The 72,089-nt window shown below is 35.1% G+C and overlaps 5 protein-coding genes across 6 annotated transcripts; 1 reads left to right on the top strand and 4 right to left on the bottom strand.

Moving 5' to 3' along the window:
* Positions 1-206: 206 nt before the first annotated feature.
* RpL24-like (ribosomal protein L24-like) lies at positions 207-5,858 on the bottom strand. The gene is made up of 3 exons (XM_085945973.1): positions 5,741-5,858; positions 1,972-2,294; positions 207-564 (listed from the first exon to the last, which is right to left on the bottom strand). Exons 1-3 carry the CDS (start codon positions 5,819-5,821, stop codon positions 396-398), a joined length of 573 nt encoding a protein of 190 aa, XP_085802099.1. The 5' UTR covers positions 5,822-5,858; the 3' UTR covers positions 207-395.
* A 267-nt stretch (positions 5,859-6,125) lies between these two features.
* On the top strand, positions 6,126-15,092 carry Hinfp (Histone H4 transcription factor). Its single transcript, XM_085945974.1, has 7 exons — positions 6,126-6,588; positions 7,593-7,761; positions 9,253-9,494; positions 10,277-10,495; positions 11,210-11,421; positions 13,262-13,444; positions 14,381-15,092. Exons 1-7 carry the CDS (start codon positions 6,289-6,291, stop codon positions 14,913-14,915), a joined length of 1,860 nt encoding a protein of 619 aa, XP_085802100.1. The 5' UTR covers positions 6,126-6,288; the 3' UTR covers positions 14,916-15,092.
* Positions 15,093-16,574: 1,482 nt separating this feature from the next.
* LOC147072949 (putative RNA-binding protein EEED8.10) lies at positions 16,575-45,395 on the bottom strand. Of its 2 annotated transcripts, XR_015070537.1 has the most exons (12): positions 45,296-45,395; positions 36,168-36,259; positions 33,755-33,885; positions 29,255-29,364; positions 27,805-27,881; positions 26,975-27,122; positions 24,182-24,934; positions 22,775-22,983; positions 21,344-21,487; positions 20,393-20,549; positions 18,531-19,121; positions 16,575-18,021 (listed from the first exon to the last, which is right to left on the bottom strand). XR_015070537.1 is itself a non-coding variant. In XM_085945975.1 (11 exons), the coding sequence occupies exons 1-11, from the start codon at positions 45,333-45,335 to the stop codon at positions 19,042-19,044; spliced, it is 1,941 nt and encodes a 646-aa protein (XP_085802101.1). In that variant the 5' UTR covers positions 45,336-45,395; the 3' UTR covers positions 16,575-19,041. The 2 variants fall into 2 exon arrangements, 1 of the variants encoding a protein (XP_085802101.1); XM_085945975.1 differs by having other exon boundaries at positions 16,575-19,121.
* A 16,890-nt stretch (positions 45,396-62,285) lies between these two features.
* LOC147072950 (ribose-phosphate pyrophosphokinase 1) lies at positions 62,286-64,873 on the bottom strand. Its single transcript, XM_085946015.1, has 2 exons — positions 63,270-64,873; positions 62,286-62,358 (listed from the first exon to the last, which is right to left on the bottom strand). Exon 1 carries the CDS (start codon positions 64,846-64,848, stop codon positions 63,808-63,810), a length of 1,041 nt encoding a protein of 346 aa, XP_085802141.1. The 5' UTR covers positions 64,849-64,873; the 3' UTR covers positions 62,286-62,358; positions 63,270-63,807.
* Positions 64,874-67,030: 2,157 nt separating this feature from the next.
* On the bottom strand, positions 67,031-70,153 carry RpL36 (ribosomal protein L36). Its single transcript, XM_085945840.1, has 3 exons — positions 70,121-70,153; positions 69,773-69,941; positions 67,031-67,294 (listed from the first exon to the last, which is right to left on the bottom strand). The coding sequence occupies exons 2-3, from the start codon at positions 69,938-69,940 to the stop codon at positions 67,067-67,069; spliced, it is 396 nt and encodes a 131-aa protein (XP_085801966.1). The 5' UTR covers position 69,941; positions 70,121-70,153; the 3' UTR covers positions 67,031-67,066.
* Positions 70,154-72,089: the final 1,936 nt, after the last annotated feature.

A 72,089-nucleotide genomic window follows, 5' to 3' on the forward strand; every position in this document is an offset into this window, starting at 1 on the left:
CAAAAAAGATTTTTTCTATTGGCTATAATATATTTTCTCAGAAAGTGTTTTTCAAAATTATGTATGAAAAACAATATATTGTGTACTTGTCAGACCCAGGTTTCGAACCTAGAACCCACGACGCTATAGGCCGACGCCTAAGCCATGCGGCCATGTGGGACTGTTCATTATACGTAAAATAAACAAATTTGAATAAAACAACTGTATGTATTATATAGGTTTTTTATTTTACAATAACTTAAAAATTGATCCATTCACTCATATGGATCCCAAGGTTTGAAGATAATATCCATATTGCTGTTAAATATAATAGTCTTGAGTTGCTTACTTTCAATGTAAAATAACCGTTGTCCTGATGGAACATTGTGAGTTTTTACTATACTCCATAGAGCGAATTAAACCTCTATCATTTGAACTTCATCCTCTTGGATTGCGGTCTCTTCGATTGGAGCCTCGACAAGGCTTCTTCTTCCCTTCGAGTCGACGACTTCAATCATGGTCGGGTCAGTTTCCATTTCGGCGTTTTCTTGTGCATTTCTCTGTTTCAGACCTGCCGCAGGTGATCTATGGATGAAAATATTATGACATTAATAAACATGAAGTTTCTTAAAGTAAAGTAATCTATCTATATTACAACTATAGATATTGGATTCCATCTCAAATGGTAGGTTAATGATTTCAGAGTAGTTATAGTCACATCTGGACACGCTGCTTGAATGCTTGAAAGGTGTCTATGAGAATTGGAAATGAATAGCCTGACTTTGTTTAAGCTACATATTGATAGAGGAAGGACAAATTCTTCTGGCATTGTGGCTGCGAGTCATTTGAAAGTAAATAATGATACCAACACCTAAATGAGTCGCCTGCACTGCCACAAGAATCTGACACCATTCTACACAACTTTTTTTGTAACTAAAATAATATTTTCATTTAATTTTGTCCCAATTATTGTCACCTGCTGAATAAGTAACATTTCTTTGAAATTATGGCTAGATCAACTGTAATGCTACATCAAAAACGGGCGATTGTTTTCTTTAAAAATGCTTCCATCGGAATTTAGAGATTCACATTTAAATATCATTAAACGTTGTTTACCAGAAAAAGGGACAAATAATTTTTACGGTCCAATCAGATAAAATTTGAACATAGCAGAGATTGATCTCCATATCCTATGCCTCATTACTGAGAATGGTGATAACTGAAATTACAAGAGAATACGTCTCTTGCAGATGGCCATGAGACAATCTTTGATGTCAAGCTTTTCCAATGTAAACATTTGCACCTGGCTGTTCACGGTAGCACCGCATCTTGAATGCCTATTTTATCGGATTTTCTAAGAGTCCAGGATTCAACAACGTATACAAAGATTGAAAATATGAGTGTTTTAATGAGTCAATTTTTAGTGTTTTTTGTGTTGCTACAATATGTTCATATCATAGCATTCTAGTAACATCCCATTCCAATAATTACGAATGGAAGAAAAATATGTTCATATAACATTAGCTGTTACTGTCCGACAACAACATCTTGTCGATAACTGGAAGGTGCTGTAGTCGCATATTGTAAGACTTCTCAGTGACGTACCTGTCATGGCGGCAACGCGTTTTTAAATAATGTATCGGCTCTCTTTTTAGATGTGACTCCTTTTCTTCTTCGCAATAAACCAAAAGTTTACTAATAATAATTTTAATTTGACTCCTGATTGTTTTATATATATATTTATTATAAAAATCATCAAATGCGTAAATTGATAGATCTGTACACCACGGAAGTGCAAAATGTAATGATAAATTTAGGTGCGTTCCTCATTTGAAACGGAAGTGCAATGAATGCGAAAGAGGGCTTGTTAGTTCACTCTTTGAACACGCAGACAAGAAGTTCTTTTTCGACAATAATAATATATTGTCACCTTGGATCTCCACACTAAAATACAGTTTAATGTCATAACAGATAAAATAAAAATGAACCAACCGAATGAGCGATATATTTCTCTGGACCTCCTTGATATCTCTGTCCATTTCGATTTGTGTGCCCTTGCGCAGACGCTGCATGATGTAGTTGTTCTGTCTGCGCTGTCGGATGCTCTCCACCTTTTTCATAGCGTCCACGGTGCGGGTCCATACGTCACGGTTGTATTTGACGGGGACGTGTCGCCGCTTTTCGAATTCGAATGCAGGATCTATGGTCAGTTCTTTGCCTGCCGTCTTGCGGTACGCTTTGGTCCATCTCGTTTTACGTGGGTTCTTCTTCTTTTTGAATGCTGCGTGACATTTTGAGCGACAAAATCTGAATATCTGAAAAATGTTTAGTTATTAAATAACGCAACACAGTGGATATTACTGTAATGCAAATACTGCAAACTCCTATGAACAGTTTTATGTGGATAATTCATAAAATTACAATGTACAGATAATACCTTTTTTTTTTTTACAGAGGCTACCATGCAGAGGCTACCATACTTGAGGCTACCATGCAGAAAAAAAACCGTGTAAATGAGATAAGGCGCAGCACATATAATTCAAACATGTATTATTGTGTAAGTAAGATGAAAGACTGCAGCATGGATTGAAAAATTTCAGTGGCTTCTGAATTCTCACGCTATAGTTCCAACTTGCGTGATATCTGCAGTAGAACGGTAGTGGCTAATCTGCCAGAAAAAATACGAACCGCACCGTGCAGGACAGACAACGACATGTAAGAACAACCAACGCGTCACGCTGACACTTGAAAAATGAGATTGGCGTGACAATTTACATTTTTGTGGGTAAACAGTTATTATTGCAATAGTTTAATTTACACGCTATTACTGTGTAGAGCCACTATTTTGGTCGCAACAATATGTACTCCATACACTTGTAAACGGGCTATAAGAAAATTTATGGTAAATGTGCCGCACCTGCCGTCATGAGATTTTATAACTTTCTTTTTAGACCAAACCAAACCCAACCTAATATTACCTAATATAATCTTAGTTTGTGATAATGGTGCATCAAAATGTATGAAAATCTCAAATTTTAAATTAATTGGATCGAAAAGCCTATGCGCCGACAGAAAAAGGTATTTATTATAATTGTCTACATAAGGGTTTCGCAAACTTTTTCTGCAATGGAACACTTCGTTTATTTTGTAGGTTATTTATCAGCGCAGCTAACCGTTCTGCCAATTTTGGCAACTGTCGTTAAACTGATAAGACTTGTCAGCAGGTCAGTTAAAAACAATATACCCCATATTTTTCATGCGCACGGTGTGAGAAAAGATGGTCGACGAAGCGGGCCCTCACGCTAGGATCTTTGGCGGCCCTCTACTTATCGCTAAGGTTAAAGGCAATGTGACGAACTACAGTTGCATATTCCAAATGGTGTTCGAGGTAAAATTAAGTTTTAGCGATTTTTTGTATTTTTAATACACCCACTCTTATGTTGATATGCACAATTATGGACATGTCAAATATCGACAATAATCAAGAATTGTAGTATGGCAAAACCACATAATATTAAATGTTAGCATGCTTGAAGTGAAATAGACATTTTTTTACTATTAGCGCATGTTTGTGATGTGTGTTTATCTCACTTGCTGGTCGATCTCTCACGCCGGGCCTTCCGTAAGCCCAGGCCCCCAGGCTAGAGGCTTGTCTCGAACGCTTCTAAAGATGCATCAATGACATTGAGCTACTTTACAAGCTGTTTGTTGGCGAATTTAAAAATGGGCGATTGTGATGATGACACACAAAACTTTCCATTCGCTGAGAAGCCAACAATCTAGTGACTACTTTGACAGAACGTAATTCGTTTTTTTTTACCGGGACGTCGCTACTACGCTCAACTACGCAGACGGCCCACACGCCGGCGGCGTGTAGCGGGTTAAAGTTGATCAGCTTTCAACTTTTCTCGGTAGATTGTTTACAATCTGCTTGTTAGCTTGTTCGATGATGACACTGGGCGACTTTAAAGGCAGATTGTAAATTGGCCAACAAGCAGCTCGTAAAGTAGCTCAATGTCATTGACGCTTTGACCAATAATAGTGTTTTACTTTTTATGAATTTTTTCCGAAATAACTTTCGGGTCTTTTTACTGGTTCTCCGCCACCGGCCGCTGTCATCTGTCAGTGAGCGCAGTGTTGCCAACTGAACTATAATTATAGTACATTTTGGTTCGCGTACTATTCGAAAAGTTACATTTTCGTCCGCGTACTATTAAAAAAGTATAGTACGTCAAAAATACCAGTTTTGAAAATTTTTATTAATTGAATTCGCCGGTTTGGTTAGGGGTGTGAAGCGAGGGACGGTGTATAATATAAATAATATAAGATCTCAGTGTGCGATATTAGTCTATGGACGTGGTTTTGCGTTGTATACCTACTCTAAAAACTAACGTGACAGTTAATGACGGCGGCCGGTGTTAGCATTTTTCGGTCGTAAGAGGTGTTATAATTTAGCAGGGCATCGGAATTTCTCGAATTCTCCGTTATGTTTATGTTACAAACAAAATACTTTCATTTTCTACACGTCCTATAATTTTTGCCGAAATACTATAATGGTTTGGACCGCGTACTATAATTCGATGACAAAAAGATAGCTAAAATTCAAAATGGCGACTGACAGATTACGATGACGGAGAACCAGTAAAAAGCACCGAATGCCTTACCATAGTGTTATATATTCTAAAAGTTTCAAATGCCTAGCTAGTCGGGAAGTTAGTTAAACAAGATTTGTATTGGACAAACAAGAATACGAGCTAATAAAAACCCAGAGGGAATAAAGTCGGGGTCTTTTTACTGGTTCTCCGCCACCGGCCGCTGTCATCTGTCAGTGAGCGCAGTGTTGCCAACCGAACTATAATTATAGTACATTTTGATTCGCGTACTATTCGAAAAGTTACATTTTCGTCCGTGTACTATTAAAAAAGTATAGTACGTCAAAAATACCACAATTAAAAAAATGCTATTTTTTTATAGTACTTATTCCACTTTAATTAATATATTAGGACCGGTTTCGTCCGCCTCAGTGGGACATTTTCAACGTTGAAAATGTCCCACTGAGGCGGACGAAACCGGTCCTAATATATTAATTAAAGTGGAATAAGTACTATAAAAAATAGCATAAATAAGATCTCAGTGTGCGATTTTAGTCAATGGACATGGTTTTGCGTTGTATACCTACTCTAAAAAACTATTTCGGTCGTAAGAGGTGTTATAATTAAGTAGGACATCGGAATTTCTCGAATTCTCCGTTATGTTTGTGACAAACAAAAAACTTTCATTTTCTCTACACGTACTATAATTTTTGCCGAAATACTATAATGGCTTGGACCGCGTACTATAATTCGATGACAAAAAGATAGCTAAAATTCAAAATGGCGACTGACAGATTACGATGACGGAGAACCAGTAAAAAGCACCTAAAGTCGAAATAGAAGAGACATAACTGCATAAGATAAATGGTCGTATGACTCTAAGGGCTAAAATTGTTCACTCATTTCACGGAATATTGGGCGGATTGAGCCACATTATGAAATAGTCTTAAAATTTGAAATATAATCCATTCACACGAATTATATTAATGTGAAGCCATGTGATTCTTTGCTGAATATTACGACAAACAATTTAAATGCGTTGTTTCTAGTTTTAAAGCATTTTGCAGTAAGTGTAGTACGAATGTAAACATAACCTTTCATTATGTTTTTACGGCAAGTTATCCGGTGACATTGGCCCACCGGAGTCGAAATAAATAATAGAACGTTACCTTGCAATCATTCCGGACGAATTGTATCCCATGTCCTGGATAAACTCTTGATGAACAGAAGTAACACGTCTCGATACGCATTTTTGCACGTGTTATGAAATTTACAAGAATTAAAGTGACAGAAACGAAAGCAGTAATGGGGTAGCCAGACTTTATATTTCCATTCCCCCAAAGATGCCTATGATCAGCAATCAGCAATCTTTCTGCAAAAATCCATTTAATTTAAATAAAAAAATTATCCTGGAAGTATGAAAAGAAACAGTGAACAATATAAGTTTTTAGGAAACTTTTCGTAATGAAATAAAATGACAAAAAAACTACATGGCAATTTTTATTATAAACATTTTTATTTATATTGTCTTTGTCTATGAATTATACAAACGTCAGCGTCGTAGAAACGTGAAAACAAGGGAGGGAAGAATTTCATATTATACTATTTTCAATATTCCCAATAAATGGTACATAATTTGTGGAGAGGATATCTATAACTCTTCGTATTTATACAAAGATTGGCGAGAGCTCGTCGCAACCTCTATATTAGTGATGAAATGGAAACTGAGATCATAAAAACTGAATGCATTTCAATATCGGACGTTGTCATTGAAGATGAAGAGCAACCAGCACCAGAAAAGGCACCGAGGCTCGTGCACAAGTCTGACAGAATGTTGCGATGTCACAGATGGGTGGAAAGCCAGCGCAATGTCGTATACTCTGACTATGAAGAGTCGGATGATAACAGTTCGAAATCAGGAAGTTTTGCTGAGCTCGATGGGGAAACATCGCAGTCGAAATCGAATAAACGGAAGAAAATCGACGATGATTCAGATGATCCGATAACTGAGCGGGATGTAAGTATTGAAGCCTTATATAGTGCTGGTAACAATATAATAGGTTCGTATCAATCAACCTGAATTGAATAAACCAAATCGCACCTTTGGATTTGTTTGATTTGGGACTGTTTGGTAGAATGTCCACGGAAACGCTTTTCTGACGTTTGACAGATCGTCATTAGTCTATGAACCGTCCGAATTGGTTTGACGTTTCATGTTAACTATTACATGAAATGCGCAAAATTTTGGCTAATTCATGTAATAGTCAAGCCTGTTGCCTTATTCATGAATTAGGTAAATTTTCTGCTGAGTACATGAATTCGCCAGAGTATGGAATTCTTGAACTGTCAACATGACAGAAGAAAAAGTAAATTTAATACGGATGGTTTTATTAGTTATAATTGGACATAATATAATATTATTATTATTAGGTTAGGTTAGGTTTTGTAATTCTGAATTAAACTATTCAACTGAATGTCCATTTTGAGGTTAGCTATCAAGTGTCAACAAACTATCACAAACATTCAATTGACCATTGCACGTTTGATACCCAAGCACGAATCAAATCGCGAAAATACTTTTCAATAAAATTCTTCCGTTATCATATTGTAGTTCTAGATTTTTTTTGCGCATAGTAAATGGATATGAACGTCATTGTAGGACGACATTTGACACATTTGTTTAGTTTGATTAGTTGCAAAAAATACCACCAAGTGCGATCATCTATTTTGACCATAGATAATATATGTACATTTTGACCAATGAATGAGCATTTGATACATTTAGTTTAGTTGCAAAAAATACCACCGTAGCGCTACTATCTAATTTGTCCGATACATGAACTAGGCAGAAAAATTACTGCCGAATTCACGCACTCTTCAGATATTTTGTCTAATTCATGAATAAGGCAACGGGCTTGCATTTTTCATGATTTAGGCAAAATTTTGCCCATTTCATGTAATATTCAATTTCGCACATTCGGCGTAACATATATAAATATTGGTGTTTATTTACAATTTCAGTATCATCCTAACAAACAGCGAAAGAGAGATCCAATAAAAAACCTGGTGATTCACCACGATTGCGAGTGGATGGGGTGTCGGTACACCACCATGGACTATGACGCCTTCAAGAATCATGTCAAGTCTCACATGCACGAGTTGCTTGTCAAGACCAGTGAAGACGGATTGCGTGAGTCCATTATTTATTATTTAAATTGGACACTCCTGTACCCATTTTGACCATCGCGATGGATATGTCCCTGAACCTTTAACCGGGGGGGACGGTTGTCTAGAGCAGTGCTTCTCAAACTTTTTCATACCACGGGCCCCTGAAATCAAAAAAAATATCCAAGGGCTCCCTCCACAAAAATTGTAGTCTTCGGTGACCAACAGTACTTTATTTAACCTTAATTATTATTATTATTATGGGTACATTTTTATTAAAAATAATACATTTCATTTGCTTGCATGGAAAGCAAAAATTTAAAAAAAAATAACTTCAAATTTATTATAGCTACAGCCTGCAAAAACAATTTATTGAGAGGGGTGTGATTGCATATTTTTACATAAATAAATTATAAATATTAGTAGATTATTTATCTTCACGATGTAGGCCTCCGAATCCTCGGCTAGCTCCGGGCCTGGAGTGGAGGTACATTCAAGATTGGAAGAACAGGTAGGCACTCTGATATGGGCGGAGTAAAACAATATTCACTATATTAACGTCAATTTATTAGGTTCCACAGTCTCATAAGTTATAAAGTTCACATTACGAAAGTTCGAAACCACAAAGATATTATATAGTCTAATTTATTATGGTGCTAATTATATAAACACACACACTTATTATTTAATTATTGAGAATTAATTAGTTATTTTAATTGTAGCCGAGATTGCACGAGCACTGCCCCCCCCCTTAATGTCCCCCCCCCTAGTGGTGGCCATGCAAGAAATCTTCTTCATTTAATAAATAAACAATAATTATAACATGTAATTAATGCACTTAAATAAATCATATTTGTAAAAATATATTTATGGCTCTCGAAAAAATTTTAAACCGTTGTGCTACTCATATTTGGCTCCTCTGGTCCAAGAGTTTGCCGACCCGTGCACTCGACGATGATACGGTGATTTTGTACTGGAGCTTAAGAAAAATAAGAAATACTTGTATTGGGTGTATTCATCAATTAGAAATCACCATCATTATCAACCAAGGTCAATCTACTGCTGGATGAAGTCCTCCCCTAACTCCCTCCACTCTTCTCGGTTCTTAGTTATTCGTTGCCACGTACATCCGCCAAACTGTATGAGTTGTCCATCCAGCAGGTTTTAGGGCGTCCTTTTGTGATCTTTCCGCATTATGCCCAACATGCACCTTTCCATGCCACACTGTGCTACTTATAATTTTTGGATTTCTCAATTTAAGAGTCCACGTTTCACACCAGACACTCCACATCAAATTGAATGTTGCTCCAGCCAATCCCATTCGGATAGCGGGCCCCCTTTGCAGGTTGTCACATAAAAACATTCAAATTAGATACGTTGTTATGAAAATAACAACTACTGAATTTCACGCATAGATTGTATAATAAACTATTACTTATGTCATTTGTATTTTTTAATCGTCAGCATATCATTGATTGTATTCTTTACACGCATTTCATACTTTGCCATTCTTCAGAATCCTACGTTTGCCTGTGGGACATCTGCCGCTTTGAGACACCGGACAGTAAAATGATAATCCGTCACGTAAACTACCATTCGTACGACACGCGAGTCAAGTCGATCGGAAAGAATGTGCGCGAGCGCTTGACGCTGCCCAGCTGTCGCATTGACTCCAGAAAGAGGAATCAATTGCCCAAGTTGGAATTTGACTTCTCGTGCCGGTGGATTGACTGCACATTGACATTTTGTGCTATACAGGTATGTATTTATTCTTTCAAATCTACTGCGATGACACCTTTGCTAAATAAGAAAGTCTATTGTTATTGAGATAATAATATAATAAACCATCATGAAATATCAGTGGCGAAAGGTGAAGGGTGGAGGTAGGCTATAGAAATCCAACATAAATAGTGCACACTAAACTTTCTCGGTCATACATATTTGTTTTCATTGAATTAAGACTACAAATTACAGATTTTGTTGGTTAGCTTTTAAAATTCAATTAAACCCTGCGTAAAGCAAGCCATATTGATAATAGTTAAAAAATATTTTATAAATATGAGAATATTTTTTATCTATTTGGTTTGGATGTTTGGTTTTAGGCATGGGTAACAGTGTTGTCATCTTTTTCTATGCTGATTATAGTACGAAGGCGTAAAAATTATAGTATTTCTAAAAAATATATAGTACAGGAACATTTTTCGTCTTGAATCCTTTAAAATTACTTAAAGTTACTTAAACTTGCTAATAGTTTAATTAACTATTCTTTTATTCAATGAATAATTCACACGATTTAAGAATGTAACATTCTTTTTATTGAACAAAAAATACGACACCCAGCAGGATTGAACCTGCGTCTCGCGGGATTCGCGCCCTCGCACATCGGACTAGCTGACGAACGTTGATAGGATATAATTGGCCCAAACTATATTTATTTTATTATGTTTTACTTCTGCTGTGAGTGGAGGCCAATACATAAAGATTTACACCATAATACTTACGACATGACTGACAGTGGTTAATTATTTCATCTGTTGCAGGACTATTTTGATCACGTGACTTGCCACGTCCAGGGGACGTTGGCCAATTCGTCAGGCAAGTTCGGCTGCCTCTGGTTCGGATGCAGCAAGGTTTTCAACACCATAACGAAGCTGGGATACCATCTCAAGAGCCACTCGGAGGAGAAAGTGGTGGGATGCGCCAACTGCGGGGCCAAGTTTAGAACCAATTATTCGTACGCTGACCACTGCGAAAAACAGGTTGGCCATCTCAACACATGCTTATGTTTTATTCTCGTCGGCAAATTTTGGAATCTTCGCGTGTGTCTTATGCTCAAATAACACACTGTATCCGTATGCTCTAAGAAGCGAACATGGACTTTATTATTTTGTTATGTTCATTATATGTACGATAAATAAATTTGAATTTAAATTTGGAAAGAAAGTGTCATTTTATGTAATTTTTGTGGTGATAGACACCTCATATGCTGCGTGTCTGGAATGTTGTACGTATGCAGTTCGCCATATCACACTTCACCGTGAAATGTTGTATCGGAAATATTGACGTATATTAAAGACCGTTCAACCTCATTGGGTCGTATAGTACTGACGTAAAATTCATGTGTAAATAAAACACGGTTCTTGTCGGTTTACACTTTATAGGAAGCCAGCAGCAAACAAATTTTGAAAATAGCCAATATATTGGATTATTTGTTAGGTTAGGTTAAGTTTTCATTCTTGAATTTTGCCAAAATCAGCTATGAAAATTGAATTAGTGTTCATATTGAATCTAATAAAATTGGAGACCGTATATTATACGGTCATCTCTTTCCGATAAGAAAGCTCACGGCAAACTGTGACACAGTTTTGACAATGTTTCACGTACAATTTACATGTAACCCATAAACTGAGCATTAGTCCGAAAAGGTTTGGGAAACTCTGAATTGTAAAATAATGGATTCTTTTCTTTTCCAGCTTCCCGTAAAGGAGAAAGGTTTCCATTGTGACGTCTGTGATAAAGTATTCCTGAAGGAGAGATTCCTAATGAGCCACGCCCGCAAGCACATCAACTCGTACAAGTGCACATTCTGCGACATGACCACAAATTCTCCATCCTCGCTAGGACTCCACATCAGATACCGACACCTCAATTACAGACCCTTTAAGTGCCATCTATGTGGAACTGCGTGAGTACCTGAACTATAAAAGTGACTAAAGTATAAGGAACAAAGCCCACGGTATGTGATGGTGAGGGTTTCAGTTTGGCAAACATATGATCATTAATTCAATTTTCGTAGCTGATTATGGCAAAATTGATGAATCCAAGAATGGAAGCCAAACCTACTAACCTAACGAATAATCCAGTGTATCAGCTACAGTAGGCGCACGGTAATCCGGTGTTCACCAATCCGGTATTTTGCAACTCAGCTCTCCTGCTCTATAATCCGGCAGGTTTCATATTAAACTGCCGGATTACAGAGCGGAGAGCCATTCGCTCGGCAGTTCGGTGCCCGACCTTGATTTATTTCCTATAGAAATCCAATAATCCGGCATTTCCGACAGTCCGGCATAGGTGAAAAAATATGGTTGCCGGATTACCGAGCGCCTACTGCTGCGGTGATGTGTGATATGGCGAACTGAATACTTACAAATTTATGAACAGGAATCTTGATATTTTGGCAATTGAATGACACTTCAATTATTAGTACCTATAGTTTCGTCAGCTGAATGCAGAACTATTCGAAAGAGAGAGTTTTTTGAAACAACTTACTGAAATTATTTACCATCTTTATGGATAAATGGATGCATCATATTTTAGTAGGATTATTGATGAAAAAAATGGTGCATACACTTGTCTATATAAATAATAAATAACTTCAGTAGGCTGTTTCTAAGAACTCTTCTGCAAAATATTTCAAATGTGAGAATAGTTCTGCATTCAGTTGACGGTTTGTTTTCACCCATCCTTGTATGGGCTTTTCACTTGTAATATTAAAAAAGAATTTGTACTTTTGCGTTTCTTTATTGATTGTCAATGCATCGTTATTGGCGCTGGTCGACTAGTGACCTCTCTCTCGTCATACTACGGCCCTTTACCCTGTTTACACATGCATGGATTTACTGCTGACATTACGTATTATCGCGGCCATAACAAGTAAATGTATGTGTAAACATGTAATATCCTGCAGTTGCAAGATTGCATGCATGAATCAAAAAAGTTCGGAAGCTTCTGAATTTTCATGTGACAGTTGGGTTGACTCATTTTGATGTTAACCAATTTTTACGACCTGTCAAATAGTACCATAAAATGACATTGCGTCTCGCTTAGTCTTGAAGAATGAGAGATTGGAGAGACAGTCAGCACTTTTACGTGTAAATAGTGATTATCACGATAGTTTAAAATACACACTATTGCTACCAGTAAATCCATGCACGTGTGCAGGCGCTATTATTTTATATAAAATTAAAATTTAACCCTTCACTGCATGATTTTTTGCATTTGAAAAAAATAAATTTTTCTTGGTGTCAAAATGACATTTTAAATGAAAAATTCATTTAATTTTGTATGTTACTGCGTGGTGTCGCAGATTTACGACATTAGGAAATCTTCCATTTCAGTATGACAAAATACAAAACCAAATGATATACACCTTATTTGATGTGTAGATATTTTTATTCAACCAATTTCAATCTTCTGTATATTTTTTTTATTTATTTACGCATATTTTTACGCATTTACAAATGCGGATTTTGATTTTGATTACATACAAATTAGTCAACTGTAAAAGCAGAGCTATAATGCAGAAATGCTTTATTTCTTTAAATGTCCAAACAAAATCGGTAAACCAGGATATTTATGGTAAAACAGTTTTCTAGGCATCGAAAAAGGATATTACAGTATTATGTATTTGATAATTTATACAGATGGCATTGGCTATATCGAAATAGTTTGAAATGTCGCAAATGTGCGACACTATGCAGTGAAGGTATTACACAATATTCGTAAAATAATTAATTTTGTTTCAGAACTGTCACCAAGAATGACCTACAAACTCATCTGCGCTCCCACACGGTTGCTAGGAAGAAATATGTCTCCAAGACCTACATCTGCCATTGCTGTGATAAACCATTTTCACGAGGGCCATATCTCTCCAAGCACCTGCTATCAGTACACGGCTACTCTCTGCCGAATGGATACTCCCGTTTCAAGTAATTTAATATATCATTATCTTTATCGTACATATCATTCAGAAATAATATATATTTCAGTAAACTTATAATAATCAATTAATACTACTAATGGGCAGATAATGTGGTGCTTAATTCATAATTAATTTAACCCTAATATTAGCCATGCAGGCACGCAACTCCTTATTGTGAATATTTTGGCACATAAGCACAAAAAGGTTCACCATTGCTCATAGCACCATAGGTGTTACGACGCCATGGTAGTTCATCAAAATGGCTAAAAAAATGTAAAATTTGAAGTTATGAGGTTTACATATTATCTTAATGACGATTTATTCGAATTAGTTTATCATTAAATTACTTTTTTCACTGGTAAGTAAATATGTACCACACTATTTTTCAATACTTCATCATTTCTATACAAATGTTTTAATTGTTTATAGTGATTTTCGCTAAAGCGAAATCGAATTTTCTCTTGGAATTCGAATTATCGAGGGCTTAGTGTCAAACAACACTATCTACAAAAGTGCAACTTTACAGGAGAGCCAAAAATCGTTATTTTAGATTCTTGTAACTCAACAAGGGAAATGTTTATTTAAAACCTAATGTTAATATTTTATAATTTATTGTGTATTGTACATTTATCTTGCTTATGATGATGTTAAAATTTATAGGGATAGTTTTTAAAAAATATGAAAACAAGGGTAACTCATGTAGTTAGCGTTAAACTTTACTGACGATTTAATAAGAAATTAGAAAAAATTGACATAACGTTGTTTGACTATCATGTAGCCGTAAATGTAAAATAACGTTATCTCAAAAAAAAAAAAAAACACTTTTGTAGATAACGTTGTCTGACTTTAAGCACTCGATATTGTATGCCTATTTATGCTGGGTCTTAACAGCCTACCTCCGCCCTTCGCCGATGATGGGATTAATATTTTGATATTTTTTCAGGTACAAATTATCAGAAGACGGTGCGTACAGATTGAATCCTTTACGATTCGAAAGCGTCGTGGAGATGGGCCAGGGGCACAAAAATAAAAATATCGACAATGACAAAACGGACTATCACGTCATGCAATGGAGCGACGCGACAGACAATAAACCCGCAGCTTTCGTTGTGTTGCCGTTGACAGACGATAAATTGACCATTGAAGAGATGATGGCCACCCACAATGAAACTAAAGACAAAGAAAAAAACGATAATGACAAAAAGATAGCAGAAGCGGCTTTGAAAATTTTAAAAGACAAGAAATACAAAAGAAAGGGACGGAGGAAGAAAACAGTTGACAAAACGATTGATTTAAAATGTGAAGTTGCCAGCAGTCAAGACATTCTTTCGTCTATAAAGGATATTGATGACTTCTCCTGCATTAAGAGATTTAAAAGAAAACCAGAAGTTAAGAGCGTTGAAATATCAATAGCCGAAGTTGATCTTCATGGTAATATAACGTCTGAAGTGGTTGAATCTCAAGAGATACTGATTTGATTAATTAAAATAAATAATAGTGTTAATTAGTTTTTACCCAGGTGATACATATAAATTGAAATCTAGTGAGTATTGTTGTGTTATTTATCATGTTGTATAATGCAGGGCTTTGAACTGTTATTTTTTTTTGTTTTGGTTTTTGTTCCGGTTCGAAAAAAATAATGGTTTTTACGGTTCAGCTCTGAGTTTTTTAAATGTTTCCAAGCCTTGCTTTTCCCTCCACTACCCACCACATCTCCACACCCGTAACAAATGTTAGGCGCTCTTCAAATTTCTGCTGAAAGTGTCCCAGGACTAACTTCCCAAATCTACTAGACTAGTCGTGCACTAGAGTGTGTGTGATTCCTACTTCGATATAATGTATTATCGCCAATTCTCGATGTGAATAGACCTTTTCGTCTGTCGTAAAATGCCGCAAACTTTTTAAAGGCTGAGAAATTTTCCCTCGTAGATACTAAGTCGTAATGGCCCACCGGTCCAACTAAGGGTCGGACCGATTTGAGAAGCTCTTCTCTTTCAACTGTCATATGGAGACACTCCCAGAGGATGTGATCGGCATTCTGCAATTCTCCACATAAGCAAGACAGTTTCTATTTGGCCATGCTGACAAGAGCTTGGAGGCAAAACCACCGTGTCTGGTTAAGAACTGAGAAGTCCAATGGTCTGGAGTCAATCTGGTTATCTCCATTGCGCCACTTTATATTAGGAAAAAACAAATGCATTTGTCTGCCTTTGGAAGAGGTGGTCCATCGCCCATGCCATGCAGGTAGGTGTTATACGCCAGGTCGTGTACAATAATTTTTCGAGCGCACTGGCCCATCGATTCAAGTCCTGAAGACTCAAACGTGAGACGTGTTGCCCCTAAGACAACTGAACAGAGAGGAGTAAGATCATGTTAATGCGCCGGTTTGAACATGTACCGAACCGAAAAAAACCGATATTTCTTTTCAAATCAGTCATAAATATATTAATTGAAATCTAAAAAAGATACACATCTGAGTGTAAAATATTACCCAAAACATTAAAAATACCTAAAATTTATTTTGTAATATTTTTTTCAATCATAATATATTTAAATATAATTACGTTAAAATGATAATATATGATTGAAAAAAAATTACAAAATTTATTAATTATAATATATAATAAAAAATAATATTTTTTTTCCGACCATGCCAGGCCTCCACAGAGTGGAGGCTTGTATTAACAGATTTTGTTTTTTACGAGAAATGGATGTCAGCCACTTGCTCAACCTATAAGGTCCATTCCCTGACTCACGCACAAATTGAAAAACAATATCTGTACTTGCAGGGACCCACGGCGTGATAGTTCAACGCTTAAGCTGCGCGGCCACCGTGGGCGTAAATAATATTATCCGTGTCTAATGTTTTTTTTTGTATGCAGCGGCGCGGCGCGTACACGCGCCGGCTTATAATGTCGTGGATCTCAGGTTCAAATCCTAGGTCTGGAAAATACACATATTGTTTTTCAAAGTGTGTTTGGAGGAGTATGGACTAATAGGTTGAGCAAGTGGCTAACATCAATGTCTCGTAAAAAAAAATCTCCACTCTGTTCATATAGATCTTAGGATCAGATATGGTCAAATAAAATAAAAAAATAACTGAGCATCGGTCACCTTCAATAAAAAACAATTCATTTACATGAAATAAATTTATTTATTTAAAAAACACAGGTATTTGACAAAAACTATAATACAGGTAGATTGTAAAATATCTATATATTTTTTTTATGAGACACAACATAAACTGAATTAGACATTTTAAGTTTGATGCAAATTATTATTTCAAACACTCCTGTATAATAATATTTATGTATGTATGTGGATATCTTTGCATAAATGAATTGAATCAATTCACTGAAATCAAGAAATCAAATTGAAAAACAGTAAATTAAAATTAATCCTCTGAAGACGGACTTTATATTTGGATGCTTTCACATGGATATAAATGTCAGAATAGAAAACAAAAATATTCAAAAGGTATAAAATAATATAGATGTTCAAAGTGCAATACATAAATAAAATCTTTCGTTAGTAAAAAGTGTACTTTCGCGAACTCACTGCATATAGGTATGTTTCGCAACTTATGATTTTTTGTTCCATGTCAAAATACAAATGACAATTTTTAATTCAAGTATCTCTGTATTATCTTGCATCTAAATGAATTTTATTTTATGAGAATATCATAGAAAAGCTATCACTGGACGTTACCTGATAAAAATCAGTCAAAATCTCAAGGTCGAATTTTCACACAATCAGAATACTTTATCCGATATGGATAAATAATCTACTAGTATTTACAAATTATTTAGATTTTTTAGTTAAACAAAATTTATATTGTCATAATTGCGACAGCATACCTCCCTATGCGAAACAGCATTTTCATCATTACTGGTAATAAAAAATAAACAGAGGTTGTGTCTTTCAACCCTGCGAAAATAGCTGATATATTGGATTATTTGTTATATTAGGTTAGGTTAGGTTTTCATTCTTGAATTTTGCCAAAATCGGCTATGAAAATTAGCATGGTTCTCGCCTGGCTTTCCGTAAACCGATTTGTACCATAATTAGTGGTAAATAAGATACTACTGGTTACTAAAGACTAAAATTTGGGAGCCTTGGATCTTTTTTCTGATATCGGAGGGGCCGTGGTAAGTTTGAGAAGTACTGATCTATGGGGTGTTAAGACATTAAAAAATGAAAACTGTACAAGAATAAGGTTAGTCAAATTTGTAGGCTGTATTTACTTCAATTCGTTTTAAGCCATAACCCATAAATGGCTAAAAGAATCAAATCAACAATAATCTGAATTAGTCATTTCACACAGAAACATCATATTTCTCATAGAAAATAGTCCAAAACTCCTTTTAGCTCTCATAAGAAGAAGTAATTTTAGACATGTCTCCCCTTTTCTTTTACATATAATTAAACATAAAAAAAGTTACTGGAATATACAAGAATTTACCCCGTTTTTTATCAATTATTACTTGGAATCCAATGCATTAAGCAGAACCACGAGTTCAACAGTCCTTGACCGAACGTTTTGTGGATCACTAAAAGGCTTTGACAGTCGATACCACCTTGACTCTATGGCATAAAGCCCATTGACGCAGCGAGTGGGGCGCTCGCGCAAAATTTCTACAAGTGGCGCGTAAATCGTCGAAAATACAACGTAACCAAATACGCCAGCGCACATTGGATTTGACGACGCCTTGTGCCCGCATGAGTCACCGTTTTTCGCTTCTCAGCGATACGATTTAATGAAAATACAATGGAGTCCATTCATTGAACACAGCAAGCAAAATCACGCTCCTTGAAGCGTCGTCGATAAGACGGGCGAGAAGCCATTATTAAGAACATTGTACGCTTTGTTTAGTTATTGCGTGTCCGATATTTAATTACAAGCCCGGAGTAATAATATAATATTTTTATTGCTTTGTTATGAGAGACGCTGTAATAATAATTATTTTGTGCTTCTTGGGCCCCTTATTACATAGGTGAAGGGTAATGCGCGGCAAGAGGCGTGTGATTATGGTTATGAATATACGCTTCTTACGCCGACTGCGCCCGCTCGTCCGTCTTGATGGGCTTTATGCCTATGGCGTCCAAGAGAATGACGCAACAGCAAATGACAAAGAAGGAATCCAAAACTAATACATAACACTGAAATTATAATGTAATTAATTATCCAAACAGCAGTTTATCCAAACATTAAATAAAATAAACATCTTTTATAATCAGAGAACGCAATTACTAAATTAAAATCAGTAAATGAAATATATTACAACCATCTTATATTATGTCTAAACTATTATTATTGTCACAAATTGTGATCAATAATAATACGAATAGCGTAAAATGTGGTGATGTTTGCCTTATGTGGCACTGGTACCGGGTATACCCAAGCAATTAGAAATAGATTCAAAGCTGAATGTGTTCATCGCATCCAAATATGTCAACGGATGCTTAATTCCCTGCTCGATTTGGCAGTCTCTGCAGCTTTAGAAATCACTTTTCTATTCTCCAACCAACTCAACAGTCGTATGAGTGATGGTAGCATAAAAACAGCAACATTTTGATGAAAATAACGTATTGGGATAAATAAATTTATATATAAAAGGCACCGTCGCCCACAAAATCTAGTTCGTCCAGGAAGTTGTCGAATTCGATTCCGTCAGCGATGCTCACTGAAATCAGACAAGAATCGAAGATAATGATTAGTTACATATCAAGTATACGAAATACTAGGGGGGGGGGGTAGGCTGTATGGTTTGGTTTAGGCAATGTTTAATTGAATTTTAAAAACTAACAAACACCATCTACAATTTGTATTCCTAGTTCAAAGAAAATAAATAAGTATAACTGACAAAGTTTAGTGTGCACTATTTTTGTCAGATCTCTACAGCCTATGTCCAACCTTCGCGACTGACACTTCAGTCAGTTGCATTTAAGATCTTTAATGGATAATAAAACGAAATTGATGAAATTTCAAAAGCTCAATGACGATATATAGAATGCGAAGTTCAATTTGGCATGCCGCAGCTTGGTGTATTAAAATCCTCTCTCGAGCTTTCCTATTTGTTCTCCTCAGCAATTTCTCATTTTGCATGTGCTGTGCCGGGAGGTATTAGTGTGGCCGTATAAGGAGAGCCGCGATTTTCTTTGAAAAAATAAATCTTAGTTAATATACTTTTTTAGTCATTATATTAATACTATATCATATAGACTCACCAAAGTAATACACAATGTGTCCATTTACGCTGTCATTTATCCAAATAAATCAACCTTAATGTTTTACAAAATGTCAGGGTTAACACTTACACAGTAAAGATGAGAACATGTTAATGTATGAGTAATTCTACAATATGCTACTTTAATCTTAAATTAATAATAAATTAGTAATCTTAAATTAAAAAAAAAAAAAAACCCCCTTGCCCCCCTTCTGAATATAGTTTGTTTTAAATATTCAAGCTCTTTGAAAGCTTGGATTGGTGCCCTGTTTCACTAATTTACACTCATACAACATATTTGTACTTTCTCTACTTTAAAACTAGTTTACTAGTACCTCTTCTTTCCTATTGGACATCACCAAACACTCAACTGCGGTTGGAGTATTGCTTTGAAACAAAGAATTCTCGCCCTGAGAGTTTGTATGTTATAGGTAAATCATTCTACAGTGGCACCATAGGTCCGGAAAAGGCGACTTGCAGTTGTGGTGGTATTGTTTGTTAGCAATAAGTCAGGCATTGCAATAAACAATTCTAATACATACGCGAAACGCATATGGTGCCATTGTAGAATGATTTTCCTATACCTATGACCTTCCGTTCCACCTTGCCCATCAGAATTCCTTCAATATCCAAATGCCACCTTTCTGACTGACTTTCTTTCCGTCTGAAGGGTTATCCTGCTGACTTCACTCCAACCAAGAATAAGTAAGTAAATGGGGTGAATTCACCTTCGTCGTAGTCGGAGTTGAAGAGATCATCGTCATCTCCTTCGAAGTTGTAATAAGCCCGCAACCCGTCCATATCAGAGCTGCCCGACAGTGGCTTACTGTAGTCTTCGTGGATTTGTAGCACCAGCAATTTGCTGTTGATGCTTTCCGTTGTGTTCTGAAAACAAGATAATATAAGGATTAACCTGTACGTGTAAATATACCCAAACGAATCGAGTCTATGTTGTCATGGGCATTTAAATTACGGCTGAAATTAATTGAAATCAAATTTTGCTTAAATTATTGAATAATGGGTTTCCAACATTTTCTTTGCCCAGCACCCCTAGAAAATGTCGTCGGTGTTTTGTAAAAAGGGTGAATTAACCAAATTGCTATTTTACAGGAAGATTTAATATAATAAACATAACAAGTTTATAATAAAGCTTAGAAAGAATACCTACTGTCTTCATAATAGGCTTTATAATATGGTATTTTAAAAGTCCTAATATGTCACATTCGCTTTTTATTCGTAACACTAAGTGGATATTCACCCTTACGATTATCGTTTTCAAGTACTTTCCTGTGGAGATACAAATTCGCCTTTTTTACACAACAAAGCTAGTGAGGTACATATTGTTTTTTCATTAAAATCTCGATTTCGCCAAAATGGTTGATTCGCCCTTTTTACAAAACACGGACGATATTGTGTTGTCAAAATCTCTAGAAAACAATCAAAGTGGGGACATTTTTTTTATCATTTCTTCCCAAAAAGTCCAGAATTCAAGTCAGTACTGCGAATATCAACTGTTCTATTTCTCTGTATGAACACTCATTCTCGCACCCCCTGAAACGCCATGGGCTCTTTAATCCGACGTGGCACTTTGACTTTTAACAATTTTGATCTGATTCGAATTAATTTGTTATGAATATTAGAGATTATTATAACTAGATAATAACACTTTGATTATTTACCTGCCATTCCGAAGCGCAGAAGTGTTTATTAGGAGCCACGCTGATTTCCAGAACGGACGTTCTCTGCGGCTGTTCCAAGAGGATTTTGTCAATTCCCCATATTACACTGCCGTCGATGAATGCGCATCCGTATATGTCAACTAACTGTAATTCGAAATTCATATACAAGCGCATTATATACACAAGACTGCTATCGAGAGTATTTTTTCATATTTTTGTATCGAAGTATTAGCACTTATTGTAACAATTACAATTGTTACAATATGTGCTTTATGTTTTACAGCACCTCTCTGTGCTAAATTTTAGAGCGAGATAGACAGTTTTGACTGTTTAGACGGCTAACTTATTGTAACAATTATAATACTTCAATACAAACATATCATAAACTACCCTCGTTAACCGCCAATAGTAGTCTTGTGAATAGAATAGATGCGCATAAGACAAAAATACTGATCAATATTATAATTATAAAATTTAATTTTGTTATATGCAAAGTAATTGAAGACAAGAGATTCTTATGAATTTTTAGTAGACTGCGGTAAGTATAAGGGCTTACGCAGACAGAGCGCGGTCAGGCGGTCTGCGTTCCGCGTTCGGCGTTCTTCGTACAGTATGGACTTCATACTGTATGGGTACACAGCCGGCGGTGGTCAGACCGCGCCGGTCAATTGGAACGCTAGAGTTCTGGAGTTCTATGCCCGGAATTACAAAGAACGCCGTACCTCCCGTCCAGTCCCGTCATAGGAATTTGAGCAGTCACACAACATAGAGCGAAACCACACGGGGGAGTGAGTACGCAACAGCGGTGCTTTCTCACTTCCACTCGCAGTCGGAATATAGCGGTCTCGCATTATGCAGCGCTTGTGTCAGTACAACGTTTGTAAACAAATGGAACGCTTATTGTTGACCGCCACCTGTCTGCTGTCCCTGAACGTTAGCGGTCAACGGTCGGTTGAACGCAGAACTCCGACCGCTCTCTGTCTGCGCAAGCCCTAACATGAAGCGTAGCCATTTCTAGAACTACAATCTTCCCATGCCTTTTCCTCTTCGTTCCCCTTGCCGTGCAATCATTTGACGGTCGTTATTTGGGCGTGCTGCAAGTTCGTGTAAAGTATTTAAACATATTACACATTCGCGGACACGACGTTTTTTTTAAGTGCGATATGACGGAATAGATAATACATATTCTTGAAACAAGTCACTAACCTGAGATAGGTGCTGTTCAAAAACATTTTTTATATCGTGAGAGGAAACATAGAAAATTGGGTCTATCATTGTGATCGTCCCATGGCGTTTGCACATTGAATTAAGATTGTCTGCAATTGTTAATATTTTTAAACAGCCTGAGACACCATGGTGCACATTTTGAAAACCACCGTGTTAACTTTTTTAAACAGAGCCAGTTAATTAACACAAAAAGTAAATAATTACCCTAATATCAGGACATTTTTCCACTAGTTTTATTATCGCCTGATTGGTTATATCGACATTGTGGCGACAGATGAACTTGGTGAGTTTGGCACCGCCCCCGTTCACTCCCAGAGACTTGAGAGCCTTCTCACCGATACCGGTATTGCTCACGATCAATACCGACAGTTCTTTCAACTTCCAGATGTGGTTGAAGCCCTCGTTGCTCACAACTGAAAACATATCGCATATTTCAGATATTCAATAATTATGGAAAACACTTTTAAGGATTGCACAGGTCGAATCGTCTGGTCTAAAGCGTTCAAATGTCTCCAAAGTGGGGTACATGACTCGAACCGTAGATAAGTATGTAACAAAAGCAAATTAAAATTTGGACTGAATGGACTCCATCGCAATCAGGGCGAGACGTTTTAAATAAGTTATTTAACTATGCATCTGAGGTGTTATTACAAATTTTGATATTGGCAACCGTCTTTTGTAATTATAACTGAATATATGCCACAACTGTATTTACGTGCTTTAAAATTCCATGCGTGCAAGGCTAGCCATAGAAAATAAGCATGTAGCCAGTGACATGGGGTGGAGATAAGCTATTAATACATGATAAAGACTTTTAGAAGTCAGTTCTGTAGTCCATTCAGTCGAGGTTTCCGTTTTGGTCTGTTAAGTTTTGAAATGGCAGTACATTTAGATGATCAGTTTAATTGTTGTTTCAGTCTCAGTTGGGAAACAGCGATGTATGTTAACATATTTTTTATCCACTAAAAATGAATATTACTTTTATAATAACTTTCTGAACATATTGGTTGGTACAATGTAGCACAGAAATAATAATAGTTCAATCTAAATTAGAAAATTAGGAAGGTACCTAATATGAAAAATACGGCAACACAGCACGTCGCCATACCGACTAAATAGTATGGTCATCCTTTAATATTCTGTTTAATTTCGCTAAATAAGTATCTAAACTAATTACGTAGGTACCTACCCACTTTCTCAGTTACAAAAATACGATACTTGCAAATTTCGTATTCGTAAAAAGCCTTTCTCTTATTGGTGATGCAGTGATCATTCTTTAAGTATAATTAATAGTCCCGATAAATTTCAATAAACCCTTGTCATTAAGTCATTTACACATCAATTTAATTGGCGACTCTAAAAACGGATACGATAACTGATGGAAAATCCATCCTGCCACGTCTCCTTTTTGGTTTTCAGTCGGCCGCTTCAGTTTTGCATTTACACATCAGTTTAAATGACAGCTCGACTAAAATGGAGACTGATGTTAAGCTATATTAAAAAAAAAATGCAAACAGCGCAGTGCACTTGTATCATGTAAGTCCAGCTGCCACTGCTCAGGACCTTTATTTAATAAAAAAAATACAAGAATCAATCGAGAAATACACTTACCCGCCAATGGTGTCGAGAACAACTGCAAAGAGGGCTCGCAGTTGCAAATGTTGAGGTAGGTGAGTTTCGGGCAACCGCGGACTATATTCTTTAAAAGACAGTCTGAAACCATTTTATTCTTTGACAGATTCAAGTACGTCAGTTTGTTGAGATCGGTCACCGTGTCCATGGACAGGATTTCCGGATATAATATATCTTTACACGAGAACTGGGTCAGATTCGGCGCGGTTTTGATTATCGTATTAATTTCTCTGAAGACGGTTATCGGACAGCAATTCAATCCTAGGTATGTTAGGTGTTTTAACTGCTGGAATCCCGAGAGGATAGGTTTGCTCAATAAATTTTTACAGTTGGTAAGAACTAGTTTTCTCAGGTCACATTTGGCGAGGTGGTGTAGAAATTGTCCTGTCAATTTATAATTGCACGCAATTTCAAGCTCGCGGAGGTTGCTACGGAGCGCTTTGAAGTTGTCATCAGAAATGTTGCCACATGAAAAGAGGGTCAGCGACTCTAGCTGTTTACAGTTGCTGAAGATACTCCTCCAGTTGGAGGCCGTTATGCCGGTGACGAGCAGGTCTGTCAGGTTGGGGCAGTACTTTCCAATCAGTTGCGGCGTCCGCTCATTCAGCACGGACCATTTGCTGTCTATGTGAAGGCTTTTGAGGTAGGGGCCCATTTTGATCAGCACCGAACGGAACATATTTGTTGTGAACAAGTTCTTGTGGTACGAAGACGTCTTGAATGTTCGTCTACCTACAAATAAAACACACTACATTAAAATGCTGTTATTAAAAAAAGAAAGAAATTCGAAAAATAAGCGGATTACGTATTATAAAATTTATGGGAAAAATCATATGAATTTTCTGTATTACAATAGGTAGATACTTTAACAAAATGTTCTTAGTTTCTAGCCATAGTCAATGAAAAATGTGGGCACATTGTAAAATTGCAGCTACAAACAAGATGGCACCCAGTTTTAATATTCTGTTATAATGCATGAGTGATATTCTGTTGTCACACCAAATATTAACATAATATACTGACAACATTGACATCATAGGCCGGAACGAACTGTCAGAGAAGTAGTTGCGGACCTTGAGAAAAACGTCAGCACGCTAGGACCCACTGTTAATGTGGAGAAAACCAAACATATGGTTGTATCAAGGGAACCCGACTAGAGGTGATTTGGAAATGCCAATTTGTGTACTCAAGTCTCGGATGCAACTACCCATACTCAGTACGAGTGGCCCAATAAACTTGTTTGAACGCATGCGATCGCGAATCGCTCGCTAGTTGGTAGACTTTCAATACTATTGACATTAAATGCGTGCGAGCGAGATAGCATAATACACGTATGTCGAGCCGTGATACACTCAACTGTCATTGGCGTCAATGCTCTCTCTTTCTCCCCGGTTATAAAGATGGTATAGTGAAGGACAGAAATGGTGACAAGTTTGTTTTATAGTAATAATATGGAGTTAGTTTTAGTTCCAGTTGAATATGAGATTTATTGTGCTAAGTAACAAATGTCGTTTTGGTCTAATGTAGGTGCTAAGTTCCAAGGCATTACACTTGAAATGCATCTTGTACGAAAAAATAATAAGACCGTATGTGGCTGGCGACTTGGTGCATGACTAAAAGCGTGTAAAGTGTTGGGCTCATTTGAACAGAGCGTGCTGCATGGTATCTTCGGACCCATCAATGAAACACAGTTCGGGTGGAGACGAAGATACAATTACGAGCTATATGCTTTGTACGGTCCATCAAATTGGGCCACCTTAGATGGTAGACATTCGGGAAGCCAGAAGGCGAACGAAGACCTGGTCGACCTTGTACAAGATGGAGGGAATCGGCTTTGGACAGTTACAGATATCACTTTAGCACGTTTTCATTATTTTCATTGATCCAAATTAACACCGAACGCATTCCATACGCAAGGCGGTTATCAACGGCGATCTACAATAATTGGTTAATTCGTAATACGGCAAAAATTTAGGTTGGTAGACATGTTGGTCAAATTCAGGTATGTTTGTGCTGGCGGATACACCCGAACCCAAGAATTTTGTATCGACACATCAGACATATCAACATAACCTACAATTTTGCAATGTAATTGCAGTAAAACAAATATTATGTTACTACTAGCTACTACTAGCCACTCGATATTTGGCAGCACACGGGGATCTAAAAATTAAGACGACAGCCGTAACGTAGCCATATTTCAAAACAGTCAGATCTTGCATATCAATTCTCAATTTGTGAAATTAATGTACTCTGTCTCGCTCAAAAAGTTAACATAGCCAAGAGAGGTGGTGTTAGAAGATAGCACTTTTTGACAGTTCAGACAGTTAGCTTATTTACATAATTAACTGCCCGAATGTGTACGTAGTGATAAATGTGATATATCTATCACATGTAGCTCTTTTCGGATGTTAAGTGATATGTTAGAATATGAAGAACGGGAAGAAAAGATATTCTATTGTTTGCATTTTATACAATTCCATTGGCTCAATGTTTTTATCCCAGTGCTACCATAGTAACTAAATTATTAGCCTCAGTCTTTTTTCAGATTCACTTTCATATATTTTGAGGCTCTGTGGATTATCAATGCTTTGGTGACATTACTGAGTTATGATTATGTTAGTGTCGATTTGAATGTCAGTGCGCATTGCAAAAGCGAGTAACGGCCGCAGAATCTATTTAGGAAATACTGTTATAGAACAAGGTTTACTACTACAGACGGCCAATAATAATAATACGAGGAATTAATATTCACGAAAAGAAATAACTCACACTGCAGACTATCGCCCACGAATGATGACCATCTTTTGCTAACTCTTTCCGACCGTATTAAATCTTTCAAACTCAAATAAGAGAAGACTTTCATGATGCAATCATGGTTCAAACTATCAAGAATATTTTGCTGGTCTTCATTTTCAGTCTGGAACAAAAAAAAATACATATATATCGTGACACCCAAAAAATTTGAATTACAAATAGAAGGAGCCTTTTATGTACATTATTTCTGCATCGAGCATGGTTAACTTGGTAAACTCCATGAATATTAACATCGTTGGTATTTTGATTTTTTGACACACAATGGCTGCCATTTTTTAATCTTTGGTTGAGCTTTTGTGGACTGTAATTTTGAAGAATGGTTGTGGATTCTGGATGGGGGGGGGACGATTTAAACAGGATGCCAGGTACTGACTTTTGATGTTGAGAGGGATGGCACATGCTGGAACTAGTGCCGGGTCATGCACTCACACACTAGTATGTAAATAATTTTACACTTGGGTTAATATGAATGATGATGACTTTTGTATGTATGATCAGACACCCTGTGCCTGTGACTGATTTATTTAGCTCGTACTGAGACTCGTATTGAGTTCTTGCTTAAACGGTGGCCACACTGTCGCAAGTCGACTCTCTCGTTGTCGAATAATTGAATGTCGTTAAATCACGGTCTGCTGATGACCCGTGATTGTGACAATAATAATAAGGATGGTAGGTGTGACGTATTTTTGCAGGTTTAAGAATGGAATTGGAATCATAATACAAGTCACAAGCGGAAAAGAAATTGGTTAAAAAAAATCAAATGAAACACTGGAATTAGTACTCACCTCCTCGGTAATTGCTTGGTGCGTGTCATTATCAGGTGCTTTAGATTCACCCGTGGGTGAGGACGTAGAAAACTGACCTGTAATTCACAAAAGCAATTAATATATTACAATCACCTGCACCAAATTAAGTTTGTAGTCTTTGACAGATACAAGCGATAATCGTGTCTATTTCGTTACAAATTAATCAGCAATGCGAAATGATTTACAGATAGTTTAATCGCTAGGCTTAGTAACCTTGCTTCAGTTTCATGTATTTGGACGTTTATAGAAAAGGTTTTCATCAGTCTTTGAGTTTACTTTACGAATCACTTATATTATGTATTTCCATAATAAGAGAGATCATGCTGTCTCATACTGTGAGTTGTATACTTAAGACCTTGTCCAGATGGCGGGCGTCTCACTGTGCTTTGCACTTTACGCTCTAGTACCAAATGTGTGCTGCAGTCATATGACGCGATTTAGAAGTGACGTTTTGAATCGGCATAAAAAAAAAACGCGAGTGCGAGAAGAAAAGCCAACAACTCAATCATAACACACGGTTCCTTTGAGATTTATGTCGCGATAACTGGCAACATGTATTCTTGCCTTTCTACAACCTAGGTGATATAATTTATTTTAGAAATTGCCAGAAAACTGTCGTTTTGAGTTCGAAGCAGTCTTAATTCATTTTGGAAAAACACCGCATTGTTGAGAGTCCAGCGGTCGCTTACGCTTGTCGTGCGACAGACGTCATACCGAGAGTACATGTGGACGGCTCAATGGGGTTACTTGAACCTAAAATGCGCGCGAGTCTTTACGCGCCATCTGGATAAGGCCTAAGCGTAGACAAGTGTTATAATATAACTGAAATCGCTATTGACTTAAAAGATATCCTGTAGAATTTAATACAATTTATGCATTGTTATTTTCTCCTATGGATTTCCTATTGAATATCAATGTGTAGTGATATATCCAGGAAGTTACAATACGCTTCAATTGACTACAGAACCTTTTGTCCACGTGTCAAAACTGTGAACCAACAACCCCCTCCAGTAAAGCTAATCGCAGTTCCCTTTTCAAATGGGGAACGCCCCCAAATTTATCATTTCATTTTACGCTCCCGTGGTGAACGGATCTATCAATTTACATAATGTGAAGCATTTTATAATAAAAATATATCTAAAACAATCAGAAGTGATGCTAGAATTAATATTAGTAAATTTTTGGTTTATGGCGAAGAAGAAAGGGAGTCGCATCTGAAAAGAGAACCGATACATTATTTAAACACGCCTCTAGTACGTGTTGCCGCCATGACAGGTACGTCATTGAGAAGTCTACTATATGCGACTACAGCGACTTCCTGGTATCGCCGATTTCTTGTTGTCGGACAGTACTTTCTGAACCTCTTAGCAAAGAAAAGATTACTGTTGATACATTAATTATTAATAATTGAATGATGAAAGATAAATACCATTTTCGTGGGGTACATATTTATTATAGGGAACTCTGGGCTGGTGCCAGGAATCTGCAGGCGAGACACACAATTTCTTCTTTCCTATTTGGAGAATTGTGAGCTGTGCCCTGTAAACGAAAATTGCTATGAATACAGAGCATATCAGAAGACATGTTAAAAGAATCTCACAAAGCGGCGTGGTATTTTTAACCACACGAGCCAAATGAATAACTTGAATGTCATTTCTTCAATTTATAATAAATTTTTAGTAGAAGCTGAATTACATTACTCGTTTCAAGTGTGATATAATGTGATCTGCAATTTGTATTCTTAGTTCAATGAAAACAAATAAGTATGACTGACAATGGATAGTGTGCACTCTTTATGATGTATTTAACCCTTTTACTCCTATTCGGCCGATATTTCGGCCCACCATACCTATGCGAAAACTCCATTTGGGCCGATCCATCGGCCGAAAGTTTGGAACCAAATTAACGATTTATTCCAAATTTTTTCCCGTCATATTTCGTCTGGTGTAGACAAAGCACTATATTCGCTCTGTGTTAGGTGTGACTAATATTTATTTTAGTATCACACTTGTTTATAATTGTGTCATACCCTAATAACTCACGGCCGAAAGTTTGGAACCAAATTTACGATTTATTCCAAATTTTTTCCCATCATATTTCGTCTGGTCTAGACAAAGCACTATATTCGCTCTGTGTTAGGTGTGACTAATATTTATTTTAGTGTTACACTTGTTTATAATTGTGTCATACCCTAATAACTCACGGCCGAAAGTTTGGAACCAAATTTACGATTTATTCCAAATTTTTTCCTGTCATATTTCGTCTGGTGTAGACAAAGCACTATATTCGCTCTGTGTTAGGTGTGACTAATATTTATTTTAGTGTAGCACTTGTTTATAATTGTGTCATACCCTAATAACTCACAAGTCATAATTGCTCTTGCTGTGGAGCTGGAGACCAAAGAGGGTCATAAAAATAATAAAACATTATTTTTATGACACATTTTAAGTTCTAATATTTCTTTTAGTTGTTTTATGATTCATATTACTTTTCACTTTACAAAATGAATTTTGTGATTTTTACGAACTGACTGAACAAACAATGGATGCCCACTCTTCTTTTGGTAGGATGGTGAAAAAATACATGAATATTATTATAATTGATTTAGTGCTTTGAAAATTATTTTTATTTGAAATTATTTCATTCCCATATCAGTTAGTCCTCGATACTGTATCGAATTCTCTTGCGATTTCGTGAATTGAATAATATTCTTAAATACCTAGACACTATATGATTTTTTTTGATTACTTTATAAAAATTCTATTTCATAGAGAAATAATATGTTTATTTTTTTTCTGTTACCGGATAAGAATAGATCATACTATAAAAATTTTTTTTTATATCAATTATAAATAAAAAAATGTTGTCACACTTGTTTTGTAGTTCAAACATAGTTTTATCCGTTCATTTCTAAATAAATATTGATACATTATTTTTTTTTCTTTTGTTTTATTGATGTAAACAATATTATTTATTATTGCTTTATACACCATTGAGAACACCCAAAAATGTTTCAAATTTTTAAAACAAGTGTAGAATTATTTATTATAAAAAAACCAAATTGACGATTTTTTAGCAAAAAACGCTTGGGAGTTTTCACATATCGTCGCTATAGGATTTGTTTCCCGAATATCCATTTTTGTCGAAATCGACATTTTAATGCAGTTCAATTTATTTTATCGAACTCTACCGAAATCATTTATAAAAACAATATATTTTTATCTAGGAACAGAGATATTTTTTTAAAAAACCCGAATACGCCATGTTAAGTTACAATTACTCCGTGGTGTTCTCCCGAATGTCCAACTATTCGTACCTGAATATCCAAGTTAATTTCGGTCGAAATATATCTCTGGCTGAGTGTTTATTTCCCGAATATGACTTTAGCCAATCAAACCGCGCTCGCGCCGTGCATCTCGCTCCCACATTCACGCTGTCTAGCTCTAAAACAATCACGCCCACTTTCATATTTTTCCGCCGTCTGGAGACTTCTTTCAAATTTCGTCTTATTGATATTGTTTTTAACGTTACTATTGTTTTAATAGTGAATTCATCAAATTTGAAGAGATCATTCATAGCTGATTCATCACCAGTTCGCCCTGAACTTACAATAGAGTTGTGGAAGTGAGTATTTTAACCTAAATAACTGCATTTTGTTTTGATAAATGACACAAAATCCCAACGGTTATATGAATTCTACAGTATGACCCGGCAACTACTATGACGTAAAAAATAATTATTATTTCAAATTATTATTAATCAAACATTGTTTGTCTTTATTATTTCTATGAAAATAAAGGCGATGCTATTATTTATTTTTGAATGCGCTGATAATTAATATTTTAATTTAATATGTATGTTAGTAACTATTTATTTGGTGGATATTATATACTTAGGATATTGGTACCTACCTAATATTAGCAGCCAATGGTAATTAATTTATACATGCTATTATTTTGTGTTGTTGTTACTTACAATAGTAAATATATAATATTTATTTGGTGGTTTGTAATAAGTTTAATTGTCAATTATAGAAATATATATATATATAATAATATACAGATATATATATATAAATAGATATTTTTTTTTGGAAAAAGTATAAATATAAAATTGTTAGCAAGTACGAGTAAGTACCATCATAAAATATTGGAGAAATGACCGTGACGTCGGTTAGTAATTGAAGTAGTATATACCTTATAATATATTTTCTCAGAAGTGATTTAAAAAAAATATGTAAGTATGTTCAATTATTAGAAAGGTGCATTCTTAAATCTTGTGAAATATTCGTTCAATAAAAAAATAGTTAATTACTTAAAAACTATTTTATTACTTAATCCGAAGAAAAAAAAACGAAAAAAGCGATTGCCTCGTGTCATTATTACATACGAACTTGGGTAATTACGATCATTAAGTATTTAAATAGTAGAGGTAATTATTAACAATTATCGTGTAAATAAATATAAAATTTGAGGCGCGTACTTTTTGACCACTCAGTAATCTATGGGCCGTGCAGCAATACGCTACGGTCTTAAATCCCGAACGTCCATGTTTTGTCCCGAATATCCATTATTCTGAGAGAGCGCTAAAAATTTCCCGAATATCCACAGTGAGTACTTGTAAATAAAACGCATTTTCTGTGCATTTAATGATTTATACCAGTATATTATTCTTGGAATCTATTCTTAGATAATGTTGCAATCATACAGTATAGAAAGAATGATTGATACATCTACTGATATTAAAATATACGACAGTGAAATTTGTTTTTCGTCTCCTGTAAAATTGACATTTGGTCTATTCGGGAAACAAATCCTATAGCGACGATATGCTAGGCTAAATCAGCTAGGAGTAAAAGGGTTAAGTATTATTGTATTAAATGATAATTTTTAAAAATTAGGGAAAGATTTCTTTTAAAAAATATCACCAGACTGCATCCTGAAAAACATGCAATATTGACTTATGTGATTATTCCCCCCCCCCCTCCGCTATCTATATATTATATTACAACCAAATGTGCACGCTTCTTATATTTTGCATATTTGCCCAAAGTAACCAAGGTAAAACCTGGCGCTATACATTGCACTTGTGGTGGGTACTATTGGAATAAAAGCGCTGGAATCGTTGTCATTTTATAGTTTCTTCGTTGTTTTATTTTTTTAAATTTCAAACTTGCATTGAAAACTAGAATTATCCGACCATGTCCGATCCTAATAAGATCATATAGGCCTTCACAGAGTGGAAGTTTTGTATTAACAGATTTTTGTTTTTACGAGAAATGGATGGCAGCCACTTGCTCAACCTATTAGCTACATACACTGAGTCATACACAAATTGAAAAACAATATTATGTGTACTTGCCAGACCCAGAATTCGAACCTGGGTCCTACGATGTAATAGGCTGACGCTTAATGCTATACTTCAGCTGAGGCATGGTTTAAAAAGATCGTGACTAGGCGATGCGCGAATTGTGCAAATTACGTGAGCCGAGCGAAATATAATTTGTCATAGAAATTCAACATGCATCCTTTTAATATTATATTTATTGTTATATTCATAATAATAATATTATATTTATTGTTATATTCATAATAATAATAGTATATTCATTGACATGTTTTCTTTTTCAAGTACATGCGGAACGTTTTTTAGTCATCTTTACACGATTTAAGATTATATTCCTCCGACACCATCACAAAACAAATTGACGTGCTCACACCTCGACTGTCTTTTATTTTATTGTCTTTTTTCTTTTATTTTATTTTATTTGCCGATTCACTTATGTATGCTCTTAAGCCGCGCGGCCATCGTGGGCTGTAACTAAAATTAGACAGTTTTAAAAAGAAAAAAAAATTAAATTTGTGAGGTTTAGTGTGTAAGTAGTTTTGTGAGGAATAACAATGTAGATGAATGATAACTCGGTACATACTTTTTTGCATCTTCTGGATCGCTGAATGTTACAAATGCATAATGAGCTACATTCGGCCATTTAAATTTGATGTAACATGATGTTATCTTGCCAAATGTACCGAAAATGAGGTGGAGTGTGGGCTTCGTTATCTGGATACAGAAAAAAACATAACATAATTACAACAGAAAAAAACATAATTAAGTAATATTAGTGAGGTACAATAACACTGCTAGGCAGTCCTAAAAATAGGCATATACAGTTGAACTTGGTTTATTACGATCACGGAAATAGCGAGATCTCCGATGTAGTGAGGAAACATTCTTTGACTTTTCAATGATTTTCTCCATACATTTATTCACTCAGGCAGTTAACTGACAGATGCTGCCGGGATCAGATTACGTTTATGACACTAATTATGTGTCTAAGTACCTAATTGGTGTTTTAGCCGATAACATTGAAAAAGTATCCTCGCATATGGTTTGTAGTTTATGAATGCCATGCTTTACGATGGTTTTCAGATTTTTTATGTTCTATCCTTAAATAGAATGTGGCGCTAAAAATGCTATATAACGATATAACGAGTAATGCTTATAACGAGTAATGCTTATAACGAGCAAATTCAGTCGGTCCCATCTTCCTCGTAATAACCAAGTTTGACTGTACATGGAAATATATACATTTGGTTCTTCGTCGTGTGTTATGTATATTTAATTATTTATCAAATAAAAAAACATAAAGAAATGTAATTTTTGTCCATGGCCCCTATAAGTTGTGTGGCTGACGGGGCTCTAGCCTGGGGGAACAGGCTCAGGGGGGGGCCGCCGTCGCTGGTCAATCAGATAAGTGAGATAAACCCAAATTACAAATTTACTCTAATAGTAAAAAAAGTCGCCTGCGGCTCTATTTTTCTTTGCTGGCATTAATATTTTAAAACGAACGATTGTGGGATACAATTTATTGTTATTACGTCCATAGTCGATAAATAACTATTCTTAACCGGACAACTAACCATAATTCAAGTGGATGTATTAATAAATACAAAAAATTGCTAAACATCAATACCATTAATTTTACCTCGAACACCATTTGAAAAATGCTATTTTAAAGTATCACACTGTCTTTAACCTAAGCGATAGGTAGGGGGGGTGCCGAAAATCCTGGCCTAAAATCTCCCTTCAGGATGTGGGGTTCATGTTTTGGTGTATAAATTGTTTTACGTGCGGTGTGCCGCAGAATTCTGGGAAGATCTTTAGTGTGCCGTGGGTGACAAAAGGTTCCGGAGCACTGCCCTAATGTACTGTAGCGTCATCGAATAAATCTTCAGGTAAATGGTGATCATTAAAATTACCCCCAAAACAATAAAATCCAGTAACATTCAGTGGCGGCCGGTGGTTCCCAACATTGATTTCGGAGGGGTGAACAAAAACATGCACTTCACATACGAAATTGCTATATATATCTGCTATTTGTCATGCTTGGAAAGCAAGTAATTATTCATATTACAATTGCTTTGTTCTCGGACCAAAATTATGTCATGTTTTTGGACAACGACTGATATTGAGTATAAATTTGCTCATGACGAAAACGATTTACAAGGTTTCCGATGTTTTAAATGGTTTAGTGTTAATTTTACATAAACTAAATATATCGTAAAAGCGCAGTTGAACTCCGCTCAAATGACGTATGCTGTAAGTAGTGACTGATATTGGTTATAGTTCGCAATACAATCACCGAGTGATAACATTGAAAAACTATGAAGAAAAATGATGAACGATGTTGAGCATTATTTCAAAAAAAATGCAAGCGGTGGAGTGTACTCGTATGTTAGAGGGCTCGCACATCAGAACTCGCAGCATGCATCTTACGACGAATTCTTCGATGTGACGTCATCGTAAACCAAGAAACAAACGTTATCAAATGGAGCTTCGCAGATTGGCCAATGCAACTGCAACGCTGCGACGCTCCTGCATGCGACGAATTGCGTTTGCTAGAGCCTGCATGTCGATATAGAAAAATGTCAACTCCGCGCATGCGCACAGCCGCACAATCGGCCATTTCTGTCTCTGTCTACACTGTTATTGCTCGCTCATCGCTGGTCACCGCGTTTGACGTTTGTTCATACAATCAACACAATAAAAATGGCAGACGAGAGACTTCTCCTTTTTCGTGTTTGACGTTTGCCGCTAGGCAGATGTGCGAGGTTGTATCATGCAACATTCGCCGGCGGTCTTGGAAGTTTTGATTTATGGCCGTCAGGCACACAAGGCGAGTTGTGATGTGCGAGCCGGCTTTGACCGGCCGCCACTGGTAACATCTCTGATTGGATTCTAATCTTGTTCAATCTAACGTTCTACGAGTGAAAATGACAAAAGACTTTAGGTGAGATACTCGATTGCATATAAATAACGGTGAAATTGTGAACATCGCTTACATGTCTTGGCAGGTTACTGACGTGTAAGGTTCGAATTGGTATTCGATCCTCTGTATAGATTTTTAGTTCATCCATCAACCAAGAGTGTCCAGCTGTAAAAATACATCAATATCAGTAGGTATCAAGAACAATAAGAAAATTTCCAAATAGATGGCTGGTATGGCCAAGATTAAGGCTGACTATATTCAGACCGTGGCACTGGATTTCAAATTACCATAATAGTGCTAGTTATTGATTATTTTCAAATTCAATGCGGTAACCTGTTTGAAATAAATGAAGATTTATGATTACCTACATATAAAATTATTACCATTTATGGAAATAGTGCCGTAGAAGTCTGCATGAGCTTTTATAACTTTCTTTTTAGACGAAACCCAACGTAAACTAATCTAACCTAACACAATCTTAGTGCGTGATAATGATGCATCGAAATGTAGGAAAATATCAAACTTCAAATTAACAATTATTGGATCGAAAAGCATCTGGGGTGACAAAAAAAGGTATTTAATAATATAATTGTCTACACGGAATAAACTTAAAATGTAAAAAAAAAATTTTAAAAGCTCATGCGGACATCTGCGGCACTATAAGCCCATTTATTTCAATATGCAACAATCATCATTTTCTACAAATAGTTTACGATATTGCATTCAAAGTACGAGTTATAACTAGCACTACCCTCGAAGTTTACAGTTTCATGTCATGGCATACATGGCATTAATTTCTATACATCATTTTGGACTTTTCTCTACAACGTACTTATAGCGCCTGTACACGTGCATGGATTTACCGGCAGCAATCGTGCGTATTTTAAACTATCGTAACAATAACTGTTTATAATTAACTATTTCTTTTATTCAACGAATAATTCACAAGATTTAAGAATATATCATTCTGATTATTGAACATATATTATTTTGAAAAAAACACTTTCTGATAGAGTATATAATAACCAATAGAAAAAATCTTTTTTAAACTATTGGTCAATTTCTATACCTACCCATCAGCGTTCCTTCCAAATCAGCTACTTTGGCAATCGATTTTTGTTTCTTAAATCAAAGTAGGTATATTTGTTCGCTATTAGTATGTCACGCCGTAGCATAATGGCTTAATGCGACGGATGAGGCGTATACTCGGGAGATACAGGGTTCGATTCCCCGTCGGGGTGACTTACTTTTTTCAAAAAAGATTTTTTCTATTGGTTATTATATACTCTATCAGAAAGTGTTTTTTTCAAAATAATATATGTTCAATAACTGTTTACACGTAAAAGTGCTGACTGTCTCTCCAAATCATTCTTTAAGAGTGAGCGAGACGCTATGTCACTTTATGGTACTATTTCGTACTATTTGACAGGTAGTGAAAATCGGTCAACCTGAAAAATCGTTCGTAGTTGGTTTTTTTGCCGGCAGGTTCGCCACTATCGTTCTACTACAGGCACAGATCGAAAAAAATCCTACTGTCGCATGAAGATTCAGAAGCTTCCAAACTGTTTTGATTCATGCATGCAATCTTGCCAACCGCAGGATAATACATACACCCATAGATTTTCTTGTTATGCCGCGATAATGCTTACTGTCAACAGTAAATCCATGCACGTGTAAACGGGCTAATATTGTGCGATAACGAATGTACTCAAAACCGAAATCTACCTACATTGAAATACAGGTGATCCTTACAGATGCCAACTGAAATATTGGCCTCCTAGGGTCAAAGAAACGTATACCCAATTATCTTGTACGGGGGATACGTTCCAGAGGCTACTGTGTAAACAAACATGCAGCTGACTTATTACAAATATGGGAGATGGGTTCCATTATTTAAAATCAATTCTAAATGTAATAATCTCTAGAATATTATGTTCTTCATTAAGAACTTCCTCAGCCGTCACTTAAGCTTAAAGGCTATTAATAAAAGGCATTACGAGACATCACTGTAAAAGTATTTTGAAGAATGGATGCAATACACATCTTTTGAAAGTACGTATGTATTTGAGATAAAATGCATACTGGTCAATAATTAATAACATCCAATGCCGACTCAAGTAGATAACCGATCAATGACATTAATATGGACGACACATCTGGGGAAAAAAATGACACTCACTTTAGGTTCGTTTCTTTCCACCTGAACGAAACAAATCAAATTAAACCATAGACAATATACATACAAATTGTATGAGTAGAAAGTTGACCGGAAATGGTTTGAGATTTGACGTTTGGTTCAGTGTATCATTGAAAATCAAACCGTTCTCGGACCATCAGAAATGGTTTGACATGAAACGTCAAACCGATTCGGACGATCCATAGACTAATGGCAATCTGTCAAAGTGTTGATAAGCATTATTCGGCATTTATATATCGTGAGGTGTTCATATTAATATGTTAGACATTTACACCATAGAAGTTTACTTGAATTATGTATATTATAGATTAATAATCAATACATAATATTATTCATAGGTAATCATACACGAACAAGAAGCCGCTTTTGGTCTTATTATCTCAAAATCTCATAAGTAATATGTTCGATTGTCGTCTAAGTCACAAAATCATACTGTCGACATGAACAAGTGGTCAATTATAAAAAGCTCTTAACAAAAATAATTTTTAAAAACTTGTCACACCTATAAATCTTATAAATTAACTAAATAGCTACCTATTCACGAAGCATTCTTTATGTTTTGTACATTTACAATGAATGAATACGAATTTGTATTATTGTAGACAACGATAGGAGGTTAGAATTTCATAACAAGTTGACGTTTCAATAAATATGTTTCTGTTTTAGAGACTTATATGTTATGAATTAATTTTAAGTACTGGTAACACTAATTAGTCGTCAGAAAAGCGTTTCCGTGGACATTTACCAAACGGTCCCAATCAGGTTGAATGATACAGACTTTTTATTGTCGGGTCTGCCGAATGGCATAATCTGTTCTAACGCCATTACAATAAAGGTGATATTGTTATAAATTCCTGATGCTTTTTGTTGGGTCTGCCGAATGGTTCGGTTCGAACGGGTTCGCTCAAATGAACATTGACATTAGAAACACTGTTCTAACGCCATTACAATAAAGGTCATATTGCTATAAATTCCCGATGCGTGATATCGCATAATGGAAACTGCGTGACGTCTAGCTATACATGCGAATTTACTGCTAGCTACTGTATTGAGTGCGTCGTCCATTAATAATGTCATTCCCTCCCGTTGTTGTTTACAGATGACCCGTCATTGTTCTATAGAATGCTCATAAGGCCGCCATAGACGTACAGTTTTAATAACAGGTTGAACATGCCAGTTAATACGTAATGGCGGCCATACAGTTATCTTTGGTAGATAATCTGCTGCGCCCATAGACGGACAGTTTTCGACCTGCCAGATGTCTGCCAGGTTCAAACTGCCAGCGACCCCCCACTCCCGTGTTTTTGTAAAAATGTTGGAATTTCGACTCGCCGAAAGTTCTCGGGTGACGTTAGATGTTGGTAACGTTAAGTAGAATATACCGCGCGATACAGCTGCGGCTGGTGTTGCTTGTTATAAAATACAAATTCATTTATTATTAGTAATGTAATAATATTATGTACGCGGAGATCGCAAATATTATATTTTCTTTATTTTTACGGGGGTAAAACAAAGTTATAGTTATTTATGTAAACATATTATTTTATATAATATAATATACTTAAATGTTAAAATTTTAGAGAGCATTATAAATATTAAGTTATTGTGAAAATATAAACTAATAACTTAGTATTCAAATTTTATTTATTGTATGTAGTGAATATTACAAATTATTAATTTAAGACGTTCACAACATAAATTAATATACCTAATTGTGAATGACAATGTCGGTAAATCTAAATAAAATTTAAGTATATATTTTAATAATATCATGGTAATTAATTATTATACTGATGATTGATGTAAATATAATTTTGTGGCATGTTTAAATTTATTGTATATAAAATCAATACCTACAGTATAACCTCGTTTTTACGTGCCCGGAATTCACGTTTTCCCTGCAATTGCGTGTAATTTTTTCAGTCCCGATGTATTTCAGTACATTTAATACCCGCATTTACGTTTTTCTATCCCGCGATTTACGTCGGAAATATTCAAAATATGCGAGTTACGCGCGCTTCACAATGATTGGGTCGTGACATTCGAACGGCGTAAGGTGTTTGGAGAGAAAACTCCGTGTCTTTAGAAGAAAACAAAATATGTTATGCTTTATTAATGTTTACAATATATATTCTTTTGGTTTATAAAAATTTTAAAAATCTATATTTAGGTAAATTTCTAACATATTTCTCAAGTTAAGAAAAATGGTTGGTTTTTTTAGTTTCTGGACACACAATCTTAGTTTCCTGTACTATTTTTAGTGGTCGGACAGATTATTTCGTATAGAAAATAAGACAAGTTTTGGTGTTAAAAAAATATTTTTTCACATTTAAACAATTTTAGTTAATACAGTGATGCAATAAAAGCAGAAATAGTTCACAATGAGCACTCAAGCAACCGCTAACTTGAAAAAAAACATATATTTTTATTTTATTCAATGTGTTTCTTTCATATAGTTCTGTCCAAGTAATCTTGAGTGCAAATTGGGCAAAGCAAAATGAAATAAAAAACTGAACTTCATAAATCAAATGGTAATACTAATAAACATCTCAAGTGAGTTGACCAAATTTTGACATTAATTTTTATTACATCCAAAAAATCTCAAACTGTGTAACTTTCGTTTGTGTTCTTTAATATGCAAAGCAGGCTTACAAAAAAAAAATTATGGCAACTAAATTATTGCCATTGATAATTTTAAAAAGGTTCAACACCTCAGTCACCATAATTATATTTCCAAACACACTAAAATAAATTTCAATACTAATCCTAATCCCTTCTCTGAAGAAAAAAAAATGTTTTCAAGTGGTATTTTCAATCATAAATATAAAAGAGAACTAAGAGTAAAAAATCCATGCTTGAATCAAGCACTCTTCAGTAGTTTTACAGAGAAAAAAATGCTTCAGTGATATACCCTCAACCCAATAGCCTGGATATGCGACTTAATGTCTAAACACCTACAAACTTGGAACTGGGGTTCAACTTAATATGGGTGTCTGAGTGATTATACGGGTGATTAACATATTAATTTAGGTCTGAGTTTAAACAAAAATTACATAAAAAATCTTTTAGTGATGCTTCACTATAAGATAACATAGACATTGACGGGCATTTAAGGTGAAACCAACGAACACATCCATCACAGCCAATGTTCTTTGATAAATCATCCTCAACATCACTTTCTAATTCATCTGAACAATTTTGGAAAATCGCCTTTTTCGCTTTCCTTTTTTTATTTTTTTATTTGTCTTCTCTTTTCCTCTTCCTTTCATCTTTTATGAATTGCTGTACTTTTGTCATCCTTCACTTTTTCTTCTATGATCTACCTCCACGCTTCCGAAGTAATGGCGCTCGGTGCTTTGACAGTGTCTTTTATTATTCTATTTTTACTCCCAAATTGGGTAGGTTTGGGGTAAAAAAGATGAGATTTTAATGTTAAATTGCTCACACTTGATGAACTGGTGCTTGCATTTGACGTACTCGTACCAGCTATTGGAGATAATTGTGTAAATATATTGTAATTAATTAGAAAATAGCTTTGTCCGGTCATTCAATATTGAATTTTAGTCACCGGACAGCATGATCAAAATTATAAAATCGTGTCCGAAAACTAAAAATATTTACAATTCTATGTTTGTCCTTTTCTAACTTGTATAAAACCAAGCAAGCCTCGATGTGATACTGTACACACACAAATACTCAATGTCTCTTATAAATTCAGTGCCCGGACACTGCGTCCGACAACTAAAAAAAGATAAAATTCTGCACTTAAGTTGCCGGACACCAAATATTTAACTAAATTTAACATAATACATTATTTTTATCATTGAATAATATACAAGAACATATTACTGAATAATATGAAACATCTTTGAAGTGAATAAATGAAATAATCATAGTTTTAACGTACTTTTTGAATCCTTCCTTCACTAATTATTTTTTAAGAAATCTAATATTTTTTTTGTTGAGTCACCACTCACACCACCACTAAGGTAATACTGTTGAATGAATTCCTTTTTGCATGACAAATATAATGTTATTGTTCAAGGAACAATACAGGCACAATATGTGAGTCATCCTTCATATGAAACTCTCATACTTTGCTTATTTTCGTTATATTTGTACAAAACTGTCCGTATACTGAACCGGGACTAATGCAGTTACCCTATATTTGATTTGTGATTTTTTTATAATTGAAATTGAAACGAGAAAAGGCGAATAGCCGGGTCTACACTCGGGACTTTTCCATACGTCTCACGAATTGAGCTCAGGGCATGCGTCGTCGGCCTTGAAATCGGTTTGAAAATGGCCGCCATTTTGTGATGAAAGTACTAACGCACTGCGATCCGACCGGCTTGGATTTCTGTTCAACACCCCAGCAGCTTCGTAATTTTTCGGTAAGATTCGGGTCGTTCGTGCAGTTGGCTGTCAGTTGTCGTTGTCAATAAATATATTTATTTGAGTCTATTTGATCATAATGGATGCATTTTAGTTGACTGAAATGATTACAATGGATTTTATTGAGAGTAAGGGCACATTGTGCATTATGGGATATAACCATAAAGACTATACGAACAAACTGAAGCGCAATGATGCCTACATATTCTTGGCAGGAAAGTTTGGAATGTCAGTTTTAGGGGTAAAAATAAAATGTTTACGGTTCTTCTTTTCCAAGGAGTACCATAAAACAAAGGAAACAAAGCGTGGCGCTGGGGCTGACAACAAGCATGAACCCTCGTGGTTTGCATATGATTTAAATGGCATGTCGATAATAGGGGTTAAAAATAAAATTGAGAGCTTGAGTTCGTATTTTTCAAAGGAGTTCCACAAGACTAAGGAAACAACAAGGAGTGGAGCTGGGGCTACAGCAAAAATGAACCCTCGTGGAGTCACTGTTGTGTTGTATCGTATATATTATCTAGTTGTAGTATTCAATGACATATTGTAGTATTGATGTGTCGTATTATGTATAACGCCCACGGTGGCCGCGCGGCTAAGTGTTGGACTATCATGCCGTGGGTCCCAGGTTCGAATCCTGGGTCTGGCAAGTACACATATTGTTTTTCAATTTGTGTGTGAGTCAGGGTATAGACCTAATAGGTTGAGCAAGTGGCTGACATCCATTTCTCGTAAAAAGAAAATATGTTAATACAAACCTCTACTCTGTGGAGGACCATATGATCCTATTAAGATCGGATATGGTCGGAATTATGTAGGTACCTACTTATAGATATCAATAAACCAATTACCTTGACGTCATCTTTCAAACATTCAATTAGGTACCTACCTACCTATTGCTTTTAGCACCTCTGCAAGCATTAGGTACCTACCTATCGAAATAAACTGCTTTGATAGGTACTTTAAATAAATACATAAGCGACATGAAGGAATCACCGATAGTAGGCAAATACCGAAGGGTGATAGACAAATTTACTTCGGGCGGTATCCCTTAAACGAGTATTTTGTTTTTCTATCTTTCTTTTTACTATTCCCAACAACATGTCAAAATTCGCCTTTGACATCCCTGTAAAGTTCTGAAAAAGGACGTTTTCATTTGATTCTGTTGCCCTCATTATTCCGAACAGTAGTCAGAAAATATATTATATCATTAAATTTAAATCTCTTCAACTTAAATTGGTGTAATTACAATATGCCTAGTATAATTTTAATATTTATTTTGACAACCAAAATATTCGCATGACGTTCGGGCATAGACTGTTTTATTTGCGAGGTGAATATTCATACAAGAATAAATATCATTAATGTAATACAAAGTACACCGATAGATGGCAATAAACTAGTTCCATGACTGATTTTGTCGTTAGGACACACTCAATTATGCTTATTTATTACAAATATGATTGTGATAAGTTTAAAAAAATAACTAATATAATTAAGTATTTGTTATTCCAAATCTTACTGTTTTCTTTTAACTTTTTACACTAGTTTCCCGTACGCTTCGTGGTGGCGCTGTATTACCGTGAATAATTTTATTCATCACCTGCGAATCTATTTCGATGTATAATCTACAATGACATTATTAATGGACGACGCACTCAATACAGTAGCTAGCAAGTAAATTCGCATGTATAGGTAGACGTCACGCAATCTCCATTATGCGATATCACGCATCGGGAATTTATAGCAATATGACCTTTATTGTAATGGCGTTAGAGCAGTGTCTCTAATGTCAATGTTCATTTGAGCGAACCCGTTCGAACCGAACCATTCGGCATACCCAACAAAAAGCATCAGGAATTTATAGCAATATCACCTTTATTGTAATGGCGTTAGAACAGATTATGCCATTCGGCAGACCCGACAATAAAGTGAGTGTCATTTTCTTTTCCAGATGATTCGTCCATATTAATGTCATTGATAATCTATGACTCAACGAAGTGTAAGCTGTGATGAACGAATGTAGACAGTAAAACGGATTCATCTCCTCTGCGCATGCACAAAACTTCTCGGTGTAAAACCAGAATTTAAAAGTTGAAGAGGAAGTCGGCGTTGAAGTGACTAAATGGGGACGTAGCTAATCAATATGTCAAGCAATCTGGGATCTGATTCTGACAGCTGAACAGTGGACCACTCGTTGCATGTGGAAAAAGATATGCTCAGGCTTTATTAATCTAAAAATGGCGCTGTAACATCGAATTGACTAGTAATTTTGACCGATTTGATTTGATTGATTATTAATTTCGGAGCGGCATAATAGGTTAATTATTTTAGAATAACCTCACTGAAAGCAGAATGTGAACTTTCATGAAGGCGTACCCATTTTATGAATGTCATACGCTTGAGATATTATAATGCACATGTTGACAATGATCACAATAATATATTAATGATGCACGCGTATAGTGTGCGGTAATAAAGAAAAAAGTGCAATAAATCCTCACTGTGTCAGCGTACTGTGAATTATTTTACAATTAAACTGTAGTTGGGTTTTAATATATTCTGCTGTTAGTCTTTTCAATGATCGTAGTAAATAAAACAAATGTTACCTAGAAACGCTGCACAATTCTCGGCATCATCTGCTTGCATGTTGTGTTTTAGTGGAAATCTATGGTGAAAATTTTGGATTATGTCAAAATGCAACTACGTAAACAAAAAATACAATCACAATCTCTGAACAAACCCAACGGAAGCTGTCGCCATAGACTGCCATAGACTAATCATAAACTAATATACTTTTAGCTGTCGCCGACAGCCAGTGTTGCCATATTTTGAAAGTGGAATTATACTACAGAGCCTCCAAAAGTATAGTATTTGGGGATAAAATATAGTACGCGTTGTCATCTGTTGAAAATGTAGGTATAGGTTTTTTGTTTCTCAGAAAAAAATAACAGAGAATTTAGTAGTATGTGTAAATATTTCGCCGCGGGCCGCAGGTTCCCCATTTTTCATAGTCGGCTCGTTTTTTTTAGGAAAAAGAAAATTTCGGAGACGACTCGATTGCGAAATTATAGTACTTTTATATTAAATTATAGTACGATATTCAAAATTATAGTATTTTGGGCGTACTATATCTATTTTATATCGTACATAGTACGCGGACCAAAATTATAGTACAAATACTATAATTATAGTACGGTTGGCAACACTGCTGACATCAGTGCTGCCATCTTTTCAAAGTGGAATTATAGTACAGAGCCTCCAAAATTATAGTATTTGGGGAAAAAAATATAGTACGCGTTGTCATCTGATTCTGTTGAAAATGTATAGGTTTTTTTGTTTCTCAGAAAAAAAATAACGGAGAATTTGAGAAACTCCAAGACCCCCTTTTTTTAGGTACCTCTTCCAACCAAAAATGCTTACCGAAGAATTCAAGAAATTTCATTTTTCGAGCAATTTTTTTTCCAAGTTCACCAAATCTTCTTATATTGCGAAATTATAGTACTTTGCAACAATTTATTTAAAGGATATGTCGAAATTTTAGTACTTTTTACATATTTTTTCCGATAGTATTTGGGACGTACTACACCTGTTTTACATAGTACTCGGACCAAAATTATAGTACAAATACTATAATTATAGTACGGTTGGCAACACTGGCCGACATTGTTACCATCTTTTCAAAGTGGAATTATAGTACAGAACCTCCAAAATTATAGTATTTGGGGGAAAATATAGTACGCGTTGTCATCTCTGTTGAAAATGTATAGTTTTTTTTGTTTCTCAGAAAAAAATAACGGAGAATTTGAGAAACTCAGAGACCCCTTTTTATTTAGGTATCTTTTCCGACCAAAAATGCTTACCGAAGAATTCAAGAAATTTCATTACCGAAGTCAAGGGATTTTTTTATATTTTTCGACCATTAGTTCTACAAATTTTCTTATAAGTATTTCGAAATTATAGTACTTTGCACAAAAAGATTGGAGGAGTCCAATCTCTTTGACTTTGCACCAATTTATATTACGGAAATATCGAAATTTTAGTACGTTATGCGGATTTTTTCCGATATTCAAAATTATCAAAGAGAATTGAAGGAGTCCAATCTCTTTGAAAATTATAGTATTTTGGGCGTACTATACCTGTTTTATATCGTACATAGTACACCACAGAACAGATAATAAATAGAATACCGATAGGCTATATTCAATATGCTGCATCATGATGCAGGGTTTTGAATGGGTGAGTGTCCTACGAAAATGAAGCACGCATTATGCACGTGCAATAGTGTGTGCACCAACATTAAATGAGCGTAAATGCATAAACGAAAGCAGTTTTCTGTATTCGACGTATAATGTTTTCTTGACACGCGTGTAAGTTTAAGCCGGATTCTTCCTTACTCGAGTCAGTTACCTGTTATCACCTTACCCGTTAGACATTTCAGTTCCCAATATTTCTGAGCTAGTACACAGACAAAAGTTATAGTACAAATACTATAATTATTATTATAGTACGATTGGCACTGTCGCTGATAATGTTACCATTAGAACCATGTTTAGTGGTTACCATAATAAAATAAATTAGGCTATTCCCTATTTTCGAATAATCTGGATTCTGGGAGAATATAAAATAACAAGAAATATTTAATTTGATTGTTTTATTTTATCAGAATTTTAAATAAAATATCTGCTGGGTCTTGTTATCTCTTCATAGATTCATGACATGTGAACATGAATGTTTTCCAACTGCAGCAGAATAAAAAAACAAAATTGACATTTTTCTATACTTATGTAAGTCATACCTAATATTAATTTGTTAACGCACATACCTCGGTCTTGATTATTTAATGTATTTTAGTGGTTTCTTAAATTTATAATGGTCTCTCTAATTATTAAAATAATACATGACATTCTACATTTCTAAATACCTACACAATTTCACATTATTTAACAATCATCAAGACCGGTTTCGTTACATTCAATTGGACATTGTCAACAGAATTTTAGTTAACAATGATGTCCTGACGCTTATTAAAAGCCTAATTAAGCGCCCATGATGGCCGAGTGGTTATCGCTTCGGCTTATCTCATGGATCCCGGGTCTGGCAAATCCACATGTTAATTGCACATGCATTCATCCCGTGGAGGCTCAAATGCTGACATGGTTAAAAATATGGAATAAGTACTGCATAATATTGTATTTGTTAAATTCTAATCATTGATAAGATCGTACTTACTACAATTGAACTTGGTTATTACGATCACGGAAATAGCGAGGTCTCGGATGTAATGAGGAAACATTCGATGACATTTTAGTTTATGATTTTCTCCATAGATTTATTCACTTTTATAACGAGCTACTTCTCGGGTATACCAAGCAAAACTGTTAATGTGTCGATCGTTTAAAAACAACATTTTCGACCCGAAGCAATAAAATTCGACCGGGCAGTCAACTAAGCCAATGTCGCCGGGATCGGATTACGTTTATGACACTAGTTAAGTATCTAAGTACCTAATTGGTGTTTTCGCCGACAACATTGAAAAAGTATCCACGCATATGGTTGAAATTGCATGTAAAAATCCAAACTTTGTGAAGTCAATAGGTACAAGAAACAACTTCTTTTGTAGTTTATGAATGCCATGCTTGTTTCGGGGATTTTTACGATGGTTTTCAGATTTTTTTTGTTCTATGGTTAAATAGAACGTGGTGTGAAAAATGTTATATCACGAGTAATGCTTATAATGAGCAAATTCAGTCGGTCACATCTTCCTCGTAATAACCAAGTTCCGACTGTATAATAGTGGAGCAGCTTAATCTTGAAATGGCGCAGACAGCGATTTCTTCTACTGCGCACGAATTACATAGGGTAAAGTTAAATACTGTTACCCTTATTATTTATGACTGCTTTTACATGAAGCTAATTGTATCATTAATTTCTCTCACTTGGTGTTGCTCTAACTATGTCATATTTTCAGTCAAAAATATCGAACCTCATGCTTATACGGTATGCTTATAAAACTCTTCCCAATTAGTATTCAATTTGCATCGCATTCCAAAGTCAATAGTATCAATATTCTAATGTTTTCTATTAAATTTATGGATAGATGGAAATTTCATAATATTTGTGTAATGCTTGTTTACTGCAAAAACAGATTATAATATTATGATTCTGTTATCTCAGTTACGTGTTTTTGGATTAAACTGTGTCATTTTATTAAGAAAATATTGCATGTGTTATTAGTTAGGTACCTACATTGATGTTTTTGATATCTATCTATTAACACAATCACTGATGAAGTTTTAATTACATTTAAATAACACGTTAATTATATCGAATGGCCAACTGCTCCAAAACCGTGCCGGTCGCGGTGTTAGCACTAAATGAGTTATTAATAAAGTCATGTTATGAAAAATGATGCAGCCTTTTTAATTTTCATATTCTACATTTCGTCACCGTTTTAGCAAAACCATCTATGTGCACTTTCTCAAATTGTGCAGGAGAAGGATAAAACTGAATAAAAAAATAATGTTACATTTAAACATTAAAATTATGAAAAATGCTTTATTATAATCAGAAAATGGTCGAAGATTATTATTTTGTTTACAAAAATCTTTTATTTTTAATACAAAAATAATAAAAATACAGTTTGTGATGTCACATAAGTTGTTTTGACCGTTTTGTAAATACACATAGTTTAATTTATTCATCAAAATGTGAATAATAATAAACTCATGAAAAACTGTTACATAAATAATAGTTGAAATATACATAGTGCGTTAGTGATAAATAATTGCAATATCATTTTATTAATTATTAATGCAATAGTGAGATGATACTCGTATTATATTTATAAGTTCGTTTACTTTCTATTAGCAGGTTTAAATGTTAGGTTATCGTAGAAATAGTGGTGATCTTTCTCTATTACACTTTTTAATTCCTGAAGATGTATGTATTTCGACTGCGATATTGGCAATGATTCATTATATATATTACAAAGGCAGTCAAACGGTTGCACTGATAAAGTTGAGTTTGTAAAAGATTGTTCCATCTGGTAGATACTGTAACATTTTAATATCATATACAACAGGATCTCCGATTCGTTTTCCTGGTCTGATTGAACTTAATCCAGATTTAATCTTATCCATAATTCTTAAAAATTAAAAATCAATGACATTAATTTTATAAGGTTGTTTTGGTCTTGCTAGCCGCATACGTGCTATATAATCAGACGGTGAATATATTGGAGGCTTAAAATACTTTTCCAAGGTGGCATGTGCACTATCGGCCTCCATCATGGTGTGGCCTCTTTCAAGAAAAAGCTGTTGAATCTCGATGTTTTTTCTCTCTAAAGATATAACTTAGAGCAGTAGCGAATAATTTATTTCGGTTTCGATATCCACACCCATCCGATTTTAGAATTATTTCATTGTATTGTCCTGCTTTCGATGAGATGAGACAAATTCATTAGAAGATACATTATGAAGAATGTATATGGTGAAATTGTGTAGTTGCAGCTTTTGTTTATAATACATTTGTGCCTGTTTTTTGGACATAGCAGCACACTTTGGAGATCCATTGTGATTACTAACCGTCCAGTAATACTTCTGGTACTCTCCTTCATTTAATTTTTGGTCTTCTTGCATCTTTTTTTTTTTTTAATAATGTGGCTATTGTATTCCATTTCTGAAACATTCTTCATTTTATAACTACAGCAGATGGCAGTGATGGCACACTGATATTTACGTGGTTGGTGGATACTAATTTTTTGGTGGTAAATATACTGGAGTATATTCTGCTGCTGAATGACCATTTTCCAGAGACCATTTTTTATATTCATCATGCATTTGTATTTTGGATCGGAAACACGATTCCACATACACCCTGGAGGTATTTTCTCTGCAATAATGGCTGGGAACTTTGGAATTAGATCCAACCATAATGTAACATTTTTCCACAAATCTCTCCGTTTTGATTTTTGGTTGCACTACCAATTATTTATCTTCAGTCAGATTCTTATTACCTGTCATTGTTGCTTTCAATTGGCCACTGTCATCGAGACGTTTGTAGTTGTTTATCCAACTTTTAAATTAATTCTCGCCTATACCCTATTGACCATGTAGGCATCTTCCAGAAATTATTGAATATTTCCTGTCTCTCTTTTTGAGAAAGCATCTTTCAAACCGTCGTGCAAGACCATAATGCATAGCATATAACATAGAAACAAACTATGTGTAGCCAAACTGTAAAAAAACATTACACTCTCGATATCAAAATACCATCTATATGTTACTATAATATACACATAGTTGTTTTTGTGAACCGTGGTTTTTGAACCTTACACATAGCTGTTTTTTATTTTTTGAAATAACTTCGGAGCGAGTTTACCCAACACATAGATCATTTTACTGGCCTATAGAGAAAAAAATAAGGAATGACTTGGTATTTAAAAGTCATTTTTGATAAAAGTGACACATAGATGGTTTTGCTAAAACGGTGACGATTTACAGGACCACAAAACAATAATATCTACATTGACATCCTTGATTTAGTTATTAAAATTGATTTCAAGTTATTATTTTATTGCGATTCACATAACAGACCCCACCATTGCTTCATTTAGTATTTTCCCCGAAATGAATACATTACCAAGATTCCTAAATAAGTAGGTTTCAGATCGCGCTTGCGATCGGTATTTAATGTTTATTTAAATCCAGAGCATGATTGCTTGTGATATTCGTCTTTTCCTCCTTCCAAATAGCAATTGAGAGACTGGTTTTTAAGGTAGGGTATCAAATTAGTTAAATTAACCTAGGGTTAAAGCTAAAGATAAAATCAACAAACTGGAGAAAAGCCGGAGTTTATAAAATAACATGTGGCACATGTAGTCTATGCTGCATTGGTCAATCTGGCAGGCCAATAAAAACTCGTTTCGAAGAACACATCCGGTCTTTCAGGAATGGTAAAACAGATTCTCAGTTTGCTAAACATTTGATATCAAATTCGCATAGCATCAGTAATAATATAACGCCAGAATGTTTGCATATATGTAATAAAGGTCTAAAATTAAATTTACTCGAACAGTTGGAAATTAATCGCGAATTATCCAAAAGTAATCACATAATTAATGAAAATTTGGTAATGCATTCGTCGCCACTATTAAATATAATTTAAACACACGATTAAGACAATTATACTAATAATATTTTAATTGATTAATAATGTCAATAAATAACCAAAGTACTCGAACACTGTAATTTTGATAAATTTTGATATCCATTAAAAAACCCACTTAGGGTTTTCAAAGTATTAATAATATTACAATTAATAATAAGTATACAAATTCATAATATTATTATGAATATTAATTATATTTTCATTTCTTGTAAAATGGAATTCTACCAAATAAATGCTAACTCAATTAATAACCTAGGGTTGTTTCCCAAACTCGTTTTCCATCAAAAAAATCAAGACCCTGTACGACAAATAGGGGCAGAAGGTTTTTCATTTGCCATTGGAGACATAATTAAAGGCCCATATAGGTATACCTCAATGATTTTTAGTAATACCCCATTTACACGTGCATGGATTTGCTGCGGATAGTACGTATTATCGCAGCCATAACGTGTATGCGGTTTAGATCCGTGTGCCATACTAAACTTATGATTTTTGCTCATGAAAATATATTTTCACTAAATTTGTAAGTGTAAGTGTATGGTATACACGGATACGATCAGATGCTTATAATATACTCTGTGGAAATATATTTCCGACCAGAAAAGATAAGCTTAGTATAGCACACGGTTCGAAACCGCATACGGTTTCAGTCCATGGATGGCCTATAAGTGTCTAAGTACCTACCTAATTGGTGTTTTCACCGACAATATTGAAAAAATATCCACGCATATGGTTGAAATTGCATGTAAAAAAAAGGTTTGTGAAGTCAGTAGGTACCTACCAGCGTTCATTACAATAAACGACTTCTTTTGTAGTTTATGAATGCCATGCTTGTTTCGTGGAAAAATTCTAATTGTGTATTTTTGTTTGAATTGCAACTTTTCGTGTTATGTGACCGTTCATTTAAAAATACCTATTCTTTGTTATAACGAGTAATGCTTATAACGAAAAATTCAGTCGGTCCCATCTTCCTCGTAATAACCAAGTTCGAATGTATATTAAATATCTTTTTCTGAGAAGCACAGATGCTTTTCGATCCAATAATTGTTAATTTAAAATTTGATATTTTCATACATTTCGATGCATCATTATCACATACTAAGATTATGTTAGGTTGGGTTTGGTCTAAAAAGAAAGTTATAAAACCTCATGCGGGTATCTGCAGCACTATTACCTAAAGCGTCGATGACATTGAGCTACTTTACAAGCTGCTAGTCGCCGAGTTTAAAATCGGGCGAATCAGCTGGTGTGATTGTGACGGTGACACACAAAACTTTCTACTCCCTCAGAAGCCAATAAGCAAGTGAGTTGAAACTGTCATTTTTGATACTATTTGACAGGACGTATTGAGTAGTTCGCCTTTACTGCGCAGACGCAGATCGGCCCACACGCCAGCGAGTAGCGAGTAAAGTAGACCAGCTTTCAACTTTTCTCGGTAGATTGTTTACAATCTGCTAGTTAGCTAGTTCAATGATGACACAATTTACAAGCAGATTGTAAATTCGCTGGCTTGTAGCTTGTAAAGTAGCTTAATGTCATCGACGCTTAAGTGGTGTCATAGGCGATCTTAAGCACCCTTAATCTAAGATTTGAAAAGACAGTAAGTACAAATAATAAGTTCTGTAATATCCTACGGAACGCTGGCATGACGATCTGAAGAAGTGAGAAAATTGGCTAACTCCAGGAGTTTTTGGTATTCATATAATTTAATGTTCACAATTTTATGTGTGTAAATTTGTAATCAAACCTTGGGGTCAATGAAAGATGTTATTTATCAATATATCAAAACATGCATATTATAGATAAACATTTATAAATATTATTTACTACCTACCTATGTATCTTTTCGAGCTTATTTTATAAGTAAAATGCATTATCTTATTCAACAATTTATACAAATAATAAATGAATATGACGCACAAAATGTTGTCGAAATCATAAATTACCGTCATTTACTATTTTCCATAAATGCAAATCTTTAGATTTGCTGACAAATCAAATTGTTTTTTATACATTCTTATATAAAGAAGGAAGTACGCATGATGTTATCGAATCACCAGAAAATATAACAAAGAACTATGAGGTTATAAATGTTATAATTTGTCCTTTCTTACAATATGTAAAGCTTGCTTAAACAATCATGAATTTGTATTTATACCTTATTCAATTTTCATTATTTAAAGGCTTTACTAGTATTAATTATAATTATATAAATTCTTATGGTTTAAAAATGAGCCTCAAGAAAACAAAGCTATTACTAGTATCAAAAACAGCGACACAAATTTTGTCATTAACAGCGAACCAATCGAACGTGTGACCCATTATAAATATTTAGGTACATGGGTCAATGAGAAATGGGACCAGTCTCAGGAAATAAAAACTAGAATTGAGATCGCAAGGAGCGCCTTTCTCAAAATGAGACGCCTCCTTAGCAATCGAGATCTTAACCTAGGTCTGAGACTGCATATGGTACGATGTTATGTGCTCTCAATTCTTTTCTATGGTATGGAAGTATGGACGCTAAACCAAGAGATGTCATGGAGACTTGAAGCTTTCGAGATGTGGCTGTACAGACGCATCCTCAAAATTCCTTGGACTGACCGGGTGACAAATGTTGAAGTTCTCAACCGAATGGGGAAGGACCGAGAAGTTCTACGTAGTATCAAAACCAGGAAACTACAATACCTCGGCCACATTATGAGAAGACAAAAATACAGCATTCCCCAACTTGTCATTCAAGGAAAGATCAATGGGAAGCGTAGCGGAGGACGGCGCCACATTTCGTGGCTTAAGAACCTCCGTGATTGGTACGAGTGCAGCTCCACCAAACTGTTCCGGGTAGCAGACGACAGAGCTAAGATCGCCTTGATGGTGGCCGACCTCCGCTAGGGGATGGCACAATAAGAAGAAGACTAGTATTTAATTAAGAAACTGCATAAGAATTTACAAAACAATATAACACCTGTTTTATTTGCACCAATAGTGTATATTTTAAACTATCGCGATAACTGTTTACACGTAAAAGTGCTGACTATCTCTCCAATCTCGATCTTCAAGCATATGGAAGACACGATGTTGTCATTGTATTGATGCTATTTGACAGATTTGTAGATAATCGGTAGACGTCAAAATATTCTGTGATGTGTAGTTATATTTCTTCCGGGAGATTCGCCATTATCGTTCTGCTGCACATGCGCACCGCGATGCAATTTACCAATTATTGCATGGAAATTCAGAAGGTTCTGAACTATTTTGGTACATGCAAGCAATATTGCAACTTGCATGATAATATGAGTACCTTGGTATCAAAGTGGGACATACGCCACCTCCCGCTAAATTCATGTTTTAATTGATTATGGTAGTGCAAGTGATGCACTTTTCAAAAAATCCACTAAAAGTATCAAAAACGGTAGTTTTTATAGAGATTTTTGAGTTTAAAGTTGGTATGTTATATGAAAAACGGTCACTTTTCACACATGTTTGTCAGTCTCCTGTAAAATTTTGTAAATGGCTTATGTCCCACTTTGATACCAAGGTACTCATATGTGTTTACACATACATTTTCTTGTTATAGCCGGGTAAACGGGGTAATATGCATTAATAGGTCCACCGAGTGGGGCATGATGTTGTTTTACAGTAATGAGTCACGGCACTCTATAAAGACCCGTGTCCAGAAATTTGTGCGTATGCAGTTCGCCGTATCACACTTGATATGTTGTATCGGAAATATATAGTTGACTGTCCAACTTCTTTGGGTCATATAGTACTGAGATAAAATTCGTGTCTAAATAAAACACGGTTCTTGTCGGTTAACAGGAAGCCCGCGGCAAACAAATTTTGAAAATAGTCGATATACTGGATTATTTGTAAGGTTAGGTTTTCATTCTTGAATTTTGTCAAAATCGGTTATGAAAATTGAAATCTCATTGGACGCTAACGACGCGTAACAATTAAGTGGCCATTAGATATAATTAGCATGTTATTTAACACAATCGCTGCGTACCTTTCAATTAATTTTCAATTACCGCATTTAAATAACATGCTAATTGGATCGATCGGCCGCTTAACGGGGACACGGCAGCCGTGTCATCCGCGTCGAATGATTTAAATGTGGTAATTAATTAGTAATTATCTAGTCAACAGTCAATATGTTAATATTGAATCTAATAAAATTGGAGACCGTATAGCATACGGTCATCTCTTTCCGTTAGAAAGCTCACGGTGAACTGTACTACGGTGAAATGTTTTACGTACAATTTACATGTTACCATAAAGACCCATATCAACCGAACTTTGAAAAATGTATACGGAGGACAATTCAAGAGCTTAGCCTGTTTTCCCATATCCAGCCTTTTCTTCAAGAAAATTGTACGTAAAACATTTCACCGTAGCACAGTTCGCCGTGAGTTTTCTATCGAAAAGAGATTACCGTATACTATACGGTCACCAATTTTATTAGATTCAATATGAACATTAATTCAATTTTCATAGCCGATTTTGATTTCACGAATGAAAACCTAATGTAACCTAACAAATAATCCAGTATATCAGCTATTACACGTAGACTTAACACATTTATTACATAATGTGACACTTGTAATACTTTAATCCTCAGTTATATTAGTCTATGCCTCAGTCCTTCAATTGTTATGTTGCAACATAGTATCAAAAGCTATTTCTCAATTTAATGTCAAAAATATTGATAAGCCATATTAGAATGCAGCGTATTCTGTAATTATTGAGATAAAAGGTTTATAAATTCAATGTTTCCTGTCATATTAAATTTGTGAAGAAATTTATGATTCACATTTAAATCTTTTAACTGATAAGATAACGTGCAGGGAAAATATTTTTACAAGTTGCCATGGTTTCAAATAAACAAGTGACTGGCACTTTTTCAAATTGCCTACGGATACCTATTTATAGCTACTATCTAAATTTTAATAGCCCAGTGGCATAACATCGCAACTATTGATCACACACATTATGTAGATATCCAGGCCAGACAGTTTTGCTATTTTCAATCATAAACTTTTTCCGCATATTGGCTATTGCGGAGCATTACATCATTTTGAAAAGCCTCAGAAACATTCCAATTAGAAAAATTCAAACACATACCACAATGAACGATGCATATTTGAATCTCACTAAATCCAAGATTTTTTTAAATAGGTACAAAACAAACCCGATAAAATAAAAAATGAGAAAAAGTTAAGATTTAAAAATACATTTTTGTATTTGTTTTCGATTATCTGGATTTATCATTATCCTGACTATCTTCATCCCCAATCTGTGCAGAGGTAAACGAACTTCTACTGTACGGATATTTCTGAAACTGTTAAAAATTGTAGAGAAATTTATGTATAATTATTAATTATATTATGTGGGAGTAATGAACAGAACTAAATCCGTAGGTTGCAAGTTCGAGTCCCGCAAACCGTTTTTCAACGCACAGAACGAATGACTAACAACCGATCCTCGTAAAAAAACTTATATCTCATGTCATGAAGAGGTAAATCACAATTTACTTTAATGTCTAAATTAATTCGTAAGTTGGTATTGAAAGTTACTCCGCGGAATCCAGGGTTGCTGTCGGAAATTTACAACAGGCTGCCTCAAAAATACAATTATTCTAGACAATTTTAATTTAACACACGCTGATAAATTAATTTAAATAAAATAAAGTGGCTGTTTTTTTTCAGATGATAATAATAAAATATAAACTGCTCTTCCCTTATACTGATTATAAGTAATCATCTGTCATATATTTTAGCATGGTGTCATTCAGAATTATTTTTTTCAACAATGTATTTTTGTCCTTTATTTAGAAATGTGTTTTGTTTTTGTCGAAATTAAAAAAAGAGAATTTGGCAGGCACCAGGAAATTATTTTCAATTGTGTGCCCAGAACTGAGTTTTTATGGCACCGTGAAGCAATCTTTATACACTGAATAAACAAGTTCAAAACAACAATCTTATTGATTTCCAAAACAATATATTATTATGTTTATCACTTTATCAGCAACAATTATTGTGTAAGACATGCAGTTTATTGCTTGTAGACATAGATTTCTTTAAATATAATTATCCCTTTAGCATGAAAGAAATTAATATGTATATTATGTTAACATGAAATTCTGTATCAACCAATACTAAATGAATTGTACCGAATCACTGTTTTTTTATAATTGAGTCGCTGAGAATTAAAAGGAGCATTTTTTACTTTAGCGCTACTAACTTATGCATGAAAAAGGATTTAAACATTTAACGGCATTGTATTAAAGAGTATAAAAAGTGTGTTCCCAACATTTGAATATATCCCACGGACATGGTGTAGAATGTAGATAATGTTATTCATAGCAACATATGTAATTGACCTGATTTGTCCTCTTTAAAAAAACATTAAAAAACACAAAGAAACATCAATATTTCTAACACTCTATAAACTCCTGTGTATAAAATGTTATTACGGACATTCTATACACAAGGCGGTTATCAAAGGTAGTTTTATTTTATCATATCTATGTATTGAGACGGCTGAGTCACTGCTAAAGCCTCAATTACATTAAGCTTCTTTCGAGCTGTTTGTTGGCGAATTTATAATCTACCTGTAAAGTCGCCAACACACAGCTCGTAAAGAAGCTCAATGTGATTGAGGCTTAAGACACGCCTGGCGTGTGGCCATTAGATACTTATACTTTCACTGCTGACCAGTTAATTACGACATTTAATTATCATGCTAATTGCTACACGCCAGGTGTGTCTTTAGCAGTGACCGAGTTGTGGTAATTAACTGGTCAGCAGTGAATGTGTTGATTGTTAAAATAAGTTAACCATCTGAACTGTCAAAAAGTGCTATGTTTTAATAGCACCTCTCTTGGCTATGTTAACTTATAAAGCGAGATAGACAGTTTTGACGGCTAAATTATTGTAACAATTATAATACCTCAATACATAAATATGATAAACTACTTCGATAGCAGTCTTGTGTATAGAATAGATGCGATGCTGTAGGTGTAGAGATAGACAATGTTATTATTTCATAGCAACATTGTAATTTGAATGTTTTTGCCGGCTTGTACCTCTTCAAACACTTGACACACTGACAAAAATAAAGAAATAGGTATATATTTTTTAATAATAATCGATCATTTGAGAAAAAGTCATACCTATACAGAATGTTAAAAAAAGTTATGTAGAATTTAGTTATGATTTTCTTATATTATTTGTTCAATTCTCAGCATCTCAATTATCTGAGTAAAATATTATACTTTCATTTTTTAAAGAATATACTATTTATTATTTATACAGCTGTATCGTATTATCATAGTGTAGACCAGCGATGCCCAACCCGTGGCTCGCTTACTGTTTTAACGTGGCTCGCGTATTCAGATTATGTATTAAGCGCGCAGTGTATGTAAAAAATCGGCAAAATTGCTACTCACTGTGGCTACACCTCGTCGGCAATCACCACTGGCGAAAAGGCGAGAGTAATGATATTTATTAGTCTATGGGCGAGACGAAGCGCGTTCTGCACAAGTGTCAGTTTGACAATTATATTTATCATATCGCGAGTGGAGAACTACAAGGTTCTAAGTGTTTGTCCTTGGAGAAACAAAAGTAACAATGAGGCAGCTTAGAATACTATTTCATTGTTGGGATTGTTTTTTCAAGGACGAACACTTAGAACCTTGTAGTATTCGGCTCGCGATATATCTAGTTACCCTATTAATTATGTCTGAATATGAGCCAGAGAAAAAGAAAAAACGGACTGGAGCAGATTATATAAATTGACTGATTAACAGCTACAGTAGTATGAGGTGGAAACGGTGTTCATGAAATGAACATGAAAGAGAGATTCATTGTACATATATCGTCGGTGTTTTGTAAAAAGGGCGAATTAACCAAAATGCTACTTTACAGGAGGAGGATTTTTAACTTTTGACATTTATTTGTTTTTTACCTGTAGATTATAAATATCTAACAAGTTTATAATAAAGCTTAGAAAGAATACTGTCATTATAATAGGTATTATTATATAATATTTTAAAAGGCCTAATATGTCACATTTGTTTTTATTTCGTAATTTTAATTAATTTAATTTTAGTCGATTATCGTTTTTAAGTACTTTCCTGTGGAGATAAAAATTCGCCGTTTTTACACAATAAAGCTAGTGGGGTACATATTGTATTTTCATTACAATCTCGATTTCGCCAAAATGGTTGATTCGCCCTTTTTACAAAACACCGACGATATTTTCTCATCTAAATCAGTGTCCATGTTATCAACCGACTACATCGCTACACGATTCGGGGAATTCGCACTAGATGAAATGCTGGGAGAATTTTTGAATGCTGCTGATATCAACCAGAAAGTCATATTTAACATCATATTAGCCAACATTTAAAAGCGTTAGCTGAAAACTTTAAAATATTTCTCTGAAAATTAAGGTCTACGTAGAGGCGGACCTTTAACTTCTGGATTAATAATCCCTTTTTGGAAGATATTAAACCATGCACACTTGATCCTCGTGAGAAAGAAACGTCCAGACATAAAATGCAATCATTGTCTCAATTTTGCAGATCCTTTGATAAAGAATATCCATCTCCGAATTACAAAGATCAGATTATTGGTAATTTTTTCGACTTCCTCTTTATGTGAAAAGAATTTTTATGTATGTATGTATGTCAGTAATAAAAAGCAATCAGAGCAAAAGCAAAGAGTTAATGCAGCGCTTCGTCTCTCAGAAACAATGCTGGAATCACGTTTATCAAATTTGCTGACAAAGAAGCAGCAGATGTGGCACTAATCAAAATTTTAAAACATAAGATTTAATAAATAAAATTATATCTATAATGCTTCTTATTTCTGGCTAATACCGGTCTGTGAAATATTTCTCATATTCACCAGGCCGCGGAAGTTAAAAGGTTGAAGAACACTAGATTATCACATGCAAAATGTTATGTTTTCGGGCTGCCATCATGTGTGCTTCCTTATCCATTTCGCTTGTTGTAGGGACCATTCTCAAGAGATAATGCAGTTAAGTGTAGTTACTGTTAGGTGTTTGAGAATGGCATCTGCAAGGTGCTCGAAACATGGAAGAAAGAACACATAACGACAACCTAATACAGAATATAGCAAATTACCGTGGTTATGGTTAACCATTTCTATGCCTCACGATATTACTATGGCAGTATCTGACAGGTCGCAAATTTTTAATGACACACGTTAAATGTAGAGCGAAGCTTTTACTACAATCGCTGTAATACTGATAATTTGTGGCTTAGTATTCCATTATTATTCAAATAGACGTTTGTTTAATTTTTTAGATTGTGCAAATCAATCGACGGTGGCCAGTAATTTGTGTTCGAAGTCGGGCGGGAAAACTCACAAAAATTGTATGTGCGGCCTGTTGATCACGGTCTTATAGAGCAAGATAACTTGCTTGACTGGAGTATTATATCCAGTGGCGGCTCGTCCATATGGACTGCGGAACTGCAGCGCCCCCAAGCAAATTGAGAAAAATGAAATATTATAATATACATAAATTAATGTATATTATATGAAAATATCAATATTATTTAAGCGTGAATTAAGCTCGCCTGCGCACCAATATATCCAATAATTATCATATACCAGTACCATTTTCAAACGAATATGCTCAAATGGGCGCAGCTGGGATCTTGATCGGTACTGCAGGCCCAATAGTGTATCGCCGTATCTGCGTTCGTACGTGAGCCCACGCGCGTACGGAGGAAAGAAATATAGCTTTTTAATGACTAATTAACATTGTTAAAATTAATTTCTGCAAGCAATTTATGCAAAGTTCTTTATTTTAATTACTTATTAATACAATTAATTATTTATGTTATAATCCAAATAAACATTTTTTTTATTTTTAATCAACCGCAGCACCCCTAGATATCTTATCCACGAGCCGCCACTGATTACACTATATGACAGGTAACCCTCGTTCATTGCGACACCGACGAGTGCGAATTCATCGTATCGCGATCGATTTTTATTTATTGTTCTCATACTTGTTTTGACATGGTCACGTATTGTCATAGTGAGTGAAATCACGGACATATTTTTCTCGTTTACTCACATACAATAGTCAGAGCGCCAGTGAAACCAAAGTAAACTGAGAGGCCAACAGAGTAAACTAGATTTTTTTTAGTTATATTGTTTCGTTCAACGTTTATTTAGTTTTTTTAAATGATTGTCGATCATGAAATTTAATTTTTTTCAAAACATCTCCCGCAATCAATGCTATATTGTGTATTTTAAATATTTTTTTGTCAGTATATGTAATTTGTTTGATAGGAAATAAAATTGTTATTTAATTTGAAATTGCCATTTTTAGAATTTTACTATTTATTAAAAAAAAATGGGATAATTATTAGGTAAACATAAAAATATCAAGACATTAAAATATTATCAAAGTATATTTTGTCTATGGCTTACTTATAAATGCATAACTGCCCAATAATGGATCACCACTTTATCAAAAGTTCTTCGAAAAAGTAAAGATATCATTGTCACATTTGTTGGTGAATGAACTATTCCACATTTATTTTATAAATTTAGATACTTATATTATGTGAATGAAAATTTAATGTCAACACAATAAATATCAAATAATCATTACTGTACAATTTGATATTATGAAAGTCGTTTGGAAATATAAAACCATTTTTTTTTAAAAATATATGTGGAGTAGGTCAGCTTACCATTGTGAAGTTATTTAGTATTACTCAAGGCCTGAACAAAAACGATGCATGAGTGCGAGTGAGAAAGTATTCGGCACCCTTACGATCTCTTTGACACGCGCTAGAGTAAGATAAAAGGTCTACATTTGTGTAAGCTAGTTTCCAAAAATATCGCCATCAAATCGGGGCAAAACGCTTCACACAGCGTCGATAACTTGCGAGCTCGTGTTGCTAAAATTGATATTTTTGTGTTAAACATAAAGTCAGTGGTAAATATTTTTAGTTAATTAAGTAGAAAAGATGGTTCTGTGTGTTGTCTTAAAATGTGGTAGCCGTACTGATAAGCAAGAAGATGGTATAACGTTTCATAGGTAAGTTGATACATGTTCGTGATAATTTATTTGTATTTTATTATATATTTTAATATCAGTGACCTAGTGTTTTTTTGAAATAACTTAAATTATAGATATCTTTATCTAATGGTTGCATTTTGACCGCTTAAAAATACTATATAACGTAAAAAAATAGAAAATTATATTTTAATTCTGAGCGTCTAGTGCGAGCACTAGCAAAATGGTCTATGATATCGAACATTTGTAGACGAATGCGTTTGCTCGCTCACAAACCAAACGCAAGGTAAGCGGCTTCATTTAGCAATGCAACGGGTGGCGTCTAGATGTATCTATAGTCTAAGGGATCACCACTTTATCAAAAGTTCTTCGAAAAAGTAAAGATATCATTGTCACATTTGTTGGTGAATGAACTATTCCACATTTATTTTATAAATTTAGATACTTATATTATGTGAATGAAAATTTAATGTCAACACAATAAATATCAAATAATCATTACTGTACAATTTGATATTATGAAAGTCGTTTGGAAATATAAAACCATTTTTTTTTTTAAATATATGTGGAGTAGGTCAGCTTACCATTGTGAAGTTATTTAGTATTACTATATTGTGACTACTTTAATAAAACAAGATGAGGTTCATGGGTCATATTCATAATTTTGTTTTTTTTTTTATTAACAATAAATGAAAATAAAAATTAGTTTATAATTTTGCGGAGCCATGTTATCGGGCCTTCCGTATAATTCAATAATGCTCTTAAAGTAAAAATTATGCTAAAAATGAGAATCAGCTGAGGATGGAAAGTAATGGAAAAATCATCTTCATAACCGCGGGTAAATATTGATCTCCAAATCTTACATCTACAAATAAAAATTCCTAAAGATTTAATATGGAACATTAGAAAATAGATATGACACAGATTCCCCGTTGTGTGTACGGCGCACGGCCTCGGCAAACATCATGGATACATCTATGCACTGAATTTTCGGACAGTCTTTCATGTGTATATCCTGGGGGATAGTGTTAGTGACAACGACGGCTTCAAAGCAAGCGTTGTTAATGCGCGATATTGCCGGCCCGGAAAATATCCCGTGAGTCAAGATCGCGTAGACCTTTGTGGCTCCGGCCTCCAGAAGCTTTTCGGCAGCGTGACAGATAGTCCCGCACGTATCGGCCATATCGTCTACGAGAATGGCGACCCTGTCTTTGACGTCGCCCACGAGCACCATCGAAGCGACTTCATTAGCCTTTTTACGCTCTTTATGGATCAACGCGAACTCGACATTGAGTCTGTCGGCTATAGAGGTGACTCGCTTAGCTCCGCCGGCGTCGGGTGACACCACTATACTCGTCCTCCACTCCGTGATATTTTCTTTGATCCATTTCAAGACGGCAGGCTCGGCGAATAGGTTATCTACTGGGATATCAAAAAAGCCTTGAATTTGGGATGCATGCAGGTCCATTGTGATTATGTGATCGGCTCCGGCGACGGAGAGCATGTTCGCGACGAGCTTCGCCGAGATCGGGGCCCTGCTCTTGTCCTTTTTGTCTTGGCGTGCGTAGGGGAAACACGGGATCACAGCTGTCACGCGAGAAGCTGAAGCGATTTTGCATGCGTTTATCATAATGAGAAGTTCCATGAGATTGTCATTAATCTCACCGCTGCCGCTCTGAACGATGTATACATCTTCGCCGCGGACGGATTCGCCTATTTCTACGCAGGTTTCTAGGTTACTGAATTTCTTCGTGACGACTTTGCCCAAATCGATACCCAGCCGATCGACGATCCGCTGCGCCAGATCGGCGTGCGACGTGCCGCTGAACACTTTGATGTTAGGCATTCTAGATTGTAAATTGAGTTTCGGCTTTTCTAAGCTCGCCCGCAATAACCGTTTAGCACCGACTGGTGTAGAATACAAGGGCATAGCCCGCGTCACACACTTGCTGATTAAAAAACGTGCGTCGAAACAAGGCGTTTAATTGACAGACGGTGTTGTGAGCGGCAATAATCGTGTTTACGGAAAATACATTCTTCAACGCGGTTGCCATACTAAATAAATAAAAAAAGCCATTCCTACCGGTGGTTACGAAATTATTTTCACGATTTCTTCCGTGTTATTTTTAATTTCGTTGAATTGATGCAATTATCATGTTAATATTGAGTGTTTATCACAAAAATCGGAGATTATAATACGTTTACTATGCAGAAAATATTTTAACTATGTTTACCACAGACAATTAAGAAATGTTGACAAGATACCCACAATACGCCTATTTTGGATATTAGTATCAGGGAATTTAAAATTATACGGCTCCAAATAAAGTTTATCCTAAATTAATGTCTTTTTTAGAGTCCAATCTCTTTGCTTTTTTACTAATTATGGTATTAAAAGATTTTTTTGACAGCTCAGGTGATAGGAAGTACCAACTTTACATAGAAAACATCGCAACACATGTTGATAAGGATGTGCCTTTATTTTATTGTCAATACTTGGTACATAATAATATATCGATACCCCATCACAAAACTTGATAGCATTCATAGCCTCCGCTTTAATTGATTTTTAAAAACTTGTCATCACAATCTGTATTCTTGGTTCAATAAAAACATATAAGTATGACTAACAAAGTATCCGCCCATGGTCCCCATATATCGTAGAGGTTGAAGTCAGTGTACTCTACAGCATTTTCCAAATGATATCGTAGAGGTTGAAGTCAGTGTACTCTACAGCATTTTCCAAATGGTATCCAGAGGTAAAATAATTTAATTAAGGGTATTTTTTATCACATTCACACGCAAACTACTATACTCAACGGAAAATTGTGTCAGCTGACAAGAAAGCATTACTGAAAACAATTCATCTACCCTAATCGGATATTGCTAATTTGAATTCGGCTAGGGCCTATAAAACCACCTTGCAAAACTCTTTGTAGCGCAAGGCGGCGGTGATTCTGATGAATATTTTACTGTATTCATTGGGAACTGCGACTTATAATGGAAAAATAAATGTTGCATAGGACTGATCTTCTGAGAATATACTTATCCCAACTTATGACTGCTATCACCGGATCTGAAAAGCAGAAATCATTTACCGTTTATTTTGATTCTTTTTATTACATTGATTGCAGATCTCAGATGCATGTAACTGTAATAAAAAGTTCAGATTGTGTCACACCTTGCATGGACAATCAACGGTAGATGTAGGACACCCTGGTCGCGTGCCATCAGATGTTATTTTAAACCGGTGCAGGTAGGCTCGCATGACTCTGTGACCAGTAAGGATCTGAGTCATCAAAACATAGCCCCATGCGCACCCATCGTCTCGTGATACTGAAATAGATAGTAGAAACTTTCAGGTCAACTCCCCTCAAGTACCGTTCGTTGTTCACCATCTCTGAAACCGTAATTTTCAAATTCACACTTTTATGCAGATATAAAATCTCAATTCATTAGTGTTGTAAGAGAAAAGTTTTTTATTCTCATAAATTAAGAAAGCGAAGCTTGATAAAAAGCTAATAATTAGTCATTTCACATATGCATTTGTATTAAGTTAACACTGCTCAGACATTTATTTCTCTTCTTTCGACTATGTCCGATCCTAATAGGATCATATGGGCCTCCACAGAGTGGAGGTTTGTATTAACAGATTTTGTTTTTACGAGAAATGGATATCAGTCACTTGCTCAATCTAAAGTCAATACTCTTGACTCATACATAAATTGAAAAACAATGTGTACTTTGGCAGACCCGGGATTTGAACATGGGACCCATTTATGGTAAATGTTTTGCTTCTGGTTGCCTATATAAAATTGAAGTATCTTTCAACAGGTATTTTTACAGCTGTACACTTTCTGAATCTGCTTACAGATTTTATTTTTTCACAAAGTTGAAAAGTAAACTCTACCTGCGTTGTTGCTGACGTAGAGTCAATTTGTATACCTATCTTTTATTTCCGCTATGCTAACTAGTATTGACAGAAGCATAGATTTCTGGCCATATGCATATCTTGGTTACTGTCAAAAATTAAATATGCAATCTATACACAATCTTATAATCAAAATCTCCATTGACCCATTGGGAAAACACTTGCAAATAAAACAAATATCTTTTAGGAGGTTCTTTTATTCTTACGAATTACAAAACTACTTAGGGTGGTGAGTAGCAGCTTTACGCATTTGAGTAAGGATGTTGGAGAGTTCTTCTCGCTTCCTCTTGGCACGGATGTGTGTGCCCAGCCGGCGCTTCAAGAACTTCAGGGCGCGCTTATCTCTGGACACCTTCAGCAATTCCATGGCACGCTTCTCATAAGGGGCGTGGCCAACAACCTCCCGCACCAAATCGCGGACGAATTTGGAGTGCTTTGTCAACATCTGGAAAAAGAAACAAATGACAATGAATGGCCGGCCACAGTAGGGAGATGTAAATCAATCAGCGGTCTAATGCGTAAGACACTGGGTCCTCAAATGGGTTTCCGCGTTCATATATGAGTGAGGTTAATGGAATTTCCACCAGCCCAGGTGTTTCCGTGATATCATTCAGTCTTCACGAATATAATTGGTTCCCACCCTCATGGTCTGGTGTGTTAAATTTTTGCCAGACCTAGGATCCGAAGCAGGGACACAATATTATAAACCTGATGCGTAACAGCACAGCCATCAGATTAGCTATTTCAAAGTTAGAAAGATTTACTTTTTACAAATAAGTTTTCAAAATTAGAAAGTTTTAAAGCGAAGGGAAATCTTTGTTAATTGAATTAATCTATCTCCATGGTCGTCTATGATCAGACTTTAGGGAGAAACTAAGTTTCGATCAAAGTAATGGTTATTGACAAGGACTAGGACAATTTCAGAAGTCGAATCAAGATTAAAATAAATTAAGATACACGTCAGTTTACTGGAAGCTAGGCGGGAACAGTGACAATTTTCATAGCCATCATAAATTACCTACACGGTTACATTTAATTCTATCATTAAATCATCACCCAATCGGAGAGTGTTTAATATTGGTAATAATAACTCAATATCATCAAAAATACTCTTAATTCAAATTTTTAATGTAGAAATCACAATGAACGTATACCACACCAGTTAATATAATGTAAAACAATAAAAAAAAGATCATTACTAATAATAAACACAATTTAATCTATCAATGACAGAACCAAATAAAACAATGGCATTTGAAATGCGCCATGGCACATAGGTTTTCATTTGTTTCTGGGTTACAGTAGGTGGTGTTAGGGGGCTCGAAAATAAGCCACTTTTTACGGCAATATGACACGGTAATTTCGTTGGCGTTAATAGTTCCCCAAAATACGAGTAGTCTATGTTGCTGAAACTTTCTATCTATTGCCTACGCTTTCTGACAGCATGTTGGTTGATATATCAAATACAATCGAAAATACTGCGATAATTGCTAGATAAATCTATTTCATTCTCGCTCTGCTCCATATATGCGTCTGTTTGGACTCACCCCTAGCAACAACAAAAACATTATAATGACAGCCGATTTGACAATACATCATTATAACTTTTCGGTGTCGTTATTGATATTGTTGTGTTATTACTAATCGTCAATTCACACTACATACATCGAATAAATGGACAAATTAATGAGATTTATTTACATCCTGAGCTATGGAACGTGGAAGCCAAACTATCTATATAATGATCCAAATATTAAAAGGCCAACTATCAAAGCGGCACAAACGTCTGCATCCAGAACAATGTAAGCAATTGAAGTCGTAAGTGAATGCGTCTCCAGTTGGCAAAAATCGAAAAGTGATTGGCAGTATAATTGGATATAGTTATGCAGAAAGTAGCCAGTCCACAAAAAATAAAAAAAGATGAGATATGATATAGATCAGATGCGAGAAGGTTTTCTCTACATTCTGCTGAAAATAGCCAAGCTGCAAAAAAAATTATTCTTGAAATAAAATACTATTTACAATTTGACATTTTACATACATTTTTAATAATCATGTTGTTACTAAAGTGCCATTATCCCAGCTCGACATTATTGTGGACTGGCTACATTCTGCATAACTACGTTCAATTGTAGTAATCGGTGTTGCTTTCTTCATAACTGTATCTACCTACTTTTTTTTTCATCGCACTAATTATATTTGACAAATACCTAGGTACATATTAAAAGTATACTTTTGACATTCTTGTAAAGTTTTTAAATAAATAATTATCAATAACTAACTCCTGGTTTATATTACATTAGGGCCCGATCCAAATCCTTCATTTATTTTGGATTTGTTAATGTGATTATTTAGGACGAGATACGGTACAGAAACATCATTGTCGGCCGTTGTTGCTTTATTTTAAGTCACGTGTACGCACAAAATACATCAGCCTCACTTGCCCGACATTGATGTCGGGTCATACATTGTCCAGCATCTGGGCAATAGTTACACTATTTTTTGGCAATTTTATCGGCAATCTGCAATTTTTGATGCTTGTTTACGGGCCCCTTAGGACACTGAATGGAGCATGATCTTTTATGGTAAAATTCACCAACTGCTTGCCATGTACGTAGGTAAGTACATACATAAAGTGGAAAACTTTCCAAATGTCAACAAGGGTGCCATTCATATTAGTTGACAGCTTCAGTTTGAAACGTTGTAAGATTATCACACCTTTACAAAAAATTAGTGATTTTAAATAAGGGTTGGTGACGACATGTTATGACAATAATTTGACGGCTTACTACTGAAGCCTATTCAGTGTATGGAAACTTTGGCATTTATAAAAGCTGAGATAACACAAATTCGGGATATACCTAGTATTAACTAAAAAATACAAGAGAAATTCGGTTGTGTTTTCGTGGTGGTATGAACTTACCCCCTTCCTCCTTGAAGGCCTGATCTTGACATTTTTGTCTGCAGACTTCTTGCCAGCTGATAGTTTGGTGGTCCTGTGGCCACGCTCGAGGCCTACGGCAACTTCGTACCTAATTTTGCGCTTCTTAGGAGCATTGGTCCTTTCGGCTTTGTTTTCGGTATCGGCCATGCTAAAACAAAAACGTCACTTGATCAAAATAATTCTTGTTTATTGTATCACGGGGTTATCACATAATTTTATAACTATCGATGAACAAAAGAAAGTTTATTTCACATATTTAAAAGGATTTTCAATGAAGATTAATGATTATTTAGATATAAATGGATATAGATTTCAAAAACGGCTAACCTGAGGTTTCGACAGAATAACCTCAAAGGAAGTAAATAGGGTTGCCAATGTCAATAATACATATTATTATCAAGTGTAGTAAAAAATAATTTTAGCGCAACGACAGATAATTTTATACTTGCGCACTTGAATTCAGTAAAAAATTTTATAATCAATTATATTTACCGAGCGAGACAATATAACTGAATTTATAAAATTAAATTATACTCCATTTTATGAAATCATTTTATTAATTTAATATTAAGCCCCCTAAACAGCTGCTGTAGGGTAAGAGGTACAATCGTAGGCCACCCTCCAGTGAGGGCCACTCAGCAGTAAAACACAAAAATTAGATATTTAAAAACCTAAGTTATGGCTATTTGTTCCTATATGTGAATGTGACTCACAACATCATATTATACTTCGGTTCTAGCACATTATTTCCTGTATAGGTAGCAGGAATGACCCTATAAGTGACCATTTTGTACACCAAGTCATACGTTTTGCATTTTGTCTGATAATTGCTTAACTTTTTGTTAAGGAAATAATATACTTTGGAAGGTAAGATTTCTTTAACTATATTACTAATTATTATACTTTTTATTTAATAATCGTTATGCTGGATATTCAAACATATAATTATGTTAAGTCTAAGACTATTTTAAATTAAAATGACTCATCTAGCTGGGTGGCCATTTACTGCACTAAATATTATATTATGTAGGTAGCAGTTCTATAATAGGCCGGGCTGGTCCATGACTGGAAAAATGGTTTTTTACTTTTAATTAACTTTTTTATGCAAAATACAATATTTATAATGCACTACGGTACCTGCCGTTTTTATTTTTATGTTATTTTAATTTTAAACAGTCGTTGGCCACGTAGCCGATTACTGAATTTGTACTGGCCGATCACTGTATAAACATTTAACTTCCCATTTCTTTCAGAATATCAAAATACTGAATAATTTAAGGTTAAAATATTATGTTAAAATTAAATAAATAGATCAGTTCTCCGTAACCTTTTCCCACCCACGGCACACCAAAGGTCTTCCCAGAATTCCGCGGCACACCACACGAAAAACAATTTATACATCAAAACATGGACCCCACATCCTGAAGGGGGACCCCAAGTCAAGATCTTTGGAGCCCCCCTACCTATCGCTAAGGTTAAAGACAGCGTGATACTCTAAAATAACGTTTTCAAATAGTGTGCGAGGTAAAATTAATGGTATTGATTTTATGTTTAGCGATTTTTTGTATGGTTATATTATATTAATATAATTATGGTTAGTTGTCGGGTTAGGAATAATTATTTGTGGAGTATTGACACAATAACAATAAATTGTATCCTACGATCAGATGTTTTAAAATATTAATACTAGAGTAGTAAAATAGCGCCGCAGGCGACTTTTTTGACTTGAAAATGGGAGCTGAACTGCGATAGCCTTGTCGGAAATCCGAGGATATTTTTTATTAACCAAAATCCAGAAAATAGCCAATGGAACATCGGCGAAGTTCAGTTTTAGCGTCCCGTCGTTAATCAATTCAACAAATTCCTCTCGAATTTATAGGAAAAGCGCTTCTATAGAATCTTCAGCATTGGTTGCAAAAGGGTTTCATATCCAGTCGCATTGATTGTATGAAAGTACTGATGAAATTTCTTTTGCAGCAAAGTATATGTTTTTGAGACGGATCTAAAATTGATTGCTTGTTTTCAATGGTGGTTTGGTCTTTTGGTCCTTTCGAACATTTGTAGAGATCCTTGTCTTAACTCCTTTTGCCAAAGTTCGAGTTTATTTTTGAATTCTTCGAATTATAGTACGTCAATATTTTTTCATTCTGACCTTGCATTATTTTATTAAGTTCATGCAAGTATATATTACCAGCCATGTGCGCAAATTTGGCCATTGCACCGCGGCACACCTAGCATCGTCTCGCGGCACACCATTTGCGGAGCACTGCTATAGACGATGCTGTTGCATAGTTTT

Source organism: Rhyacophila brunnea, unplaced genomic scaffold, assembly GCF_057557595.1.
Source record: "Rhyacophila brunnea isolate RB1 unplaced genomic scaffold, BYU_Rbru_1.0 scaffold_19, whole genome shotgun sequence".
NCBI classification, from domain to species: Eukaryota; Metazoa; Arthropoda; class Insecta; order Trichoptera; family Rhyacophilidae; genus Rhyacophila; species Rhyacophila brunnea.

What these genes read in the sequence shown, in the direction of transcription:
- Hinfp (XM_085945974.1), top strand. Translation starts at nt 6,289, where the DNA reads ATGGAAACTGAGATCATAAAAACTGAATGCATTTCAATATCGGACGTT. An exon ending in ATCCGATAACTGAGCGGGAT is followed by an intron (nt 6,589 to 7,592) that starts GTAAGTATTGAA and finishes TTACAATTTCAG; the next exon opens with TATCATCCTAACAAACAGCG. An exon ending in GACCAGTGAAGACGGATTGC is followed by an intron (nt 7,762 to 9,252) that starts GTGAGTCCATTA and finishes GCCATTCTTCAG; the next exon opens with AATCCTACGTTTGCCTGTGG.
- LOC147072950 (XM_085946015.1), bottom strand. Translation starts at nt 64,848, where the DNA reads ATGCCCTTGTATTCTACACCAGTCGGTGCTAAACGGTTATTGCGGGCG.
- RpL36 (XM_085945840.1), bottom strand. Translation starts at nt 69,940, where the DNA reads ATGGCCGATACCGAAAACAAAGCCGAAAGGACCAATGCTCCTAAGAAG. An exon ending in GGCCTTCAAGGAGGAAGGGG is followed by an intron (nt 67,295 to 69,772) that starts GTAAGTTCATAC and finishes TTCTTTTTCCAG; the next exon opens with ATGTTGACAAAGCACTCCAA.
- LOC147072949 (XM_085945975.1), bottom strand. Translation starts at nt 45,335, where the DNA reads ATGCAAGCAGATGATGCCGAGAATTGTGCAGCGTTTCTAG. An exon ending in CGTGGGCGATAGTCTGCAGT is followed by an intron (nt 24,935 to 26,974) that starts GTGAGTTATTTC and finishes TTTTATTTGTAG; the next exon opens with GTAGACGAACATTCAAGACG. An exon ending in GTTCTCGACACCATTGGCGG is followed by an intron (nt 22,984 to 24,181) that starts GTAAGTGTATTT and finishes ATATGTTTTCAG; the next exon opens with TTGTGAGCAACGAGGGCTTC.
- RpL24-like (XM_085945973.1), bottom strand. Translation starts at nt 5,821, where the DNA reads ATGCGTATCGAGACGTGTTACTTCTGTTCATCAAGAGTTTATCCAGGA. An exon ending in TCGTCCGGAATGATTGCAAG is followed by an intron (nt 2,295 to 5,740) that starts GTAACGTTCTAT and finishes AACATTTTTCAG; the next exon opens with ATATTCAGATTTTGTCGCTC. An exon ending in AGAAATATATCGCTCATTCG is followed by an intron (nt 565 to 1,971) that starts GTTGGTTCATTT and finishes TTTCATCCATAG; the next exon opens with ATCACCTGCGGCAGGTCTGA.